This window comes from Neovison vison, chromosome 3 (genome assembly GCF_020171115.1).
Source record: "Neovison vison isolate M4711 chromosome 3, ASM_NN_V1, whole genome shotgun sequence".
NCBI classification, from domain to species: Eukaryota; Metazoa; Chordata; class Mammalia; order Carnivora; family Mustelidae; genus Neogale; species Neogale vison.
Genome location: NC_058093.1, coordinates 218395039 through 218463928, shown reverse-complemented (window position 1 = coordinate 218463928; position 68890 = coordinate 218395039). Strand labels below are relative to the sequence as shown.

Sequence of the window (68890 nt, the reverse complement as noted above, 5' to 3'; positions counted from 1 at the left end):
TTTTTTAACGTTTTACTTTTTCTCCAATTAAAAAAAGTACTGGACGTTGAGAGGTAAGATGCCCTGGGAGGGTATCTTGCTCAGAGTCAAAAAGAGCAAATCAGTGGAAAAACCCAGACTCAGACCCAAGTTAGATCCTAGCCAAGAACCCATACTCAGTCCTGCCTGACCTCCCAGAAAGGAGTGCAGGGTCAGAAGCACTCTGGCAGCTGGGAGGAGGTCCTTAGGAACAGGACATGATAGGGCTAGGGCTTGGCCCAGCCAGGCCTTGATTTTCTAATTCTCTCTTTGACGGAAGGAAATGCACTGCTTTGACTTCTACTGGTTGGAAGAGCAGAGGGAGGGGCCTTGGCAGAGCAGAGGCCTCCAAAACACAAAAGGGCAGGTCTTCTTTAGTATGCTTTATCTGGGGAACTGCACAGGCCTGAGAGCAACCTTGGAGCTGAATAGCTGAGGAGGAATGACAGCCTGGGGCAAACCTGAACCCCCCCCAATACACTGATACAGGTCTTCTTCTTCTTAGACTGCTGACCCTCTCACTACCTAGAGGCACAATCAGGGTAGGAGGACACTCCTTTCCTTTCCTTCCCTTAGAAGAAAACCAGAGACCACATCTTTATATCAAGACATTTACAAACTGACAGATGTATGTCTCCAGGCAACCCCTACACACGCAGGGAACGGAAACCAAAGGCCCAGACATCACAGGACATGCTGCCTCCCCACTCCCGCCTACAAACCACTAGCTTATACAAGTCAGATGAGCATTCTAGTTAACTAAATGAAATGGGATGGCCGCACTATGTTAACAGGAAGTTTTGGCAGTTGTGGATGTGGCTAATATTTGATCCAACCCTCCCACTGAGCAGATGAGAAGACGGAGGCTCACAGAGGGCAAGGCTTTTGCCTGAGAGTTCCAGCTTCCGGTAAATTCCCATGTGATTAAATATATGCCCATTTGATACATCAACCCTCCAGGTCTGTCTTTGTTGATAAGATCTGACTACAGGGCCTCAGAAACACCCATTCTCTCAACTGCAGATACATAGGGGAACACCTTCAAGTTCAGTGTTCCTTTAAATGATGTCAGATAACGGCTTTGGCAGTTTCAAAGCCCCAACATCAAACCTCAGACCGGAATTTCAATTGGTTACAAAACAAACAACCATATTTCCTGGATTCTAAGACACTACTGATTTTAACCTATACCACTAAATTGGCAAGATCTTCTCAGAAACAATTGAAAAACAAAACAAAACCAAACCATCACTACTTCAAATGTATACATAAACTGAAAGATCCGTTTGACTTTTAAAACCTTAAACTGAGGGGCACCTGGGTGGCTCAGGGGGTTAAAGTCTCTGCCTTCGGCTCAGGTCACGATCCTAGGGTCCTGGGATCGAGCCCCGAGTCGGGCTCTCTGCTCAACAGGAGCCTGCTTCCTCTTCTCTCTCTGCCTGTCTCTCTGCCTACTTGTGATCTCTGTCTGTCAAATAAATAAATAAAATCTTAAAAAAAAATAAAACCTTAAATTGAGAAAATTTTGAGGAAATATGGTCATTTGAGTGGCTTCTCCTCCAATAGCAGAGGAGTTTAAGCCACCTGGAGATGGTGAAAAGAAAGACACTAGAGGTCTGGCTGTACCCACCACTCTGCACATCACATGCTCTCTAACTGCAGGTAGATTTCTCTTTATGCACAGGATGTGCCCCTGAAAAGTTACAGGCTATCTACCCTTTTTTTTCTTCTTTAACCAGAAGTTTCACATATCCTTCAGTCTAGTCAGTCAGGATCTCAAAAGGCATCTGATCAGACTGCTGTCTGGTATAGGAATCCCTTTCACAATAGGTAAGCCCTGTGCCCTCTCTGGACCTCAATTTGCCTAGATGATTGGAATGACCTTAATTGTGAACTGATCCTCAAAGAATGCCCACAAAGGAGCAATGAGGTGAAGATGGAGTCAGGGGTATCCCTGCAAATAGCATGATGGGGTAAATGCTAACTCAGGCAATTCCCTCCTGACAGTGGAGGAAGAGCATGAGCCAGCTTCTAGTGACAGGGAAGCTGACCAAATGCCCAGTTTAAAGTACCAAATGGCACATCAAGGAAGCTTCAGTTCAAGGGCTTCACTTACCCTTCAGAAAACCCCTCTTTCTTTAAGGTGACCTGAGGGAGTCTCTGCAATCAAAAGAGCCCAATGAGAACAGTCTCTAGTGGCCCAACCCGCATTAGGATTCCACTAGGGATGGGGCCTCATTATTTATCACCAGGTGAAGCCACCCTATTGTTGAAACTTTTACTCTTAAAACTTTCTTCCCCGTGCAATGCCAAAATTTTCCTGGTAACATCTATCTATACTCCCAATACCCTCTTTTAAGGTGGCACAAATCTCAGTCAGACCAGTCTCATACTAGGCACACATGTGCTTATCCCTTTTCAACCACCCATCTTTACCTGGAAGGCCCTTCTCCCCTCTCCAAGTCAAAGCAACCCCTTCAGAGCCCAATATAACAATAAAAACCACAACTTCAAATACCAGCAGCAATAGCAGTTATCATTTATACAGCACTTACTTCTTAGGAATTTCTTCCTATTCCTATTTCATAATAACCCTACCATACCATTATCTCTATTTTCCAGAAGTAGAATCCAAGACTTAGCAAAGCTAAGTGCCTCACTCAAGGCCATATAGCTGGAAGTGACAGAGCTGGGAGTCAAACTCAGGCTTGCCTGACTCCACAGCCCACGCTCTTTTTTTTTTTTTTTTTTTTTTTACAGCCCACGCTCTTGACCCTTAAACTATACTCCTCTGTTCCTACAGGGTAAGCCCTCAGCCTCCACATAGCATCCACGCCTGCCCCGATTACATTAACTGTCCTCAAACCTGAAGACCTCTATCTTGACTTAGAATACCATTTCTCAAAGTTTTAAAACTGAGATCCACAATAAGAAATACATTTTATACTTAGATTTTACACATACACGTATAACTGAAATACATTTTATGAAATAATTTACTCTTACATGCACTCTGAAATTTTCATTTTAATTTTATATTATTCTAGTCTTTTTTTTTTTTTTTAAAGATTTTATTTATTTATTTGAGAGAGACAGTGAGAGAGAGCATGAGCGAGGGGAAGGTCAGAGAGCGAAGCAGACTCCCCATGGAGCTGGGAGCCTGATGTGGGACTCGACCCCGGGACTCCAGGATCACGCCCTGAGCCGAAGGCAGTCGTCCAACCAACCGCGCCACCCAGGCGTCCCACTTTTGTCCTTTTTTAATGCTAGTCCCAATCCCCTAAAACTGATTTCAGCAGTAATTCATTAATGAATCAAGAGATGAAACGAACACTTCATTACAACTTGCTCATATTGCTTAGCACTGTTCCTCCCTAACTGGACTGGTCTTGAACTTTTATAACTCCCACCAAGCATAGGTATTTAACAGGTGCCTGCTTGCTTTTCTTCATGGTATCATCACTTTCATATGAATTGCATTCAGGACTATAAGCCACTTCAGCCTATACCAATTTTATCTGTGCCACTAATAGCTCAGTGAGGCGGATCCCTCGCTAATTAATAGATTAATTACTATTTGGCACATGAGAAACTTGACCCAATCGGAGAGGTTATATGACTTGGGAAAAGTCACAAAGCTACTAAGTTAGGTGGTAGAACCAGCGCTTCCCCTCTGCCACAGTGATTCATATGCTGCTTTGGACTCCCCTGGGAAGACTGTGAGGAAATCAGCCGTTCTCCAGATGCCACTGTGGGGCTCTATCTTTGGTGCCCAAGTCCATGGAGACAGTCCATCCCCATCTCCAATGCTGCAACTGCCCCAGGGAGCAGCCTGCCTATAGCCAGCAATGCTCAGTGAGGCCAATATGCTGGATGGGCACAGCTCCCAAGCACTACCTCAGTAAGGAAATGGCAAGCCTGGGCAATGTGCTGTTTGCCGGCCACTCCCTCCTGAGGGAGAAAGGCAAAGAGCAGACAAAAGTGGGCAGCCAGGGGGTGACTGATCTCAGATTCTGTTGAGCTCTCAGGCTGAGCTAGACTTAGCTATGCTATGCCAGACCATGGCCCAAAGCAGCAGTGATGCTCTCCTGACCCCATGGTCTGTAGGCTCCCAGTTTCCTGGCCTTCTCCCCAAACTGAGAAGCCGAAGTTTGCAAGAGCTCAGAGGAACAAGGCCAGTTCCCCAGGCTATAAGACCAAAGACTGTTGGCTCTCTCCCTACTGGTCCTTCTAGCTGTCTGCCTTCTGCCTAAGCATACCTCAGCCCTTCTGGCTGGCAGTCAGCCAGGTATGGTCCCATGCCCCCTTTATCCGATGGTGGAAGACAAATCTTGGCCCCAAGGAACCACCAGTTTAATCTCCTTTTCCAAACCTCACTCTCCAACCCAAACAGAAAGCCTCTTCATTTGAAGAGAAACATAGCCCAAAAAGAAAGCCCAAGGTCATAGACTATAGGATTTGATTCTCCTCACCTCAACCACTGGAGGCCAGCTGGGGAATGGGGAGAGTGAACAGAGAGGGTACCTTGAAGCCAACCAACCTAGGTTTCCATTCCAGCTCCTCCACCTGGGAGACCCTGGGCAAAATACTCAAGTTCCCTGTCTCAAATTCCTCATCTTTAAGTGGGACCATAATACACACCTCAGATTTCATAGGACTGCAACAAGGAATAAATATATGTAAGGGCCCAGCCTGGTGAGCAGCCAGCAAATGGTAGCTATTAGGTGACTGGTATTTGCAGCTTACCTAGTACTTTCATATCCTTTTTCTCATCTGACTGGTCCACACACACAGACACATACACATGCAGCAGGGCAAATTATGCCCATTTTACCATGAAGCAATTGACGCCCAGAGAGATTAAGTAATTTACTTAATGACATAGAGACTGTAATTCCTGGCTTCTGATCCCAACTCTAGATCTTATTTTATAGCTGTCTGAAAGTGGGCAGGCTGCTCCCCTCTGAGAAGGTTCCCTGTCTGTAATATGGGGGCAATGCCAACTCCTTAGAGGGCAGCAGTAAAGATCACATGAGGCAGTAAGAGTGGACACATTTCCAGCACTGGCCATGAAGTAGCTCTGCCAAGTACTACATATGCACACAATTCCCCAAGGAAGTAGCTTTTATTATCTCCATTTAATAGACAAGAAAACTAAAGCTCAGCACGGTTGAGTAATCTGCCCAAGGTTACACAGCCTGGAAATGGAAGCTGCCACTTAAGCACTAAATTATCCAATAAATATAAAGTGTCTCACCACCTGGCCTCAATATAACCTAAAGGCCTCAGTGCCTGTCACATTCTCTTCTCTCTTTTTTAGCACCCAGCAGAGAATCACTACCCTCTGTGTTGAGAAGGGCAGGAATGAGCGACAAGAAAGTGTGGAAAACTGAGAAGTGGACATACAGAAAGAGCACAGCCAATGACAGATCCAGGGACAAGGGTGGGGGAGCTCCCCTCTCCCAGAGCTGGAAAAAGTGAGGATAAACAAAAGGCTGACCTACTTTGCATGCTGGGTAACAACCTCTGGAGTTCATTAACCTAAGAGGTGGTAATGACTGAAAGTATAAATAGCTTTTATCCCAGCTCCATAATAACCGATGATAGGAAACTGGAAAGCAAGAGAGGGTGGGTTGGAGCGGGGAGGGGTGCAAATGGCTGACAGTCAGGGCTGGGAAGACTGTGAGATCACCCAGTGAGACTACCTCCTCCCAGACAGCCATGGAGGCCTATAGCCCATAGAGTAAGTGATCTGCCTGAGGCCATGCTGTGAGTCAGTGTGGAAAAGGAAGATGGTCTGCAGCAGCGTGGCGCTCCCTCCTGCGGTCTGGCAGCCACTGACTTAAGGCTAGGGCAATGTCCAGGCTCTCTGTCTGGGTGAGAGTCTGGCTTGCTTCATTCTCCCCAATTCCCAGTGCAAACTAGTTCTGGTCCTGCCTCCCTTCCCCATAAGGAATTCCCTGGCTTTGCTCCTTCCAGACTGGGTGAGTACACAATGGTAAACAGGTTCTCTCCACCCTTCACTGGCCTTGGTGCCCTGGGCCTCTGCCCAGCTCTCCACTCTGTTCAGCTCCTCCCCTCTTGATGTCAGGCGGAAGAAATGGTTCCTTTAGGCAACAGCCTTGCTGGCTCCAAATAGCAAGGAACCCCCATTCCCCACCACCCCCCCACTCAGCTAGGGGCAGGCACAGACCATGGCAAAAACCCCCAGGGCAGCTCTCCCTGAGGACTGACTGCAGAAGGTTATGGAGACTATTCTCAGTAGAAAAGTTCCCTTCCCCAAACCCCTACCCTTAGCAGGCAGTGTAGTGTTTGAAACTTCCCACAGGCAACCAGGTCCCCAGATCACAATCTGACTGTGGGCACCCAGGGGTCATCCTGACTCACGTACAGCCCCCTCACCCATCCTTACCAAAACTGCTAGATCTTATTGATACATCTTAACAAATTAATTTTTGACTCACTGTTTGACTCACTGATTCCTTCCAGGCTCCCTACTGCCCTCCTTGTCCAACAGAAACCTAAGGCTCTGGCTCTCAGGCCCTCCTACTTTCTCTAAATATCCCTCTTCTTTCCCCAGCCCTATCTGTAGGTGGCCCTCTCCTGAAACCACCCTCCATCACCCCTACCCCCACTCCAATTCAGTCCCACTCATCTTCCAAGGCCTCATTCAGAACTCCCTCTCATGTCTACAAAGCCTTTCCTAACTACTCCAGGGACAGAACACAATCAGCTCCTCATTATATTCTATACACATTTCTCCAGGCCTGAATCTACAAAGAGAAGAATAAAATGCCCTTGAAGAGGTCAATCTGGCAGAGGAAACAGATGGGATGAGTGGATAACTGGTATATGTGGAAGTGCTATCACAGAACTATGTGGGAAGTGCTAGGAAACTACAAGAAGCCCCCAAGGTGGTGATAGTGGTTGGGGGGTTATTCAGGTAAAGCTTTAATGGGGAGCTGACTTCTAAGATGGTCTTCAAAGGGTGACAGGAAGTGGCCAGGGTGAGAAAGAAGAAAAGGCACAGCAGGCAGGAGACCCAGCATGAGCAAGCACAAGTTAACAGAAAAGGGCACGGCTTTAGGGAATGTGAGCAGTCTAGTGGAGCAGGTAAGGCTTCTCCACCCGACGATCGCTCTGCTGAGGCAGCATTCCATGAGAAGGTGTGCTCCTGGAGGGTTCTGCTCATCTCATTCTCCACAGTGTGTCCTGGGCCTAGAACAGAGCCTGTATGGAACTGGTGCCCAATAAATGTGTGCTGACAGAATCATTAGCTTTGTGATCTCAGGAATTCTGTGTTTCAGTTTTCTCCACAGTGAGATGGGAATACTATCTTCTACCTTGAGATCAGGTGGGTAAAATACAGAAAGTACTTGATAAAGAACATTTCCTCTCTGGCCTGATACCAGCTCTGGATCTTCCTTGAAGCCCAGCACAAGGCTGAACACAGATGTGCTTGATGACAGCCTTTTATAACATTACAGTTCTAATACTCAATTAATGTAACCTAATATCTGTTAGAGCACTTACCAGGCACTTGCTATGAAACAGACATGGTACTCAGCACTTAACTTACATTATTTCATTTAATCCTGACAACAAGCCTATGAAATAGGTCCTCTAATTATCACCCCTCAACCCCCACCACCTTCCAAAGATGAAGAAACATGTTTTCAGCAAGCCAGTAACTATCAAAGGTCCAAGGTGAGCAGAAGATAGTCCTGGGTGATGAATTCAGGCCCCATTCTTCTCCTACTCTGTCACTCAACTCCAGCACAGAGTGCTGACCACTGGCCTGTGGGCACACTAGCCCCGATCCCAGGGAACTTGGTGGACTCACAGCCATAAACTGTGATGCTTGGCAAGTCACTTTACCTCTCTGAGATTTGGTATCTCCCTCTGTAAAATGGGGATTATGATGGTCCAGCCTGGTCCACCATGCAGGCTTCTCTGTACAATGGCACTATCATGCGACTATGCTGGGAGGATGGAAGGGGTCACTCAGAGGCAGGACAGGAAGCCTGGGATGAAAGTCCACATGGAGTATATAGAAGGAGGGTGGTGGCAATTATGATGCAAGTTCTGATTTCTTCTCCAAGTGACTGTCATTACCCAGGAGGGCTGAGACCCCAAGCAGCAATATGGTTGTTGGCTTCAAGTTGAATTTTTCAGCAGACACACCTCTATTTTCACTTCTGTTTTATCTTCACAGACCAAAGAGAAGGAAGATCAGATCCTCTAAGCCAGGGTCACCTGAGGACTCTGTTCCAAATGACTCAAAGAGGAACTGATTGGGGAGGGGGGGATTTCCCAGCTTGCCCTGGGAGGTCAGAAAGCTCCAGACCACAAGCTGAGTGGGACTCCTTACCCCTGAGGCCCCAAGTGTGGTAAGCAGAGAACATGAAGGAATCTGGATCTTCACCATTATGCCAAAGGTCTGAATTCACACAATTCACACTCGAATTGTAAGAGCCACCCTGTACCTTTACTTTGTGGCACACACTATGCTGGGTGTTTACCAACATCACCTCTCTTTATCTTCATAACACCTCCTCTTCTCCCAGGGCCACCAACTGGCCATTTACCTCAGAGGGGTCACATGACTAGAAAGTGACAGAGCCAGGACTTGAAATCAGGTCTGCTGGTAGACCTCTTGAACCCAGGCTCTCCTGGTCCCAGATTTAGTTTCTCCCTTTTTGTGAAACCAAGACAGAAGGGGAAGGAAAAGAAGCAGCATCCTCCAAAACTGTTTGGCTGGGAAAGATCACTCCCGGACACACAGAGCCCAGGGTCCAGACTGCACTCTGGAGGAACAAGAGTTCTCCACACTATGTTCCTGGGCCCCCTCACTGGCCAGCTGGTCTTGCCTTGTCTTAGGGTACATGTGAGGAACTGTGTTTGGAGGTCTGGGACAGAAAGTGTACCATTCATCACACCTCAAACAACTTGAGATGCCTACCAGGAGAAGCACAGACACTTATGGTTGGACTGAAGTCCTAAAGCTGGGACAGGGAGGAGCCAAAGAGGTCACATAGTGGCCGCCAGCTCTGGTAAGATAGAAAACTGGAAATGAGGACTCTTGGGTTCCAGGCCCAATTCCATCACTTGCCTAACTTTGGTTTCCTCGGCTGTAAACAGGGAAAATAAAACTTACCCTACAGATTTCCAATTGCTCCTGTAAGGACTACCACAAGACAATGGGAATGAAAGCACTTTGCACACTAAGGAGCTAGACAAAGGAAAGTATCCCTTGATTTGATTACACTCCTGAAAACATGGGGGCTACTGGTCCTACACACAAAGAGAGGTCCTCTACAGGAAGAACAGAGCATGCTGGAAGACTGGCCTCTGTGGGCTGTGCCATGACGACCCTATGCACTTGCATGGTACCTCATAAAAAAGCACTTTTCATATACTTCAAGGTCAGTCTCAGAATGTTAGAAGCAAAAGAGCTCTTCAGCATCATCCCATTAAAACTGCCTTGGTTTATATGTGAGGGAAACTGAGGCTTACAAAGATTAAACAACTTTCTCAAGGTCAACAACTAGTTAGGGATCCAACGAGGAGGCTCGGGGACTCAGATCTCCTGACCCCTGTTCAGCAGTCTTTGTATATGCTATGCTCCTAATCCAGTTATCTCATTTGATCCTCACGATCCTTTTGCACACAGGCCACACCTTTAATTACTTATTGAATATCTGAATTCCTTGCTAGGCTCTAAGTCCCTTGGAGGGCAGGACCAGGTCTGCATTCCCCTAGCCAAGCACACAGCTTGCACACATAGTAAGAGCTCAGTGAGAAACAGGGAGCATCAGTCTCATGGTCAGGAGAGGGGACATACCTAAGTCACATACCGTAAGGGTCAGTGGTGGAGCCAACACCAGCACCTTGACTCCTGTGCCTCATTCACAGTCTTTTCCCACTACTGGCCTAAACCCACATTTCCAGCCAGAATCTTTCACCTCTGAGAAATGACTGGCGATGCCCCTAAGTGCTAAGGTGTTCACCTTCTTATAGGTACAGGACTTATTTCCACTTGGCCCAGCTGAGGACCCAGCTCCAGGAATAGGATAAAGACTCAGGGTGAGATCAAGCTGGCCCTGGCTGCCATCTGCGCAGACTTGATCAGTTTATCTATACCCAAAGCCCCACATCTACCCTCTCCAGCTGCATGCCACCTTATGGCTGGTTTTCCATGCCCTCAGGCATTTCCCCTCTCTCTTTGGAGAAGAGAGAGCTCTCCTTGTAGCTTTCTTTGCCATCCAATATGTTTACCCGGCAGAGAGCACAAAGCTCAGTACCACTCACCCAGCCCCTCCCAACCAGGCCAGCTATCCCGCTCTCCTACTGGAGAGAGACAAAGAACCCCTTGATGTGTTCTGGGCATACCAGCCATGCCAGGCACCTTGGGGAGCCTGAGGCTGTGACAAGGCAAAGTCAGCAGCAGCCCAATGTCCACTTCAGAGGAAGGCTGCAGCTGGCCTACCCTCCCTGTGGTCAAAGGGCCCTAGTATGGGTTCTGTGAGAGGCCAGGGCCACTTCAGCTTGTCCCAAGCCTTCCCAATTCCCCATCAGTCCACAAAGCCAGTCAGGCATCAAGCCTTGCTGATTTGCTGGCTTCTTCATCCTCATAGCTCCAAACCTCTTCCACGCCTCTCCATAGCCCTTCTGGGCTATCCTGAACTCCCTCAACTGATCTCACTGCTTGTGGTCCAGCTGCTCTCTATACCAGCACCAGACTGACCTTGATGAAACAAAGGAGGCCTCAGTCTGACACTGAAGGTTAGGCATGGTCCTCCCAACCTATTTTCCTAGTCTCCCCCTGCTTCACATCCTCCTCCTGCCTTGTTCTCCTCTTGTCACCTCTGCTCTTGGTACACTACATTTCTCAAACAGCCAGTTTTTAGGGGGACTTTGCAGATAGGTACCCACCCACCCAATGAAATGCCCTTCCTTGCTCCTTCTGAGGCGTGGATCAAATGTCACTTCATTCTGGGCTTCTATAGATGGAGCTGGCTGCCTCTTCCTATATATTTCAAAGAAACCACACACCTCAACTATAGTCTTTATTGCTCAACACTGTAATGATTTGTCTGTGGTTCTATTTTCCAACAAGTCTGTGATCCTCTTGAGGGCAACAAGACACAAATGCTTTGTTCAGTTCTGTATCCTTTGTCCCAATCACAGGGGCTGACAGAGTGATGCTCAATGTTTGGTAGGGGTGCCTGGGTGGCTCAATGGGTTAAAGCCTCTGCTGTCAGCTCAGGTCATGATCCCAGGGTCCTGGGATCTGCGCAGCATCAGGTTCTCTGCTCAGCAGGGAGCCTGCTTCCCGCCACCCGCCCCCTGGCCGCCTGCCTGTCTACTTGTGATCTCTACCAAATAAATAAATAAACAATCTTTTAAAAATAAATAAATAATAAATAAATGTTTGGTAAATAAACTCACTACTAAGATGGATAAGCTGGCAAAAAAGTAAGCCTTGGCTTTCTCTCCCAGTCTCTTGAGTCTGCTGCCTACTTCCCTACCTGATGAGCAGTGAAGAACTAAGCTGTGACAGTCTCAGAGGAGCTTCAGAGGGCGTGCAGAGGCTGGGGTGGGATGAAGAAGGGAAAGAGAAAGGTGAGCTAGATTAAAGCCAAACTTGGCAGCTGCCCTGAAATCCTGGATAGGAGGCTTCTAAGCAGGTGAAGCATCAGGAGTGTTGGTTTGCCAGTGGGGCAGACAGGACAGTTTCCTCCCTGCCAGGGAGGGTCATTGGGCCTGGAAGAGCAAAGCCTCTAAAGGAGGGTCCTCCCCTCTCCCCTCGTGTGTACTGCCTGCAGGATAAAGTAATCAGCTAGGGCACTGACAATAGGTGGATAATGGCTGGGTTCTGCTCTGGTGGACAATGTATCCTAGCCTGGAGGCTCAAATGGCTGAGAGTCAGGAAGAGAATGGGCAGTGAGTGACATGTAGGGTAGCACTGGGCTACCCTAATCAGAAGATCTGGGATTCCTCCTTAATTTGGCTCCACTGTTAACTAACTGCAAGGCTTTTCCAAACATGGGATTCCTCACCTGTACAGGAAGCATAATACTGCCTTAGCTACAAAGAAACAAAGGCACAGAATGGATATCAAAGTCAGATGGCCATTCAGCAGTATTTTGGGGTCAACAGCAATGCAGCATGGACTCTGGCCTATGGGAGGGCTAGACCAGGCTTCATCTTGTCTTGCTTCCAGGGCCTCCCAAGGATCTTTCTCACTGGGTCCTTCTCTGACCTGGCTGGCTATGGACTTTTGCTGTCCTAAGACCTACCTTGCCCTCCACACCAGGATGGGGAGGTAGCTAAGTTCCTGCTAACTCCTGCTCTGGGTGTGGGGGCCTCAGGGACTAGTGAGCACCTGTCATCTGCCTGCTGTCACCTAAGCAAGGCTTAGTCACTGCATTTAGCATTGAGAAACAGGTTCTAGACCTAGTTCTGCCATTTACCAGCTGGCAAACCTCAGAAACTTTCTTCTCAGATCTTTGGTATGCTCACCATAGGTGCCACCTTCTCAGAATGGCGATAACTACCCCTCTCAGGGGAAAGTTAGGGTACAACACTGGTTACAGTTCACTCCTGCTCACAGGGGAATGAACCCCACTGACATTCATCACTGTATCTAGAGATGCAAGTAGAAAATGAAAAAGACATAACCACTAGCCACTCCAATCTTAAAAACGAGCAAGAACAGGGTTTCCTGGCTAGCTCAGTCAGAAGAGCATGCAACTCTTGATCTCAGGGTAATGGGTTCAAGCCTCATGCTGGGTATAGAGATTACTGAAAAAAGAAAGGAGGAGAAGCAGCAGCAGCAGAAGCAGCAGCAAGAACATTCACTGAGCACCTACAGTGTGCTAGACTCTTTTCAAACATCAATTCCTGTAAACCTCACAAAAACCCCTGCAAAAATAAGTATTATCACAACCATTTCACAGTGAGAAACTGAGGCCTAGTAAAGTGAAGTAACATGTCCAAAGTCACAAAGACAAACAGACTCCAGAGTTTTTGTGTAAAGAGGGAAACACAAAGCATCTTTTTTCCCCCACCTCAGTGTAAACAGATGGGGTGGCTGGACCAGAGCCAGGCCTCACTGGTCCTCTGGAGGTTCTGTTTCAGACCCAGATGCTGGGAGGATAAAACATCAAGTAGGCTCCACCACCTTATCTCTTTCCCACAGCTTAGGATTTCTTAGCAGGCGGACACACAGGCACCTTCCCAGGGCAGCAGATGGTGCACTGGTCTCCTGCTTCACCAAGTCAAACCTTGTCTAAGGCCCCAGAACACCCACAAAGGCCACCAACCAGATTTTCCTTTGAAGCTAGAGAAAGAGAAAATGGACGGCCTATGGTTTAGAGTCACAGACCAGGGCTCCACATCTGCAGCTGCCTCCTTCCAGATGGACCACCCAGGGACCACTCCATTGCCAGTTCCATGCTCTCCTGGGAACCATAATGCTCAAGAAATGAGGATGCTCTGAACTTATAAGCTGGAGAAGGTGGTGGGAAGGCAGGGAGACAGGCTCTGGCCTGCCAGCAGGGCCCTGGCCCTGCCCCAACAAAAACTGGCATAGACCAAACTATAGGGATGCCAATTAAGCCAGTTCTATGATTTCCAAAGCCACAGGGCTGCCATAGTTGGCTAGGAATAGTGGAGGGCCCAGGGGACAGGAGAACTGAATCAGCAGAAGACAATACTACTGTTCCAGATGTTTCTCTCTGGACCCAGCTCAGATCCCTCTCTCCCCTAGCAGGAAGCCAACACCCACGGGATCCCAGAAAGCATAGCTCCTCACCTCATCTGGCCTGCAGCACTGAGCAGACTGAAACTGGGTGGGAAGCTCCAGCCTTAGCAGGCCAGTCCTGGCAATCACATGGGAAAAGACCCAGGTCAGGAACCCACCTCTCTCAGGCCATCTCCCTTGGCCCAGAAGACCTGGTATCCAACTGGTATCCTTCCTTCTCTAACTACCTCCTTTATGCTACAGAAAGACCTTTCCCATATAGATATGTTCTTTCTACCCCAAAATGATAGGAATGGTAACACCACTCTTCCCACCCTTTCCTGCTGCAAACACTTCTTTTTCCTCCTCTGGTCCGTCCAGGGCTTCAACAACCAGGTCAGCCCCCAGCCAAGCCAAATGAACTAATGCTGTCATCACCTCCATCTATATCCATGCCAACCACAGGGCCCTTCCCTGGCTGGTTGCTTTCTTGTCTCTCCTTACTTACTGGCTAATGCTCACAAGAAATCAGAGACTATTACAGGCTTACCAAAGATATCCTGTAGAGTAGGCTCAAAAGACAGACAAGTGAAGAACTGTAAAGGGCCTAGGGCTGGGAATCAGGAGTTCTTGGCTCATTTTCTGGTTCTGATTCTAACAGACTGAAGAGGTGAGGCTAATCACTTCTCTCAGGCCTCAGTTTACCTATCTGTATGATGATAGCCATCTCTAAGGTCTTCTGACTTGAAATGTCTGTCAGTAAATGTCATTCAGTAAATACATACTAAATACATACTTCTCTGCAGGCCTGAGTAGAAAAAGGTGATTAAGCCTGGTCCCAGCCCTCAAGCTGGTCATTCTAACAAACGGGTGACGATAGCATATTCTTACCCTTGTTGGCCTGTCCTTGTTAGCCTCCTACACTGCTGAGCTAAGTCGGGGAAGATGAGGGCAGGCAGGTTCCTGCGAAGAACCTTCTGTTCCACCTATCCGGCACCTGATTTTCTGCTGGGGCCATAGGCCATATTAATGGATGGTGAAGGCAATGGAAACTGTCCTGACCTAGGAATCAGAAACCTTGGACTCATTAGTTCTGCCAACTAATAAGCTATGTGATCTTAAGAGGCCCCTCTGAGCCTGAGTTTCCTCATCTGTAAGAGTAAGGGCTAAGCTGGGTCAATCTCTTGAGATCCTTTCCAATTTTAACAGTCTATGATTTTACAATCTACTCATGCTGGTCACATAACAGTTACCTGAGCAGGGTAGCCTCTGATCTGCTTTCTTCCCCACCTCCTAAGCCCCTGGCAACTGCCAAAACTGACCATCTTGAGACAACCTTTGGTCCAGGGTGGCTGAAATGGACCTTTAATCTGGAGCCAGAGTCCCTGCCCTCTCCATGCAGCCATCAGTGCTAATGTTTCACTTCTCTGGGATAGCACATGGACTCCTAGCCCTTAACCACGAGATTAGCTTTAGAGCAGTCACCCTGAAACTTCCCATAACTTCCCCTCCTCTGGCCTTGGGCTTTTGGCTTCTTTGGAACCACAATATAAACTAAGGGAACAGTCAAGTTTTCAGACACCAGAGACTTTAGGTTGATCAACAGGGTCAAGAAAATGAGGCAGGGAGAGAGGAGGGAACCTGGAATCCCACCTCAGCCCCAGTTCTATAAACCCAGTGATGAGGAGGGCATTTGCAAAGCATGGGTTTGTGGCTGGAGTGTGGGAGAAGACAGATGTCTGGCTGCCTGGTGAGGGAATACAGCCAAAGGGAGGTGCTCCCACTGGGGCGTCTCTCTGTTCATAAATGCCAGAGGTACGCCCTCATTTTTCTCATCAATTCTCAGATCCTTAGAAGGAAAAGAAAGGAAACTGACATTTTTCTAGGCCACTACATGGGTCAGGCACTGTGCTAGGCACTGTCATATACATGAATTCATTTAATTCCCACAATAATCTTGGGAGTACATGTTACTGTTGTCCTTTATGGTGAGCACAGGCTCAGAGATTCAGGATCTTGCCCAAGGTCACACAGCCAGCAAGTATGATATTTTTCCCAAGTCTGGCCTTTTCCCCTGTATCACACTGCTCTGTACCCTGATATCTGGTTAACTGCCTATAAGAATGTAGTAGGAATTCTCACCTCCTAGAACTCACCAGCAAATCTAAACTCTTTCTTTCAAGAACCCATAAATGCAACTGGTAACTCCTTTCCCACTTCTCAAGACCCCATCCCTCTCAGGGCCCTGATCCCTAGTGACTGCTCCTCAATTCAAAAAACACACCCTAAGTCTCCTTTGGTTTCTCAAAAGCTAATCCCTAAGGAGCTGTGACAAAGCATCAAATCAAGGTGAGGCATCAGAATACGGGGTGCTCTTCTGTGAGCAAGTGGGTAGAGGCTGGAAGAGACAGATCCAGTGGGTAGGAGAGAACTCTCCTTAGGGGAGGGAGCTACATTTCTCCAAAGGAGAAGCAGGCCTAGTAAATACAAGGCTTTAGGACTGGGTACAATCCCGGAAGTGACCTTTATGGGGCTGCTCGTGTGGGTGGGGTTCTTAACACATGGTAAAGGCACTTTCCTAAGTCATAAGAGGGGCTGGGGCAGCCTTGGACAGTCAGAGAAAGGGAGAAAGGATCATATGGAGTAGGGTTCTGGCTGAGTCCCGTGGGCCCCCTGTTGTGTGAATCTCTCTGTTGAAGGGGAGGTGCACCATGAGGGAGCCTTGTCAGTTTTGTGCAGAACACTAGTCTCATGTGACAGGACAGCTGGGATGGGAGTGGGGTCTGGAGTCTATCCTTCTTAAGGGGACCGCGAGCCTATACATATGATCTCTGTGCGGACCAGGTTCAGAGGGCTCTGTAGGGCAATGTGACTGCCCAGTAACCCAGCTTGGAGAGAAGATGCTGCCTCACATTTCTCTGCCTGCCAGCTGGATCCTGGATGCTCTGGGGTGGGGGATCAGGGTGCAATACAGAAGGACCCTGCTCTATGACTGCCCCCTTGAGTCAGTGTTTTGGGAGGAGGTGAGTGTTTCCACAGCATACACAGAGGCAACCAACAGACCGTCCTGGAGGTGAGGCACTGTCACCCTGCAGGAACTGGGAAGGGGGAGTGTCTGCCCACCTGTTGCCAGTGACAAAGAAATCTGCCTCTAAAGGGGGAGGAGAGCATTCTGTGACCCTTCCCTGAACGGAAGGGACTCTCTGCCCCAGGGTGGGACTGTCTGGGAGGGAGCTGATCAATGTCAGTCCAGTCCACCCAGAAGTCTGCGTGTCTTGAGGTAAGGGTCAGTCTGTCCTGGAGTGGAATGAGGGCAGGGCGGTCTGTCCCTTTGAAGTCCTGTCTGCCTAAGGTATCTCCCTGGTGTGGGGGTAGCAGGGTCGCTACAGGGCGTCTGTGGGTCTTGAGGGATGGGGGTGGAGAGGATATCTGTCGGGGGAGGGGCAGCCATCTGGGAGTCTCCAAGGTGCGGGGTGGGGGGCGTTAGGCACAGTCAATCAGGCCTAAGGCCGCGGTGGCAGCAGTGGGGCTGGGCCGCGGTGGCAGCGACGGGGCTGGGCCAGGTGTCTGTCGTTCCTGTCTCGCCGTTGGGAGGAGGGCACTGTGGGCGCTTCCTGGGGGCGGGTCAATGTGTCTGGAGGGCGGGGGTAAGGGGGAGGTAGGACTGGCCGGTCTGTCCTTAGGTCGTTAGGGGCTCGCGAGTGAGGGGCGGTTCAGTCCTTCTAGGCAGGAGGTGGGGGTGGGGCAGGGAGGGGAGGGTCGGTGGTCCCAGGCTGGGACGGGAACATGTCGGTCCGTCCAGAGGGAGGCTCTGTCCGCGTCTAGGGCCCCCGCGCGGATTCCGCACCCAGCCCCGGCCCTCGGCCCCGAGCCCCGGAGCTACTCACGCGCCCTCCGCGCCCTGCGAGCCCACGATGAAGCCGAACTTGTCGATGCGGCGTTCGGCGAAGCCGTTGGCCTCCGAGTCCGAGCCGAGAGAGCTGAGTTCGTCGGCGGCTGCGGCGTCGGGGCCCGGGGCCAGGCTCTCCCGGGTCCCCGACAGACTCCCTTCGGCCGCGGGCGCGTGCGGCCCGTTCTCTCCACGGCTCTTCGCCATCCCGGCCGCGCCCGCCGCCTCAGCCCCAGCGGCCACCTCAGCCACCTCAGCCGCCTCAGCCTCCGGGCCGCCGCCGACGCCGCCGACGCCCCGCCCACGCGCCGCGCCCATTGGCCGCCGCAAGGCCAGGGGCGGGGCCCTAGGCCCTCTCGGGAGCTTCCCCCCACGCCCAATGGGCGCCGTGGACCCCAGGGCCCGCCCACCTCCCTTAGACTGGCGCCAACCTACTCGACGTGAGGGGGCGGGGCAGCCGTCACCGGGAGCCCACCCCCCCGGGCTGTCAATCAACAGAGCTTACCTGAAAGAACTCCCAGGGCCTTTCCGGTTGTCCCAGCCCGCCTGTCACCGGCAAACGCCGCTCAGTCAGAAGCTGAGGAAGTGCGCTGGGGATTCCGCATCTGCCTCCTGAATCCCTGGCTCCTCTCCAAGAGATATGGGAAGGGATGGTTTCACCCATTCATTTATGAGTCGCTCTGGGAATACCCAGGATGGACTGAAGATTCGAGGACTCGCCCAGAGACTCAGTGGCTTAAAGACCCAGGCTGAGCTAGAAGTTTTGGCGCCCCTGCTCACTGCTTTTAGGGCTTTAAATTAGCTCTTGGGAGACCTATTTAATAAGAATAATGACCAGCGTTCTTTGAGCTACTTATTGCCCCAAATTCTATATAGTTTCTTCTGTAATCTTTTTGCCAACAGCTTGAGACATAACCTACCATAAAAATCACCCATTTAAAGTGTATAATTCAATGGTTTTAGGCATATTTGTGGAGCTGTGCAACTATCACCACAACCTAATTTTAGAACATTTTCATCACCCCCAAAACAAATTCCTATCCATTAGCAGTCACTCCCCATCCTTGGCAACCACAAGTCTGCTTTCTATTTCTATAGACTTGCCCTTTCTGGACATTTCATACAAATGGAATCCTACAAAACGTGGACTTTGTGTCTGGCTTCTTTTACCCAGCATGTTTTCAAGATTCATCTATGTTGTAGTATTTATCAGTACTTCATTCTTCTCTGAATAATATTCCACCAAATGCAAATTCCACATTTTATCCATTTGTCAGTGCCGGTCACTTGGATTGTTTCCATTTTGGGGAAACATTGAATACGTTTTTGTATGGACATGTATTTTCATTTCTCTTGAGTAAATACCTAGGAATGGGAATTGTTAGGTTATATAGTAACTGTTTAACCTTCTGAAGAACTGGCAAGCTATTTTCCAAATGGGTCACACCTTTTTATCATCTTTGTGCAATGAAGTAGGCACAATTTTGTCCTATTTTTACAGTTAAACTTAAGTGTAGGGAAGTGAAATCGGTTGCCCAAGGTCCCAGCAATAGCTGTCACAGAGGCAGGATTTGAACTCAGCTCTTACCAACAACAGCTTGTATCAGGAGGCACGAACCAATTGTATCTATACAGCCTTAGCCCCCCAAAACCTACTTCTCACCCTAGAGATTGTCAACTCTTGGAGCCATAATGATAACTGCTCACTTAAGCCCAGTACTTTATAGTTTATAGGCAGCAACCACACTGTCATCTGATATTCCCAGTAGACCTGAGGGAGACAGACAAATAACAAGAAAGACTGGAAGAGCCAGGCCTGAGCTGCCAGGGTGGGACAGGTTGGGGGCCTAACACTTGAGTGATTTCACCAGCCGTTTCCTTGATGCCACATGGCCCAGACATTCTTGAAGACTTCACTGTGCAGTCTTCACATTCCATAGGCTTCTGGTTTTCCATAAACAGGGCAACAGCAGACATGGGAGTGGGCACAGGCTATTTTGGTCTTTAACTCTCAGTCTAGGAAGAAATTCCTCCTCTCCAATGGCTCTAGACAGTGGTGGGTTCTTAGTCCCAGCTTGTAGGAGGGTCAGGGTGGGATTTGCATGGGGATGTGGGCCTGTCCCAAGTAAGGGAAAGAGGAGCCAGATGCAAGGGGAGCAGATGTGAGGCCTCAAGCCTGGCAAAGTATTCACAACCCTAGAGTTCATAATTCTGGTCTTAGGGTCATATCCCAAACACATTCAGCTCTATAAGGGCACATGTACAGTGTATTTGGGGTGGGGTGATAGGTAAAAAGCACCTGGGTGTCCATCTCTGGGAGAGTAAATGTTTCTCCAGTTAAGGCTGTGAGGAGGCCCCAGCTTTTAATTTTCTTATACAAGACCACCCAGGATTCAAACCCCTGCTGTCACTGTGTACCTTAAACAAATCACTTCTCTCTCAGCCCATTTCCTCATCTGCAAAATGGAAATACTGGAAAATGTACCTCCTTTGGGAAGTACTGAGACTTTAGTGTGATAATATGTGCTAAGCATCTGGCACATGGAGGTACTCAGTAGGTGGAAGCCAGGAGTGATGGTGTTTGCAGTTTGCAAAGCACTCCAAATCCATTATTTTCTTGAATATTTCCTACCATAGTCTGCGGCTGCAGCAGGGGAGTTTACCTAATTTAACCCATGGAGCATGGCTTGAGAGACTTTACCTCATGGCTGTGCCCCTCAGTAACAGGGCGTTCCTGTGTAAAATTGCTTAACTTCTCTGAACCCTAGCTTCCTCTTCTGAAAAATAAGAATGTCAATAATTGCTTGGTGAGGGGGCACCTAATTGGCTTAGTCAATAGACCATGTAACTCTTAATCTTGGGGCTGAGTTCAAGCACCACACTGGGAGTAGAGCTGACTCAAAACACGAGAACAAAACGACGGCAACAATTACTTGAAGTACATGAGCTGTCTCTGAAGCCTCCAGCACATAGCAGACTCTCACTGTTCTGTTTCTTTACTTCAATTTCAGAGCTCTTTATCTGATATTTAGTGAAGAAGAGATGAAGGCCGGGATCAATAGTTTATTTGAAGGACATCAGGAGAAGGAAAGGAAATGGGGATTCGGGTAAAGCGGAGAGGAAGAATGTGTGTGTGAAAAGGACAATAAAGCGGGGTCAGGAAGGCATGGAGAGTACTGGGGGCAAGGGTGCCAGTGCAGGTGGGGAATAGATGGAAATAAGGAAGCTTCTCTATAGGGATCTGGGAGAAAGAGAAGCAGGCTCAGAGAACGGGGCGGTTAGACTGCAGTGAGAAAGCAGGAGTGAATGAAAGAATGATGGATCCAAAGGAATGCCCCGCGAAATCCTGTGGCTTCCTGGAATAAGTGGCCTTTGGCAATGCCGGGAAACATCCCGGTAGCCTGGCTGCTATAGGTGTTGAAGAGATGCTCAGCCAGGACTACTGGAATGTATGCACAACCTGGGGATGCCTTCTACTGGGGTCATTCCTGAAAGTTTAGCTTCAGGTGCTCACACAGGCCCCAGGGAAGTCCCCTCTCCTGGACCCTGGAATGTAGGACTGCATGTGCTCAGAAAATCTGTTAGCACTGGCCGTCAGGAGACGTCCAGATGTCAGAGCCTTTATTTGTAATAAGGTGAGAGCTGAGGTTCAGAAGGTAGACGGCTGGTGCCCAGAAGCCAATGGAGAGTAGGCAAACGATAGTGTCTTTGCCCCTACACGGCGGATAACGGTAAGACTCTTAGGTCCAAGTGGCAGGGAACAGAACTCAAATAGGCTTAACCCAAAACTGCATTTAGTGTGTTCTATAGCTTAAAAAAATTCATAGGCCAGTGAGCTTCATGAGACATCTGATCCAGAGGCTGACGGGGGATAGCAGCCTTATTTTCCTCTTTTCTTTGTCCTCCTTCCTCTGGTTGCTTCATCTTAAGCTACAGCTCCTCATGGCAGCAGCTCCAAGCTCACTCCTTCCTCCACACATCCATACAACAGACTCTTCTGGTAGCTTCTGCTAAAGTGAGGAGGCAGCAGCATTCCTTTATGTGTCATCTGTTTATACTAGGACACATGCCTATCCCTAATCTAATCACCACAGCTCAGGAACAGGGAACACCGACGGCTTAACTGAACTCAGTTTAAGGCAAAGGTAGTCCCTTCTCTGTAAGGAGTAAGTGTATCTTGTCTTACTTCAGATTATATGACTCAGGGATATCTAGAATAATTCACTTACTATTTTTTTTTTTTTTTGGAAATATTTTATTTGAGAGAGAGCGAGTGAGCGAACACAAAGGGTGGGGAGGGAGAAGCAGAATTCCTGGTGATTAGGGAGCTCAAAGGGGAGCTTGATCCCAGGACCCTTAGATCATGACCTGAGCCGAAGGCAGACACTTAACTAACTGAGCCACCCGGCACCCCAGCCCCATTCACTGACTTTTTATCAAAATGTAGCAATGTAAGAGCAAATTCCCAAATTAATGATCTCAACTTGAAGATGGTACATTTTTTTAAAAAGCAAATGTCTAAAAATCTTATGTACTAGTATGCATTTAAGCCACACTGTATTTTGCCTTTTTGATTTTTAATTATAAGGATAAATATTACATAAAAAATTGCTATAATTCTAGTACACCACATATTTCCATTCAAGTATATATCCTAACATAACCTAAAATAGCCTTTTATATATTCTCTAATGTAAATTCTAACTGTAAAAAGCTAAATGGGTCAGGATACCAGGGTGGCACAGCTGTTAAGAGTCCGACTCTTATTTCGGCTCCTGTCATGATCTCAGGGTTGTAAGATCAAGCCATTCGTCAGCCTCAGTTGAATCTTAAGTTTGCTTAAGATTCTCTTTTCTGGGGCGCCTGGGTTGGTTAGTCAGTTAAACATTTGCCTTTGGTTCAGATCATAATATCAGTCCTGGGATCGAGCCCCATGTTGGGCTCCATGCTGAGCGGCAAGTCTACTTCTCTCTCTTCCTCTGCCTCTTCCTGGCTTGTGCTCTCTCTCGCTCAGTCGCTCACTCTCAAATCAATTTTTTTAAAAAGATTTTTATTTGAAAGAGAATAAGCAAGATAGCGAGAGAGAGCACAAGCAGGGGGAGTGATAGAAGCAAAAGGAGAAGCAGACTCCCCGCGGAGTAGGGAGCCCAATGTGGGACTCAATCCCAGGGCCCTGGCATCATGACCTGAACTGAAGGCAGACACTTAACCAACTAAGCCACCCAAGCACCCCTCAAATAAATAATGTCTTAAAAAAAGGGGGGGTCTCTTTCTGCCCTTCCCCTACAAATTAAACAAGTCTTTAAAAAATAAATAGATAAAAAGTGAAATGGGTCTAATCATAGATGGCCTCCTCTGAGCTACATGACAAATACTCAAGCCACTGGCAGAGTTGAAACTGAAATTCCTTAATGTCTACAACTCCTGAAGTCCTCTGTGCAAATCTAAAAGGACAGCCTCTCTGAGAGCATCAAATCATGCCCATCTTCCCAGCAGTCCCACAACAGGAACATTTCTCCCCATTTCACAGTCTGGTCTGATGTGGCAGTGAAAACGATGTGGTCTTCAAGAATGGAAGAGCTGATTTGGCCTTCCAGAGCCCTCATGGGCTGTACCACTTTGGGTACCTACCTCATCTAAAAAATGGATGAGACAATCCTCAGAGGATCACAGTGAGATTCAGAAAAGCTGTGTCAGCAAGGCACTGCCTTCATGTCACAGGCCCTAAACCAGAAGAGCAGAGGGCTGGGCCCGAGTGCTGGGCCCATGGCCACTGACAGTCATAAGGCCACCCTGGTCAATGGGCCTCCTTCGACGGGAATGAGCCAGGACAGATGTTCATTCAAGAGCTTCGGGAAACTGGGTTCAGGCCTTGGAGGGTGGCTCAAAGGACCCATTCACTCACATTCCACCCAGCAGCATTCCTGGCCTCTATTCACAGCCTCCGTCATCGGGGGCCCACAGGATCTGCCATCTGTGGGGGAAAGTGCCCAACACCACACTCTGTTCCCCATTCCCAGAAATAATCCCAGGTGGAAAGGAGAGCTTGGAGCCCAGGACACCCTAAGTCTCCTGACTCCCTTTCCAGTTGGTGTTCAGTGCAATTTCTGGTGTTAACTATGGAGAAGCAACCAGCAGTGCCTTCATTTTAGACACCCCAAAGCATGGAACCCACTTCAGCCCTGGGCCCTGGGGAAACTTCCAGCAACCAGGTGGGAGGCAGATTTCAAATGGGTAAGGAATAGCGTCCCTTGACCAAGTTAAAAGTGTGAGGGATCAGTAGTTTGTAATGGAGCCATACAAGTGGTACTGCAGAAGGGCCACCTGAGCCCTAGGTCTGGAGTCAGAAGCTGCCAGCTTATGTGTATGGGACTAGGGGTGGGGGCTGCTGGTGGTACAGAGGGTGGTGACTAGAATACTGGTTCTATGACTTTGGGAATGGCCTTACTCCTCTGAGCCCTGGAGATGACCTCGTGGGGCAGGTAGGAGGATCCAACGGAGGGACTACCAAGAAAAGGCACTAGGTACTCTCAGGGGATAAACACATGTGAGATCTTCAGAACAGAATGAGCTTTAGGTTTCAAATCAGGAAATAGTTTTCAACAGGCTCTCACCTTCCTCCCTCTAAACACCCACAGCAGCGCCTAGCTCCCCGTGATAGCACAATTCCGAAAATAACAGCCTGCGTCTGGCTCTTACTAGGAAGCAAGGCCTATGACAAGCGTTTTGCACATATTCTCTTTTCAGCTTCTTACTGTGTGACTGTAGGCATGCAACCCACCGTCTCTGAGCTAAGTTGACTCAAGCATAAAACAGGAATACTCAGTATTATGTAAGTTAAAACTGATGGAGTACTTAAACAATAAAGAGTAAATTGGTTAAATTCTATAAAATTCTTAGAATAATTCATGGCTCTCGCATAATTAAGTACTTTTTAAATAAAAATTTTTAAAAATTTCATGCCCCTGTGGTTACTCAAGGTAAGCCACCTGATTAAGGTCACAGGGCCAATCAGGTGATGGATGATTCCAGGTGGTCAGGAAACTGCCACCCCTGAATCTCATCTCCATGTGTCTCTCCACTGCCCACTGGCCCAGAAACTGCATCACACTTGTCCTTGTTCTTCTGTGGTCCTGGCATGCTGAAAGCATTTTGTAGCAGTCTATTAAATACAGAGTATGCCTTTGAAGGATCCAAATATTTTAAGAGCTACAGAAATAAATGTAAGACAAATTCATTAAAAGACTTGGTGGTGGTTAAGAATTTAGTTCAAAGCCCAACATTCCAGCGCACCTTGGTGGCTCAGTCAGTTAAGCGTCTGCCTTCAGCTCAGGCCATGATCTCAGGATCCTGAGATTAAGCCCCACAGTGGACTCCCTGTTCCATGGGGAGTCAGCTTCTCCCTCTCCCTCTGCCCTTTCCCTGCCCCCCTCCTCCACTTGTGTGCTCTCTCAAATAAAATCTTAAAAAAAAAAAAACAAAAAACCACACAACTCCAACATTCTCAGAGTAGAAGAGAATACACAACATATTGTGCTATGTTCCCACTGTCTTGGGTCTGGACAGAGCACAGGTGGCCAAGGGACAAGTCTTACAACACTGATTTCACAAGAAGGATACAAGAGGTTTATTAGACAACCCATGGCAAGATACAAAATAATTGATAATGAGAACAAATATACTCTATCAGTCAGGTGCTACTTGGGACTATGACACTATCCCACAGGACATTTCCGGGTTCATATCTCCTAATGCGCTACCTAAAGAAATGAATCCCCTCAAATCAGGACGCAAACACAAGGGGATTATACAAAATGATTAATAATGACAACAACCATACTCTCATCAGCCAGGTGCTATTTGGTTCTATGACACTATCCCACAGCACATTTCTGCATTCACATCTCCTAATGTGCCACCTAAAGAAATGAATCCCCTCAAATCAAGACTCAAACACAAAGGGATTCCAGAGACCACTAGGGAAGAGATTGGCTTTGAAAACTCTCCCTTATCAATGTAGAGAAGGGATGGGGTAAGAAAACTTTGCAGGACAATTTGAATTTCCAAACTCAGTAAGAGGGAAACAAGTGTACAAGGCAGGGTCTCCTGGGACTGGGGCAGAGAGCAGGACAGTGGGAGACAGGAAGAGGCAAAAACGGCAGTGGCTGAGACCTGACAGCAAGTTTCTCTTCTCTACTTCTTCCGCCCGCCTCTCTCCTTGAGGGCCAGGTGGATGATGGCGCCGTTGGCCATGTTGTAATAAGCCAATGAGTTGGAATCCTTGATGAAAATGCCCTGGAAAACAGACGATGTGCTTTAGCGTGGGGGCAACCTGGCCTTGAACAGTGTAGTTTTATAACTCCCAACATCCATTCCCTCTGAACTCAGTGAATCAGGGGCCTGAGAGAAGACAGGGCAATGGCAGGGCATGTGGGTGGGGTTGGCACAGGGAGGACGGAAGGTCTCCAGTTCCCCAAGAATGCTCTGCTTTCCTTCCCTGCTTGTAACCCATGCTCTCCCTCTTTGTCAACTTCCCAAGAAGGTGGCCCAGACCAAACCCCATGGAATTCTGACCCTCAAATCTGAAGACCTTTCTGAGATCAATCCAAGAGTCTGAGACTGAGGCTCAGAGTAGCTATTTGTCAAAGTCCTGAGAGGGAGAATAAAGCAGCCCCATGTGGCTGGGTATGCACCAGGTGGAGCTGGACTATCACTTCTGCGTCCCTGCACAAAGCCAGGCTACCCCAGACCACACTGGCTGGGATGGCTCCACCACTGGGCCAGAAACCCACCACAGCATTCCAAGTCTTGTCCCCAGATGCCCACCCTAGTCACTGAGGCATGAAGGTTTCTGGGGCTCCACACAAGGCTATAACATGACCCAGCCACCCCAAGCCTCATCATGTCAGGCTAACTTGCCCTGGTACTCCCAGCCAGCATCACTGCTTCTAGAACAGATTCACATGGCTGCCCCCACATGTCTCTCCACTCCTTTGATTCCACAAGGGATTTAGTTTCTGGGATGGCAGAGGTATTGAGACCCAAGGGGCAGGACCACCGACGTCCGACTCACCTCATACTGCAGCTTCTGTTTCCCTGCAGGCATACCCGTGGCTTCGTGAATCTTCACCTTGATGACAGAGACCTGTGGGACCGAGAGGTCATTCAGCTCCTTGCTAAGGTCCGCTGAAGGAAGCTGACCTGCCCCCCCACCCGACTCCTTGTATCCCCTGCACCTGATGCCACTTAGCAGCAGCAAATCATACCTGGTCTGTGAGTGGGAGTGTGAAGACCAGCACCTGTCCGTTCAGTTTCCATTCAGTCTTATCCTGCATGTTGGGCACTTGGACTTTGATGGATACTGGACCCTACAAAACAGGACATGGCAATTATGCCTGGGGAACCCTGAGCCCATCAGAAACTATGGTTTCCTATTCCTGGGCCAACATAAACAATGTCACCTGTCCATCTGGCCTCTCGGACCCTGGCCCAATTCACTAACAGCACTAGCACTAGTGACATGGCACAACTCACTTCCCGTTTTCTTTTCTTTTCTTTAAAATGGTTTCTTTTCTTTAAAATGGTCTCTACCGTGCCCCCTAGTGAGTCTAGAACTGACAAAGTGTTAAGAAAATGCCCTGTAAAAGCACCAGAAGCACCAGAGACAGAGAGCATATAAACTGCAAAGTCAGAAAACCTGGGCTCCCAACTCCTCTAACCAGGTCTCACTAAGCTTCAACACCAAGTTTATAAAGCAAGTGATCACAACAGCTGCACGGTACTGCTGTAAGCACTGAGAAGACACGGGCCCATAAAATGCGTAGCTCTACCTTGGCACTTCAGCTAGTACTGAGAAAATGGGAAGTGCTACCGGAAAGGCGAAAAAAAAAAGCTCGGGTCAAATGGACTGGGGGAGTGGGGCTAGGACTGCTTCTGCCTCCTCACTAGAAGCCGGCAAGACTCCCTAGGCTCTGGAAGCACCAGGATTTCCCTTATTTCTAGTACCCCAACAGAATTCCCACAACAGGGGGAACTCCAAAGGGCTGCAAGAGAAGGAGGCCACAAAGAAATTAAGAACTACACCCAGGATTTCTTCCAGTGTCCAGGGCCCCGTTCATACTCAAGTCCTGTCTGTTGGTCTCCACAAGAATTCACACCAGAGGGACCACCTACTCAGCCTGCTCCTTTCACTGTTAACTGCGCATCCACTGGGCGCTCAGAAGCCCTTCCAAGCCTCCAATATCTGACTCGGGCCCCTGAAGCCAGAGGAGTGGGAGCGGAACATGGTGGGGCAGGGAGTGTGGAACCACAGCAGGACCGGACCCCCCAGCTGGGCATTATGACCATGGCTGGCACTCTGGTATCACTGACCTTGTTTCTGCGCAGGAACTCCTCTTCAGGCACGAGGCTGTCTTCTGTCTTCAGTTTTTTGGAGGCAGGCTCATCCTCCATGGGAGGTGGAGGGTGGACAGGGGGCATTGGGGCTGGAGCTGGGACAGGGGCCACAGGTGGAGCGGGCACAAATGCTGCAAGGACAAGAATAAGTGGTTGCGTGAGTGGGAGGAAGGCCCTGGGACTCAGGGCGGTGAAGGATGAGGGGAGATTGCAAAGGTTTCCCACTTTTCCCAGTCAAAAGTGTGAAGGGTCACTCCTCGCCGAGTCTGGCAGCCAGCAGGAAACGGGGCAGCAGGGGCAGGACTGATAGACAGACTGGGTGCCAGCTGACAGGCAAGCATCACTGGGCCTCTGCACCTGTCTGGAGCCTGACCATCCTGGGTGCACAGCCCCCAGCTTTGCCACTTCAGCCCATCTCCCCCAGGACCTGTGGCTCCCCAGCTCGTAGCTCAGGGACCACTCATGTGGGGAAGCTAAGGCTCCCCTCTGGGTTGGCCCCCCAGTTGTAACAGCTGGGCAGTACCGCCAGCCACTGCACTGCTCGCAGTGCTTAGTCTACAGTCCTGACCCAACGGCCTGGAAGGTGGCATGAGAGACACTGACCTGTTGGCACAATCATGGGGGGTGGGCGGGGTGCCATGATAGGAGGGGCCGAGGGAGGCATGGGCACCACGTTGATCCTGGGCGCATGGATGATAGGCGGCATGGGGGCAATCACTGAGCCCGGGGGTAGTCGGACCACTGATGCCATTGGGGGGCGAGGCATGACAGGTACTGCAGACACAACTGTGGTACGGACAGGAGGCGGCATCTGCAGAAGAGGAGGGACCCAGAGGTCAAAGGAAGCCAAAACTGGACCTCAAGGGCAAATAAGGCTGGTGATTAGCCCCCTGCAGCCTTTGACGATGGGGACTAGACAGCTCTGACGGAGTTCCCTGACTGAGAGACTGCAGGCTCACAACCAGACTCTGACAGTAATTATGCTGAGAGGCCCAGAGTGACACTCTTTCCACTTGGGACTCAACCAGCTGCTTGTGGCAGATGCTGAAAAACCCACTAAAGAGGCTGACCTCAACTTAGCTTCCTGGAGACGGGCCAGCGATCCTCGAAGACCTGCTAAGCCCTGCAGCTCTTCTCTGTCCTAAGCCTGCTTCTCACATTTGCCTCTTGCCTCCCTCCCTCCCATGCTCCAATCCTCCTCCACAGAGGAAGATCAGACCAGAGGCTCCCACTTACAATTAAAGAGTTCTTTGTCTCTCAACTTGACCCAATCAGTCCCTGGATCCCACTATAAGGAAGCTGTCCTTCTCAGCCAATAGTGTCCAACCCCAAGAACCAAGCTCTGCAAGATCAGTCCCAAAGTGGCTACTGGCTTACCGCAGGTGGCCGGGGCACGGAAGTAATGGGTGGGGCAGAGCTAGGAATGTTGGTGGCTGAAGACGGAGGTGGTGGCTGCTGGGGAAGTTCATTGGGTTTGCTAGGGCCAATCTTCTCTTTGGTATCATCCTCTGGCACCAGGCCCTTGGCCTTATGGATGGCCTCGATCTGCTCCTGGAGGGTAATGTTGGCCTGGGCAGCCTGCTGGGTCCGGGCCATGCTACCCGAATGGCCGTCCCAGGTCACCTGCAAGGGAAAGCAAAGCCACAGCTTGTCAGGGATCCTAAAATGCAGCTCAAGTATAGGATTATGAGAGTGGGGAAGGCACTAGAATCCATCAGAACTGCACCTTTTCCTCTGGCTTCTGGATTTCTTCCTCACCAATCTTCTTACCGATGGCTGTTTCTTCTACACCAAAGATGTCAGTACGCCGCTCAGCCAACTGTTTCAAGCTGCTTTCAATATCCAGACCTAGATGCAGTCACAGAACAGAGGCAGGGAACAGAAAGGAAACTAAAACCAGGTGCCCTTCTAACAGAGAGCCCCAACTCTCCTGGTGCAGAGTAGAGGCTAGTCCTGTGGGGCAGGCTGAGTCTGGGTCCCAATATAGCATGGCCCGTCTCTGAGCCTGGGGAAGCCCAATCAGCACTAAGGTTGTATGCTAGAGCTTGTCCAACCACATGACTTAAGAAAAGCAATTGCAAGGACTGTGTCACACAAATGGCAAGCGGCAATCAGGACTACAAGCTTACTCTCCTGCCTCTGGGTCAGTTTTCTTCCCATTGTGTCTCATTTCAAAGCACTAAGGGTGCTCCAGCCAGCAGAGCCCTCATTCTAAGACAGCCCCAAGATGGTCAACTTCCCCGGCTCTGGTATGTCTGGGATGGCGTAGATGTCAGGTGCCTGCCTTTGGAGGAGCCTTATGAAGAGTGCTTCTGGAAAATGGGGAATTCTTTTGTAGCATCACAGGCTGTACCTATCCTCACAAACTTTTGTCTGACCTCAGATGTTGCTCTGTTTGGTTAAAACAAACTGACCACATTTCAGAGATTCCCACGGCTCAAAGCAAGTCTGGGCTGGGTCAGAGCAGGGGTTTGGACAGGCTGGGAGAACCCCCCCTCACCTGGTGCATATACTTCATCATCGCTCTGCTTCTCCCGGATGGAGCGATCTCGCTGCTCTAGCCAGCGGGGATCGAGAAGCCCGATGCGCATGTGCTCCTGCATTTTGCTAGCAGGGATCTTCTCGCCCGTGATTGGAGACACAAGATACTCATCTGGAGCAGGGGCTGGAGGCAGGGGCTTGGAAGCTAAAGGAAAGAGATTTCTGAATGAGAACACTGGGAAGCAGCCAGGGTTAAGGGACTACGGTTTTATTTGTATCTCCCTCATCTGAGACCCATCCATTTAGTGCCATGCTGTAGCCGGCATTGTGCAAGACACCTGGGCACCAGAGATGACTAAGCTCTGTTCCCCATCACCAGGCCTGCGAAAGAGGGGCTATCGATGCCTTGGTGACATGCCACCTCACCCCCTCCTAGAAATAGACAGCACTGAGGAACATGTGAGGGCAGGAAAGCAGACCCTACCTTTGGGGTCATAATCCTTCCGAACAATGACCTGGTCTGGAGTTGGGGGCAGAGGAGGTGGCATGGGTGTCTCTGGGGGTGGGGGCACTTTCTGCCCTTCTTCTTCATCATCTGAACCCTGAAAAGCAAAGCAATGGCAGGACTCAGAAAAGAGCCAATAGACCACCTCCCTGCAGCTAAGCCCTGGCGGCTCTCAGGGTGGCAAAGAGCCTACGTCCCTGCCAGCCAGCATCCATGTGCTAAGCCTCCAGGGGCAGCCGAGGCCAGGCGGCAGCTGGCCAAGCTCCTTCCTCGCAACATGAATGGGAGTGCTGGGGGCCGTGGTGCTAACACTCCGCCCAGGCATTTCCAGCAGCTGGCACCAGGCAGTCCCAGGAGGCCAAGGGCAGTTAAACATGCTGGGGAGGGTTGCGGGAGGCAAGTCGGCGCTCAATGGTAACCGCTCATGGAGGAACGCTGGGAGGGAGAGAAAAAGTCAATTCCCACAGACACAGGGGCCATTCTTCTCACACACAAATTCTTTCCAAGGGGAGGAGAGCAGCTTGGCTCTGAAGACTCTATGCCTGCTGGGAAGGGGTAGAGGTGGCCGAAAGGAAGCAGAGGCTACACTAAGAAAAGCTCTGGGAACTGCTGATCATTTGGGCCTAAGTTCAAATGCATCAAAGCATGTGGTGAAAAGTATTCCCTTACTGAGAGTTGGCATGGGGGCAGGAGGGAGCAGGGCCTCTGGGCGAAGCCGGGAAGGTCACAGAACAGAGCCAGCACAGCTTTCAGATCCTTGCCTATGAATGAATCTTTGTTGCCCAAGCTGGAAAGAGGCTCTATGCTCCCTGGGTCCGGGCAGCTGCTCAGCCAGCATGCCTTATTCGGGACCCACGCCTCCTCTCAAGGATCACAAGGGAGCTGATCTGAAATGTGAAGAGCACCCCCATACCAAGCTCCAGAGGGAAAGGCCGGCTTGTAAGCCCTCCCAGAAGCATACCTCGTCCATGTCTTGCACTTGGGTGTCCTGGTCCAACTGCGAAGGAGGCTCCTCCGCCTTCTCCTGTTTCTCGTCCTCCTCATCAGACTCGACCTCCATCTCAACCTCTTCACTCTCCCCAAACTTCTCGTAGCGCTCCTGAATGAGAATTCGGGCCCCCAGCTCCTCTGGGGTGGTGGGGGGAGGGAAATTCCCTGGCAGGGGGTAATCCAGAGTCAAAAGGAGACCTCCACAGACACTCCTTATCAAAGGCCCACCCCTTGGTCTACCCTCTACACACTGTAAGCTCTCCCAGCTCCAGACCCAAGGTCTGGCACATTTGCTCAATTGGGTTAAGTGGGACAATGTGGCAAATCAGAAGTCTTCTGGCAGCAGAGATAAAACAGATAGATAAAACCCTCTGGGGGGACTATAGTGCTCTGTGGGAAGAGATGTATACCTGAGATATTCCTGATGGTTCCAAGCTCCTGGCTCCCCACCTGGAGTCACAGACCTACCTTGCTCATTTGGTTGGAAGTCCACTGTTTCCACCACCACAAAATCATGCCAGTCGATCTGCGCATAGGCCACCCGCTCCTTCTCCTTTTCCTCCTCTTCCTTCTTCCTCTCTCGCTCCTGGAACTTGGCCCACTCCACCCGGTAACACACCTGGGGAAATAGGAAACGGCACAATGTTAACCTGAATCAGGGTCTGTTCCTGATGGGCCTGACCCCTCCAGCACCTTCACCCAAGCCAGCATCTCCTTTGGGACAGGGAGCTGCTCGGCCCACAAGGGCAACTTCCTGGCGGAAACTATGGTATTTGCATTTGGTTTCAGTCAAGCCCAGCGCCCAGACAGGGAAAAAAAAAAAAAAACCTAAATGCCACAGAAACCTTGTGTCTAGGCCTCAAGGACAGCCATTTGTTCTCAGAGTTTTCTGCTTGAGTTGGCAAGGGGCGTGATGCTCACAGAACAGCAAGCTCTGTCCCAGGAAGTCTGACCAAGTACCCATGAGAGAAGCAGCGGTCTGAGAGCCTGAGAAACAAAGCCTTCATGCAGCCACCCAAAACAGGCAGTGCCAACCAGCCTTCTCTCCTCGACTCTGAAAATGTGGGGCTTCAAATGGCATCTGTCGCCAGAAAACCTGTTCAGGAGTTGGCTTCTAGTAAGGGCAGAAAAGAGAAAGATCCAGTAAAACTTAAAGAAAAGCAGAAAGGGAGCAGAGAGCCCAGGATTCTTCAGCCTTTGTGGCCACAAGGTCTTTCTTTCCACCACTCCTGTGCCTGGAACACAACAAGGTCCCGCCCTGGACCCATTTGGTCCCATTTCCAAATATGAAACAACCCACACAAGGTCACTTGCATTGAAGTAACTAGTTATAATTTAGTTTACCTGGTCCAAAACTTCTCGGGGGTTCTCAGCCTCTTTCTTGAGCTTTGTAAATAAGCCTTTAGGAGGAATCAAGATCTGAAACATGGGAAGAGTTAAAGCAACTGTCAGTGCAGCACAACCCAGGACAAAGAGGGGGCTTCCCGGGGCCTGTGGAACGACATAGGACAAGCAAAAGCATGGGGTTCCAGGTCCCAATCCCAGCTCTACTTTGCTGTGTGACTTTGGGCAAGTCACTTAACCTCTGTAACCTGGCTGTCTTCTATAAATAGTAACATCACTGCTTAAAGGTGGCACAGTCAATGTAAAAGGCAGCTGCAAGGACGAGCAAGAAAATCCACAAAAGAGCACTACCCACCACCCAGCGTACAGTCCACATGCCCTGGCTGCTCTCAATAGGGAGCTGCTACCACCCTCTGGCACATGCCACCAGGCCCTTTCGCACGTGCTCACCTGATGATCCTACTCCACACTGCTGCTCACAGATCCCAACTCCCAGATTCTGTCCCCTGCTTTCCGTTTCTCCATAGTACTTATTACCATCGGACAACCACTGACACTGCACTTGCTTTTCGCCCCCCTCACCAGACCAGAAACTCTGTAAAGACAGAGATTTCTCTGTCTTCTGTTCACTATTATATCACCAGCATTTGAAAGAAAGTCTGACGCTGAATATATAGTTGATGAGACAATGAATGATGCCATTGTTCAAAACAGCATAAATCCCAACAGTTTATCATTGGTAAAGTGGCTCAGCCCTACCCTATCATCCCTAGACCTCTACCTCAGAAATAAATCTGCCCTAGAGTCCCCAGTGACTAGAGACAGACACCAGTGCCCTCAGGTTAGAGTACTAAATGTCAATACCCAAGTCCTGAGAGAAAAGGAATAATAGGAAAGTAACAGACTACAAAGGGATCTGGGGACCTTTAACCCTGGAAGTGGTCCACTAGGTAAAATCAAGGCAGGGCTCCCTTAAAATTGTTACCATGTAATTAATTACACTAACCCTCTGGCTTTCCATGATTGTTATTTTAATGACTCTACCATTTTTTGATTTGATCATTTTCTAAATACATACATTTTTACAATTCTTTCTAGTTACATACTTAGAGTGAACTAAGAAAATTATTACAGTCCTTTCAAGCCAGATCTTTAATGTGCTGTTTCTAAATATCAAGAACAGATGTACAAACCAGGCAACTGAAGAGAATGCAACCGCCACAAGGAGTTGGGGGGAAAAAAGCACCAAAAATACAAACCAAAAAAACCCCCCAAAACCCAAGCCACTAGCAAATCTGTATCAGTGTGCTTTGCAAGAAATTAACAATCTAACTGTTTTTAAATACTAATACCCACTTGTCCAGATTCTTGATTACAACAATGTAGCATGAAATTAAGATCTTCTGGTTCCAGACCCTGAGGCCCAGATCTTAGGGGCTAGAGTGAAAATGCCAGAGTTCAAGTCCCCAGCTCAGCCCTGACAAAATTAATTCTCTGTGCCTACTTCCTCTTCTGTAAAATATGTATAGCAGTGGCTAATTTATCAATTACTACAGATTAAATGAGAAAATGCTACATATATAAGTATTTCAACAATACTATCTCCTTAAGTTACACTGTCTCCCAATGCTTACTTAAATTATATTTCTAATCCAAGGTACTTTTTAGAGTGAAGAACAACATAGATGTTGGGGTCAGTGCAGCTACTTACTAGCTGAGAGACCATGAGTAAGGGACTTCAACTCTCTGAGCCTATCTCTGCTTTTGAAAAAGGGGAAGGGGAGGGGGAATACTTCCTGGATTCTTATGATGATTAAACTGGGCAAAAGAAGGCAACTATTAAGGGCTTCCTTCTTCTCAGGTCCCATGCTAGGCAAATGAACATTCTGATGTGTACTTAAAAGCAGCTAGCACTTGGCCTTGTCACATAGCAAGCACCATCCTAATGGCAGTTATCAATCATACGTTTCACTGCTCTTTAAAATCATCAGTCTAGGGGCACCTGGGTAGCTCAGTGGGTTAAGCCTCTGCCTTCAGCTCAGGTCATGGTCTCAGGGTCTTGGGACTGAGCCCCACATCAGGCTCTCAGTTCAGAAGGGAGCCTGCTTCTCTCTCTCTCTCTGCCTGCCTCTCTGCCTACTTGTGATCTCTTTCTCTGTTAAATAAATAAATAAAATCTAAAAAACAAACAAACAAACAAAAAACCCCCCCAGCATTCTATGCTACATTTAAATGGCAGAATGGAATAGAAATCAAGACTTGAGGGACACCTGGGTGGCTCAGTCAGTTAAGTGGCTGCCTTCAGCTCAGGTGATGATCCCAGGGTTCTGGGACTGAGCCCCACACTGGGCTCCTTGCTCAGAGGAAAGCCTGCTTCTCCCCTGCCTACTGCTCCCCCTGACTGTGCTTGTTTTCTCCCTCCCTCTCTCTCTGCATCAGATAGATAAAATCAGAATAGATAAAATCTTTACTTAAAAAAAAAAAATCTAGTCTGAACACTGAACTGGAATTTTTAACCTCTGCCCAAGGGCCCACAGAGGAGTCAAGTTCTTAGAGACACAAGTAGATACAGTGCCTTCCTGCCCTAGGCCCAGCACCCCTGCCCCTGTCCTGCCCAGGTACCTTGGTGTACTGTTCCACCAGCTTCGTGAAGTAGTTGAAGAGGCTGTGCTGTGGGCGGAGGAAGTCAAACTGGTAGTTACGCTGCTCCTTCTGCATCAATTGGGTCAGAAACTGGCGGCCGTTCCTGGCCACAAACTGAGCCGTCAGCTTCACCACGTCCAGGTCAAAGGCTGAGATGGAGGGGGGGTCTGCTATGAACTCAAACTCAGGAGGGGGCTCTTTCGGCACGATGGTCTCTTGTATCACCTGGGCTTGAACCTAAGACGCGGAGAGAATGTGAGGCTCGAGAGAGGGTAGGAAGACACCTCCGACAGGACGGCACAGGCCTCCACATTTCTGCCAAACACCTGCACACCACTGGCCCACAGTGTGAGAGAATCCTAACTCACAAGAGCACTGATTTCTTGGCCAACTGTGGCCTCTACTCCCTGAATGGCTTGGACCAAGAACCATGCCCCTCTGTATTTCTGTTGTGGCCATGAAACTGAGGGCCAAAATAGGGTGGCAGAAAAAAATCTGACAAACACATGCCTTATTAAATCCCACCCCAGGGGGATGAAGGACACAGTCAGCCCTACATGTCTGCAGAGGACCCACTGGACAGAGGACTTCCACATTTGTTACCTCGCCTGACCTCCACACGAACCATGTGGTGGACAGAATTACTACTGTGAATCCCTTTTACAGATGAGGAAACTGGGGTAGCCTGAGGTCCCAGGAGTGGTAAACTACAATGGAAGGTCACAAAATCTATTCCAACCTTTATTTCCCACTGTAAAATAGGAGGTAGCCTTTGCCACCATGCTCCAGGAATACAGCAAAGAGAAGGGACCAGTCTAGGTCTATACAGGAGGCAAAATGTGCCAGCCCTTCTTGTCTTCACTGATAACCCTAACTGTCCCTAGTGATGGACCTAGAGAAGATTAGGGTATTAAGGCGGGCCACATGGAGGGACCCCAGGAAGGTGAAATGGATGGGAGGGATGGCTCAAGAAGGGGCCCACAAGCCACATCACAGCACTATCCTCGCTCCATGGAAAAGGCAAAGAGGAGGGCCAAGGGCCTAAACTCTGGATTGCTGACCCTGTGGCCTGGGTCAAGCGTACTTCCCCAAGCCTCAGGTTCCTCATCTGTAAAATGGTCACTTTGATGTCCTCCTCATGAGCTGCTGGGAGATGCCAATGAGACTCCTAAAATACTGAGCACAGAGCCAGACAAGCAGTGCTCTAGAAACGTCAAAAGCCACAGCACTTTGCTACCTGAGCCTCAGTGTCTTCATCTGTGGATAGAAACCTCATGTCTCTCCCTGGCTGGTAGTGAGGTTTAGAAAGCAGAGTTCATTACTCTCCCCTCCATGGCCTGCCTTCCCTCTCAGCCCTGGGGATATGAAGGAGGGGATGGCTCTAACCTTCTGGGGCAGCTGCTGCTGGGTGGCCTGCTGTTGCTGCTGCATGACCTTGGGGATGGCGGCCGAGGGCTCCTGAGCCTTCCCCTCCTTGAATTCGCTGACCTTGTGGCGGTAGTAGGCATGGTAAGGATCGTTAGGGTTCAAGAAGTTAAACTTGGGATTGTTGATCTCGTTCTGTCGTATCCTAGCTTCAAATTCAGGTCCGTTTCTACAAGGAGGAAAAGAAAGAATTAACACCACAAGCCTGACAATTGCCTAGATGCAGAACACTGCCCCTTCAAGCCCCCTACTTGCCACCACTTGCCACTCAAACCAGCCCAGGCCTGAGCGCAGCAGAGGTCCTCCTCGAGGCTCCTAGTGTCAGTGGCCAAAGTCCTCGGCCTCCTCCAAGGTTGGGCCAGGCCTCCACAGGGTCTCCCAGACCTCTATTGCTCCTGTAGCTCTTCTGCTAGTCCTGCCATCCCACAGCTATCTAAACTCATTGCTTTTTTCTTTGAATAAATTTATTTTAAAATGCAGTTTAAAAAGAAGACGTATTACTACTTCACATAAAAATCAGTAGAGCTTTACACTAACAAAAGGAAACATAAAATTAAACACAATGAAAATAAAGTAGTATCATTAAAGTCTCCGCTCCAAGTTTGCTGAGATGAAGGCCAGTTCTCTAGGGCTGCAGTGGTGTTAAGGATACTCTAGCACCAAACTGACACTTTGTCCTTTGGGTAACCACAAGGGTTGGAAAAAACATCTAAGTGTAAACAATTTCATGTAATGCTTTGTCCAAGTACTACCTAGAATCACCTCATTTAGTACTGGGTGAGGCCCACAAAAGAAACACTGTGCTCTCCAAGGACCCAGATCTGTGCTGCTGCATACGGCACATCCACATGACAAGAGGAGAGCTTTAGAAGGGAGGTCTCCTGTCTCTCCCCGTACTGAGAAAGTTTCCCACATATACCCTAGGTCTTTGCATGCCTTTAAAAACCTCAGGACTGGGGCACCTGGGTGGCTCAGTTAATGGGTTAAGTGTCTGCCTTTGGCTCAGGTCGTGATACCCGGGTGCTGGGATCAAGCCCCACATCAGCCTCCTGGCTCAGCAGGGAGCCTGCTTCTCCTTCTCCCTCTGCTGCTCCCCCTGCTTGTGCTCTCTCTCGCTATTTCTCTCCCTGTCAAATAAATAAATTCTTTATAAATAAATAGATAAATACCGCAGGATTAAAAAAAAAAAAAAATGTCCCTCTCATGATATTTGGGGAACCCTGATTTTTAAGGAGTCCCAATGGTAACATTTCAAGGGTGTCTAACATATTAAATACCTGTGTCACTCAAAAAGCACAATAAACTTAAAGACATAAGATATGGACACATACATGTTTTGAGTTCACTTCTGACTCACCAAGTTACCAAACCTTCCACTCTCTTTTTTTTTTTTCTTCCTTACTAGATTACCAGGTTATTATAAAAGGATATTTTAAAGAATAAAAACAAATGGCCAGGATGAAGAGTCACATAGGGATAGGTCTGGTGGAGTCCTGAGCACAGGAGATTCTGTCCCTAGGGTCTGGGGTACACCAGCCTCCTGGAAGCCTCTCTGATGTGTTCTTGTTTACCGACATGGAAGCTCTCTGAATCACTCTGGTTAGGGTTTTTTTAATGAAGACTTCATGCCACAGGAATGACTGATTAAATCACTGGTCACTGATGACTGAACTCAATCACCAGCCCCTCTCCCCTCCCCAGAAGTCGGGGGTCCAAACTTCTCTGTCTCAAATTCCCATGTGTAAGATGCAGCTAATACGACCTTCTCTCTCTACCCTGGAGAACTCAGATCAAATCAGTTAAGGACATGGCTAAGTCTTTTTGAATCATACAGCAGCCTGAAATGCAAGGGCTGTTATTCTTATGAAGACTAGAAAGGGCTGTTCCATAAACACTAAAGATGATGTGGGTATTAGATGTTTGTGGTGGGGCGCCTGGACAGTTCAGTCAGTTAAGTGTCCGACTCTTGATTTCAGCTCAGGGCATGATCTCAGGGTTGTGAGATCGAGCCCTGTATCTGGCTCTCCACTCAGTGCAAAGTCTGCTTCAGATTCTCTCTATCCCTCTCCCTCTGCCCCTCCTCCTTTTCTCTCTCTCTCTCTCTCTCTCACACACACACACACACACACACACTTTCTCTTTAAAATAAATAAAATCTTAAAAAAAGATGTTTGTGGGGCCTCTTCCCTCACTCCTCCAGCCAGAGCCCTGCACTGCAAACATGCCCTGAACATATCAAGGGATAGATGGTTCCAGGGGTTGCTGGCAATAGCAGCTTCACACTCTCGAGACTTTCACACCCTGGCCTTGCTAGCTGGAGGGCGAGACAGGGTACAGGCGATGCTGTGCCACAGATTAGCCTTCGTACCAAACTGTGCCATGGTGGTGCTCATCAACACCCAGGCTAGGTCCTCTGCAAGTTCTGGTCACACTCTGTAGCATGAATAACACCATGGGGTCTTAATTAGGCAATGTATGAGTCCAACTGGAACCTCATGCTTGGGGAAGAAGCACCTTCCACCTTCTGAAATAATGCAAACTACACACTCAGGTACTGATAAAGTAGGCCACCATGCCCAGCAAACACCCAGGGCAGACAAGGGGGGGCTCTGCTTGTCTCCTCCATCACTGCCTCCTAAGCCATAACCTCACCACATCTGGGAATAATCTGAAAGAAAATGAGAAGGCAGGAATGTTCATTCCAAGCTATTCTTTTCCTTTAAATTAATGTTAATTTTAGAATTATGTTCTCTAACACAAGGAATAGATTTCAGCACAAAAAGACATGATTCTGAGTCAACGCAGCTGGTGGGACTTTTTAAGGGTAATTTCCACTTCAGCTTCTTGACAGGAGAATGTAGGGAAGACCAAACCTAGAGAGGAAAAAAAACTTCTTTCGGAAAAACATACTCAGTGATTTTAACTGAATGCTCCATCAATCAATGTGTGAGATTCAACAGAAGTGGAAAGATGGTCCCATATGCTTCCTTTATCCCAGAGTGAGATGATGCTTGTCTGTCCCTCCATTGCAATGTAAACGAAAGCAAGTCCACAGATACTTAAAAATGCCTACAAGGCAATCACCTAAGCCAAAAATAAATCTAAAAATATGGATGCATACGTTTTTATTTTTAAGAAAACTTGGATACTCATTTCTGTGGCAGCAGAGGCTGGCACAAAATTATTGGAAAGCTACTTGGCAAAATGTTTAAGAATATCTTTAAAACGCTCTTTAAGCCAGTTATGTGCCACACAGAATTTTCTTCTAAGAAGACAATCTAGAAGGAAAAGAAAATGCTCAGATTTCCCCCACAGTTTTGTGTGCCAAACTGAAATGCTGGAAACAACTTGGAGGAAAGGAGAGAGGAGACAGCCAAGTCAAGGGAGACCTATCACCTCAACATGGCGCGTTGAGGACGGCGCAGCAGCAGAGACTGTGGAGCAACAGGAGAAAATGCTTCTAACACAGCACAGAGGGGAAAAGCAGGATGTGAAAGTATCTACTAATATTACAAGGGTCTAAAAAAGGACATCAAGGACCAGAAGGAAACAGGAAAGTGAAAACAGCTGGTAGAAACTATTCTGGTAATGAGACTGTGGTGATTCTTCCTCTAACACCCTTTTCCTATTTATTCTGTTTTTTAAATTATCAGGGCAAAAAGAGAAGCATGAGCGTTGCTATGAGACATTGAACATTTATCATAAACACTTACTGCCCTGAACCTAACATTGCTCCCCCAAGCACAGAGCAGATTTAATGCAATACCCTGGTTAAGCAAAGCCTTTGAAATGTGAGGCTATGAATCCGCATGGAGCCTGCCAAGTAAAAGGCCTCAGAGTATCCTATGTTTCACTTTATTAAGAGGCTGGGAAGGAAGAAACCCTCTATTAAAATGTACTGTGATGGGGATACTGCCTTGGGATCAAGGCATGGCCCTCTGGAGCACATGTGCCCAGACTGAGGGCAGCAGTCTGTTCAAGGCGGGCAGCTGCTTACAGGCAACGAGTTGTCCAGTTTGTTGACAAAAGCCAGAAATCCAGATTTACTGTGCAAGCTCCTCATTTTTAAATGGTAGCAATTTATTCAAGTTTTTTAAAAATACATTATTGTGACGGTGACTGGGTGTTTCAGTTGGTTGAGTGTTTGACCCTTGGTTTCCGCTCAGGTCATGATCTCATGGGTCACGGGATCAAGCCTGTCAGGCTCCCTGCTGAGTGGGAGTCTGCTTGAAAATTCTCTCCCTCTGCCCTACCCTCTCCCTCCCTTCCTCTCTAATAAATACATCTTTAAAAAAATATGTATCATGAGGAAAAACAACAGCTCTATAGGCTGCATGTGGCCTGCCGGCTGCCAAAAAAACACTTTAACTGGGGGTGTGTGTTGACCTTTGGAGTCAAGAGGCCAGAGGATTCCATCTGAGGAGCAGGTGTGTGTAAAACATGATGGGAAAGGATGAGAAGAATTCGCACTGACTTCCAAGTCATCCACAAAGACCGCACTCAGTCCCATTCCCTCTCTCCTGCCTCATAAGAACTCTGAGCTCGTATTTTATTCCATCCTGCAGAGGCGTCAGTGGAAGCTGTGAGGAGCACAGTTCTTGCATAATGAGAATGACCAACTCCCTTTTTATGTCTTCCTCCGGCCAGCAGCTCAGACACAAACACAGACACAAATACTCTCCCTGACAAAAGAGCTTTCCAGGCACTTCCTCGGGCCTATTTTGGAAGCACAGGTTCCTGGTGCTTCTGGGGCTGAGTGTGATTCATTCTGTCACTGCCATGCCATGCCAAGACACTAATCCTGACCGCGGCCCACCTCACCAGCATGCTGTGGTGTTAGATGAGCTAACGGGCCCAGGCTGACAATGCAGAAGCAGCTATGTTACCTGGCCACAAAGCTGGCAGTCTTGTCAACGATATTCCTGACTTCTGGAGGAGGATAAATAATTCCCACCACTGGCTTGGAGGGGGTAGAATCCTCCTTCGAAGAAGCTTCTTCTTCTGTGGGCTGTGAAAACAAGAAAAGGAAAATAACGTCTTGAGGTTCCTGATATGGGGGACTGAAGTCAAACTCCTCTAAAATCATTGAGAGCATGGACTCTCTCCCAGAGACTTTCCTTGAGTTAGGACCTTCTGCTCCAGAAAACTGGCTCTTAACTGCACTGTGCCCACATGGGACTCTCCTGGGGAACCGGTGGAAAGAGCAGCCTCCTTGACTCTCACCAGCTAGCCAGTCTGTGACACCAGGAACTTGGATTTTTACCAAGTGGCCAGACGATTCAGATTTGGGGGAGAGGGGAAAGGGTCTGACCACATTCTAAGAAACCATCTTCCAGAATCCAGAAGGCCATGTCTTTACCCAGGGATGTTCCTGGCACAGAATATTTAATGACTGCTGAATAAAGATGGGAAACTCCGCTGGCAGCGCCTTATGCCCTTTCCCTCTGCACCTATTCTTGTCTTAACCACCACTCAATGCTCAAATGTTCTGTGAAACCCCACTGGAATGCACAACACCAACGGTCCCATAAATTCCAATACTCTTTCTTCACCAGCTTCTTTCCGTTAGTAAACAAAGTGTGAGTCTCTCATCTGGAAAAAAAAGATAGCAGTTCCCTGCCTTCATATTCTTTTCTGCTGTTACACTCTCCCCCTCTTCCTCTGACAGCTAAATATCCTGAGTTTCCGCAGTCTTGCCATTCCCACTTCCCCACCTCCCATCTGGTCCCCATCCATTTCAAGTGCCCTTCCAAAAGTCAAACATGACTGCCTAGAGCCAACTATAGCCAGCATCTGGTCATGTGACCAGTGACCATTCCTTCACAAAACTCTCCACTCAACTCCCATGCCCCATTATCTGTGTCTTTCCTTCCTGCTCACCACTCCACCTGAGCGAGTTTCCCTCCTGGCTCCTGTTTCACCTCCTGCCCTATGTTAGGGTTCCCCAAACTTCTATTCTCCACAGTATTCACACTGTACTCGGGCACTCACAACTATGGCCTTTACTTCCCCTACCATCTCGGGACTGAACAATCCCACCCAAAATGATGCCTCAGATCACTGTTATGTGTCACATAATTCTAGATTGAGCTGGCTCCGGGGCACTTTTCTCTCAAACCGCTTTCCTCATCAACGGCCAACCACGCACTCAGTCATCCAAGTCAGAAACATGGCCCTCTTCTCCCTTCCTCGGCCTCCATATCCAATGGTAACAGTTATCAAGCACACAGCAGGTTGCATATACCTTCCTAAAAACTTTAAATATATTAACTCCACAGCCCTTATGAGAGGCCCATGATGTGAATACTCATTACCCTCATTTTACAGGTGACAAAATCGAGGAACGTAAAGCTTAACTAGCCCAAATGGCAGAACCAGGAATCCAACACATCACTTGAGCTGAAGAGCCTGCACCACCAGTCATTGCGTGACTTGCGTTTGCCCATCCAGTCTGTCCCACCCCTGCCCCCAACACATCTAGGGCAGGCGCTCAGCATCTTTTGAGTAACTGTGCTCCTATATATTCTCATCACTACCTGCCTACCTGAATTTCTGAAACACAGATGTCAGTTATCCAGCTTCAAACTCCTCCTTTTTTCCCCACTGTGTACTAAGAAAAGTTCAACCGCCCCCAAAATGCATCTTTTGCTACCACTCTCCCAATCCTAAACTTCAACAACACTTTTTAATTTACTCTCCACCAGAGACACCAGGTGATCCCTACCCTGGTGTCTTTGTAATTATCTGGTATTACCTCAATTTTCCCCAAGTGACTGGGAAAATGCCAGGGATACAGATGTACTTAAAATGGACGTCTTCTGTCATGTACTCTGCTATATTCCCAACCCAAAGCAGTGGTCCCCATACAATATGTGCTCAATAAACGTTTGCTTAATGAATATAAGATGCTGTTAACCTTTCCAATCACCTGTCTGGCAAACTACTAATTCATCCTTTTAAAAGCAATTCACCTATTACTCATGTGGGTTTCACCTACTTTAATTTCCCCTTCACACCATCAAAGAAATGTTGTTTATAGTTTCTTTTGTACCTGATCCTTATAGGGCCTATCACAACATACTGCAATTATTTACACACCTCTTTCCCCCTCAGCTGATTTAAGGGCTGGCTGGTATCATTTATGGTGATGGAAACAATAACCATTTGTAGAATGTTCACTTATATGGCTCCCCACTTAGAACTGTGACCTCCCTAAACTGTATGCTTCATTCATTCTAAACACCAGCCTTGCACGGTGTTTAGCTTAGAGCAGATGCTGGGAATTAACAAAAACGTACCGTACAGGCTGGGAAACTAGGGATTACTGGGCAAAAACCGGCGGGCTGGGCAGCCGGCGGTGGGGGACGGCGACGGTGGGCCAATAACCACAGAAAACCTACGGATGGGCTGGATCAGTGCTTCTCAAACTTTAATCAATCACCTTGAGATCTTGTTAAAATGCGTAAGTATTTAGGTCTGGCATTTCTAATTAACTCCCAGGTGATGCTCATGCTGTTGGTCCGCGGACCACACTTTGAGAACCACTGTTCCAAGAGCGCTTCTTTTGCTACCAGAAGAGAGCGCAGAGCGGGAAACGCGCTGCCTCCTGGGACTTGTAGTCCCTCCAAGCCCTCGTAAAGCGGCCGCTTCCTCCTCCGCACAAGTGAAGAGCGCCCGCACCGGAGGGGAGGGCCCAGGCCAAGGATCGGGCTGGGTAGAGGTGCGGGGGTCGCGGTACCTGTTTGGGCTCGGTGGCCGCGGGCGGTGGCGGGGGCACCGCCTGCACGGGTCCGGCCGGCATGACTGCGACGCTCAGGGCTGCCAGTCCGCCTCGCTGAAGGTGAGCGGTGCTGCGTCAAAGCAGCTCCCCGCACGGAGGACACGACAAGCTCCCAAGATGGCGGCGGCCGACAGAGTCGTCGCGGAGGAGGGGAGGCTGACGCACTTCCGGGACTACCCCTTCTTCGTGATGCAACTTCCTGCCCCCTCCCTGGAGCCTTCTGCGCGAGACGCCGTTGCCATGGCAGCGCTCTAGGCACCGGGCTAGGATTTGTGGGGGATGCCCTGAGGCGCTGGCGCGCCGCGGGCAGTTCCAAGAGCCCACCAGACCGAAAGGGCTGAGGCTGCGACGCAGGAGACTGGGGAGACGTTCTATACCACTCGCCGGACGCTCTCCGCACACACCCCACGGCCCTGGCCCCCTTCTTTACTCCAAAGGTGGGTTCCTCTCTCCCTCCTATTGGCCTGTCATCTTGGAGAGCCCCTTCCCTTATAGCCTGCTTCCACAAAGTCCCGCTTCCCTCCTCCCTTAAACTCCTCTTCTTTCGCTTCACGCCTACATCTTCTGAACCCCCTTTCCAAACCAAGTCCCAAGGCCTAATTCTCTTTTAGGACTGCCTTTTCTAGGGTCCACCCTCTGCTTTCTATAGGCTCGCCCCCAAACCCCGCGGACTGTCTCGAATCAAGACTTCTTAAAGCTCCATCCCTCACTCCCAAAGATGCGTTCTTGCTGACTACTTCCCTAGCTTCCCCGAGCTCACCTCGAATCCCGCCCTTCCCATTTCCTCTCCTGAGATCCTGTCCTCCTTGTTCCGTCTCCGCTCCATCCCAGCGCTGGACTGCAGGCCGGTTTTTAGCCCATGCCTGGATAGTTTGTTTCTTCACCTGTGAAATGGAGGCGGGATAGGAAGAGATGCCCTCCCAAGTGTCTTACCCCATCCCTCTTTTACACACACACACACACACACACACACATACACACACACCATAACTGGTTTATGTCGTTGTAATAACAACGACATAAATGATAGATGTCCTGATAGAATGATGATAGATGTCCCGATAGAATGATGATAGCTAGGATTTATTGAACATTTACACTGGCCAGATCTTCTGCCAAACACTATATGCATTACATCACTAATTTCTTTTTTTTTTTTTAAGTTTTTCTTTATTAATTTGTCAGAGAGAGAGAGTATAAGCAGGGGGAGTGGCAGGCGGAGGGAAAAGCAGAATCCCCACTAAGCAAGGACCCTGGACTCCATCCCAGGACCCCCATCCCAGGACTGGGGACTCCATCCCAGGATCCTGCGAAAATGACTTGAACTTAACCGACTAATCCATCCAGGCTTCCCTACATCACTAATTTCTTAGAGTGAGTAATTTACAGATGAGGACAGTGAAGTTCAGAGTTGGTGGCGTGAGAATCCAAACCCAGGCCATTCTTACTCCTCTACTAGTGCAGCTATTCCTTTGTCTTCACTCGGTCTCAGAATTTCAAAGTGTTTTCCTGGTGGTGACCTTGAATCTCAGCTGGGGCACTGACCAGGAGGTAGGCATAATCTTTACCAAAGGAGAGAGTCCTAGGACTTAGAGTAAGAAGGGGCTTGCATGTGGAATGGGAGTGGAGGAAAGACTCCTGCCCTTCTTTGCAAGTCAAAAGTCCACCTTGAGCATGAGGGAACTGGGGAGACAGCAGAGTTAGCTGCTGTTCCTTCCATTGGTGATGGCTCAATTAGTGCTATCACCCATATGACCTCAGGAATAGTCAGGGCAGGGCTGGCAGCCTCAGGCTCACGATTCCACTCAAGAACCAGGAATTACAGAGAAAGCCCACGTCACGTGCTCCTTCACTTGCCACACATCAAAGTGGTTCTCAAAGCCCTGTTTATAATGGCAAATCCCAATATTCAGAAGAAATGACACAAGGTAACGTTGGATATTTTTCAAAGTTGTGTTTTCCTCTTCCATACTGCTGATGCTTTGGCATTTGTGGCTGCTTCTCAGAACCAGAATCTAACAGGAGTTGGATCTCACAAGGCCCCAGATGGCAGCTGTAATTATCTGAGGCCAGTGTTTCTCAGTGTCTTCACAGATAAGCTCCCAAGTCCTAGGTGCTTTGCCACCTGAATATTCCTCCTCCCAGGACAGCACTGCTTGCTTGCTTGCTTGCTTGCTTGCTTTCCTCCCTACCATTCCTGGAAGGAAAACCAAAATGTTTCAGTCTGTTATTCTCGTTGGTTTCTGCCTCATTCCTTGGGTATATAAAATCTCCCAGGTGGCAATATCTCGTGAGAGTCCATCGCTGCGGCAGAGTATGTGTGTGGGGATGTGGGCCTGGGTGTGTTTGTGAGTGTTGTAGGGTGGAGACTCATTGCCCAGGGGGTGGAACTTTATCACCAGTAGAGATCCTCAGAGGGAAATGGTGGCTCCTAGGGACAGAGCTCCACGGGTCCTTCTCTGTCCCTATTCTTGACGTAGTGCCCAGGATGCCAAAGGCACGCAATCACCATTTGCTTACTGAACACACAGGATCTGACCCTCTACACCTCCACTGTTCAGTACGGTGGCCAGCCATCCATGTGGTGGTGCATTTGAAAATGGTGACTGGTCCAAACTGAGATGTGCTGCAGGTGTCAAAGAGACACTGGATTTCGAGACTGAATGTAGAGAAGACTGTAAAATAATCTTAATGGTGTTATGTTGATGTCATGTTGAAGTGATAGTATTTAGAGTTTATTAGGTTAAATAAAATATTTAATTAAAATGAATTTACCTGTTTCTTTTTACTTTTTTTATTTGGCTAGTAGAAAATTTAAAATCCCATGTGCAGCTAGCATTATAATCCTTTTGGACAGTGCTGCCCTAGAAGCATCATGGCTTGAAGACAGAGCAGAGATGTTGGACTCAAGAACCCTAGCTCCCTGAGTGACCTTGGCTTCATCCCCTAATTTCCAGAGCCTCAGGTTCCTCGTCTGTATAAAGGAGGCAGATTCAGGAAGTAGTGCACGGTAGGTCCTGTGGTCAGAGCTTAGCACTATTAAAGCACCTCTGTGCTCAGGCTCAAAACAGGTGAGCCCACATGAGCTTTCCCTCACTTCAGCCCTCTGGCCCTCTCCTTCTGGTACAGCCTCCTCCCTGCCCCGCCAGGAAACTTCCCTGAGAGCACACTCACTCACTCTTGCTTTCATCCCTTCTCAGGGACTGAAGAGCGACTCCAGGCCAGCCCTGCACTGGAGACAGGAAACCAGGCATCTGGGTGAGCCTCTGACCTGAGTCCCAGAGCCCACAGGCCAGACATCCAGCCTCACAGGCAGGTACCTTTGCAGAGGTGAGGACAGGGCCCAGTCCTCTGAGAGGCCTGAGAAGCCGGCTCAGTCTTCAGGAATCACCCCTTAGTGCCTTTGAGTGTCCCAGGGCCTGTGGGCAGCAGCTGGCCCTCAAGTTCTTTCGCCCAGATGGCCAGATCATACCATAGCGAAAGACAGTCCATGTGCTTGCAGGGAGGCAGATTGCCAACTGCAAATAATTACTCAAATAATCATCAATGCCAGTGTGGCGTATGCTGGAAGGGAAAAGAACAGAATGCTCAGAGGGGTAACAGGTGAACTCACCTGGCCTGGGGACCTGCGTGAGCTGCGTTGTCTGAAAGAAGTGTGGGGAGGAAAAGGCACGCTCTGGGTGATAAGATGCTGGGGTGGGAACAGACCACACAGGGCCAGAGCCCAGAGAAGTATTCCAGTGTTTATACTATGAAAAGCCATTCAAGGGCTCGAAGCAGGGGAATGAGTTGCCTTTTAAATGATCACTCTGACCATATACAGATGGATGAGGTGGTGCTGGACAGAAGGATGAGGGTGGCCCCTCCAGGAAGCTGTGACAGTGGTCTGGGGAGAAGAGGGAGCATGGAACAGCATGACGAACACAGTGGTGGGTTCTCAGTGTGGTCTGGACACGGGACTGGCAGCCCTAGGTGCTTGGATAGGGGGTAGAGAAGGGAATCCGAAGAAGTGCCCAGTTGCACATAGTTGGGGCGCCCTTTTCTGAGCTGAGTGAGGTTGGGCTGGAAGTAGGTCGGAGGAAGAGAGATTCCTCCACCAGGCCTGGACTTGCTGAGGCTCAGGGAGATCAACCATGGCCTAAATACTGCCCAGGCAGCCCCCACACTGTAGGGAGGAGCTGTGGTACAAGGAAGCACTTTCTGCAGCTGAGAAAGCCACAGAGAACAAGAGACCCTGCTGTAGGGCGGGGAGAGACCAGGGCAGCCCAGCTCTGAACAGAGAGAAGAGGGTCACACTGGCAAGGCCTGTGATGAGCCACTGAAGAGGTCAGGACAGTCATGCTTTTCCACCTTCTGAGTCAAGGACCAGGGGCCATTCATCCAAATCACTGGCTTCAGAGGTCCACGGACTCCAGAGATGGATGAGAAGCACTCTGTGTGAGCTGCAGGGGGAAGAGGGGACATACAGAAGGCAGGCAGTGGCTGCAGACAACGATGGTGTTTGCTGTTATTACTGCTAATAACAGTAATCACCAGACTAATGTCACTATTGCTCGAGAACTGTTACTCGTGTCTTGCCATGCACCAAGCGCTTTACTCGTGGATATGGTTAATGACCTCACAACTGCTCAGCCTGTTTGGGGATGGTGTCCCCATCTTACAGCTGAGACAGCTAGGGTTCATAGGGGTATAGTGACTTGCCTGAGGCCACATAGCCAGGAAAGGGCAGGACTGGAACTCTGCATTCACATATAATAGGGCCCCTGTCACCAGAGTGACAAATTTTCAGGTTTTCCTCCCTTACACCTTTAGACAAAGTTAAGGTATTTAAATTTTTCTTTGTGGGTTCTTTTCATTTCCCTGGTCAATTACTCAGTATTCACTTGCCAGTGAATGTCTACCATGGGCTAGGCCTTAGGCTTGCCATACCAGGGACACCACCTTGGCTAAAGTGAACTGAGGACCTGGCCTGGAGTGTGGAGGCCATTCCAGCAGAGAGGGATCAGGGTCCAGATGGGGGAAGCCCAGGGAGATGATCTTGCCCAACCTGGAGAGTGCTCAGGGAAGGTTTCTTGGAGGAGGTGATATCCAGGAAGCCCAAAGGATGGGAGGAATTAGGCTGATGATGGGAATTGGATGGGGAAAGCATGATTCAGACAGAGTGCACAGATGGGCCCAGGTTCAGAAATGAGTGCCTACACCTGAGCTGCTGGTGGAGCTGACTGGGGCTGAAATACAGAGTATGGGGTGGTGGTGTGGGGACCAGAGAGGGCTGTGGGGAAAACTGCGGCCAGAGGTGGCCTTTCTCCCTTAGGATTCCTGAGGGGGCGTTGACCAGTGTGACCCGATCTGATCAGGTATGGCCCAAATCTCTAGAGCTGAAGTGTGTCATTGGAGGGGGCACCCCTGTGGCCCCGCCAGAGACAGCTGCGGTGGTCCAGGTGGGAGATGATGGTGGCTGGGTAGGATCCAGCACTTCCTGTCATGCTGCAGCTACAACTCTCTCTTAGTTGTCTGTTGCCTATTCGTTCGCTCAGGGAGAAAAGGACTGTGGCTACTCATTCATAGCTCTGTCTGCCCAGCCTTTAGCAGGGATCTGGCACACATAGGGCCTTGGACTGACTTACGGAGCTGGGACTTGGGAGCGTGGACGTGGGGCAGGGTGGACAAGTGGGATTCTGGGGAGGTCTCTTTACTACCCATGGCCTGGGCCCGGGAAAGACTTTTTCCTAGGCTCTAGGTAGGGCTTTTGGCCTAGGACCCCCTGGGCAGAGCAGGATTTTTGGAAGTTTCCTCCAGCAACAGCCACATGGCTCTGGCTAACAAGGATCCTCTCTGCTCACCAGGAGCCACGAGGATGGCCCACCTGCTGGGCAGCCAGTCCTGCATGGACAGTCTACGTAAGGACCTTACCGACCTGCAGGGCGCCATCGTGGATGTGTTCTCTCGTGCCGGACCCGTGCGCTTCCCCTCCTGGAAGTTCCCTGATCGTGTGGCCTGCGACCTGGACATGGTGGCCCTGTTAGAGCATTATGACCACGTGCCAGGTGACCCCGAGTTCACGCAGCTGTCCCATGCTGTTCTGCTGGAGCTGGTCATCGACAGGTGAGGGCCTTGACCAAGCCCAGTGATCTTGGAGTGCTGGCATCTGCCCCTTAAATCAGTAAACCAGCCTCAGGATCCACCCCTTCCGCCACCATCAGGGATCACATCAATATCAATAATCACCTTTAACTGAGCGCCTGTCAGGAGGCTGGCCAGCCCAAGGCCCTCACAGCGATCTCAGCTTCTGTCATGTGCTGTGATTTCCCATCCTGTCCACCTTTGGGGAGCTGTGGGCCCCCCTCTTGCTCCCTGCAGCTGTGCAGCTCCGAGGGCCACCTCTCCAGCTTCCGTCGGCCACCTCCTTAGGGCTTCTGTGCATCGGGGACACCACAGCTGCTGCTCAGAGTTTCCATCCCAGGCCCTTTGTCCTGGTTTCTTGAGAGCTATCCCATTGTCATTGTGGGTCACAAGGTCAGACACAGGATGTGTTTTTCCAGATTCTGGCCCTGTTGCGAAGATTGCCTCGTAGCCCCTCCACTTCAACACTCTCGTTAAACTTAACATGGCCATCAGCCTTCCACTTCCTGGGAACCACCACCTGGCTCCCTGTGGCCAAAACTGTACATGGACTGAAGTCATGGAGGCCTGATAGGCAAGAATAGTTTGGGGATGACTTGCCTGGGGATAAAGAAACTAGTGTTTAAAAAAAAAAAAAAAAAAAAGAAGCTAGGGTTACCACTTAGAGTCCTGGAGGCACCCTCAGGATGAAAGTATTCTTTGGAACCCGTGAGAGGCTAAACATGTATAAGCACAGAACACACTGCCTTCTTTTTTTTTTTTTTTTAAGACTTTATTTATTTATTTGAGTGAGCGCATATGAACAGGGGAGGAGCTGGAGGACTAAGGGAGAGGGAGAGGCAGGCTCCCCCCTGGGCAGGAAGCCAGACATGGGGGGGACTCTATCCCAGGACCCCTAGGATCATGACCTGAGCCAAAGACAGATGCCCAAGCAACTGAGCCAACCAGGTGTCCCAAATATACCTTCCTCCTCCCTTGCTTTTACCTATGCCATCTGCTAGGAACCCCCTGCACATCCCTTCCTGGTCTGGCCAAGCTACATCAGCCATCAAGGCCCAATCTTGCCACGCCCCTATAAAGCTGTTGCTGACATGTTTTCCCCACCCCTCTGTCAAGGCCATGCTCTGACTTCTTTCCAGGCATTTTCCCACCCCACCCCACCCCTAAAGCTGCCCAGCACTGTGGCAGGCACAGTTGTCCCCATTCACAGAGGAATACACCTCAGCTCAGAGAGGCAGTTGGTGTCTCCTCCTGCAAGGTTTTGCCTGCCCAAGACCCCCCGTGGGTTTAGGATGACCCCTCTGCCCCCAAAACAAGGCAAGGTCACTTACCTGCTCAGTATGTGCTATAAATACAAGACCTCTTCCTTTAAAGTAGCTTGGTTCCGGGGCACCTGGGTGGCTCAGTGGGTTAAAGCCTCTGCTCAGGTTATGGTCTCAGGGTCCTGGGATCAAGCCCTGCATGGGGCTCTCTGCGCAGTGGGGAGCCTGCTTCCTCCTCTCTCTCTGCCTCTCTGCCTACTTGTAATCTATGTCTGTCAAATAAATAAATAAAATCTTTAAAAAAAAAATAAGGTAGCTTGGTTCCCCTGCAAAATTCAAACTTGTCCTTTTAATGCCTGTCTTCCTTAGAGCAGCCCAACTCTAATTTTAAGCACTGAAGTTGGGATAGACCCCTAGCTATCTTCATGTCCCCAATGTCACAGAAGCAGCTTGCCCTGCAGGAGAAGACCCTGACTAGAATCCGGAGGCTGCAGGGTGCCCCTGGCCTGTGTGCTTGCCAGGCCCTTCCACTCAGGGTCTCAGCCCTGTCCTCTGTAAGGAGAAGGCTCTGAGCTACCTGACGTAAGGCAGCCACCCACCCAGCGCACTCGGAGCACGCGCAATACAACTGAAGCGAGACCCAGTCTGCCAGAGCATCCCTGTGGGCGGGGGGGAACAGCCAGGCTGAAGTGCTGATAGCCAGGAGGCCCAGAAAAGGCCCCCACGTTCAGCCCTCAGGGAGGGCTTCCTGGAGGAAGTGGCCCCTTGGATTGGGTTTGAAGCTGGTCCAGCAGAGCACGTTCTAAGGCCCTCGAGGTCCCCAGAGCCGGAGGCTGCTAGTTGTGGTGTGCACAGGCGTGCTGGCACCAGGCTCTACCCTAGCTGACCCTGCCATCTCTGCCCACAGGCTCCTGCTGCTGCTTCAGAGCTGCACGAGCTACTTGGAGAACCTCGGTTCAGAGCAGACAGTGCCTGCTACCCGGGCTGTGGGGCCCTGCATGTCTGTGGGGCTCACGGTGCGACGCTTCTGGAACAGCCTGTTGAGGCTGGGCATGATCTACCAGCAGGCAGCCCCCCAGGTGGGTTAGTCACCCTCACACCTGTCTACCCTGCCCCAGTCCCAGCCTTGTGGCACACCATGTGGGCAAACCACCCAAATTCCTGAAAGAGACAGTGTCACTGTCTGGGCTCACACCGCTCAGAGGAGATGGTGTCCCCTCCAGAGGCAGGCCTCGGGGGGTCATGTCTGGGCTCCCAGGATCTGCTGTTTATGCTGAGCCTACCCTGAGCCTCAGTTTGTTCATCTGTACAGTGGGAATAATAACAGTCTCTCCATCTCGGGGCATTGTTGGGTGATACTGTTAATGTTCGCCCCATTTGTTATGGCTTCTCCTATAATTTTACAAATCCCTGTGAGAAGGATCACCATCACCATAACGGGGAGGAACGGAAAACTGAGAGCAGCTATGGTGACACGAGAACAAGCAGGTCCACTGGGCAAAATCCCCGGAACCAGCAGCTGTGGCTTCACTGTTAGACTCCTTGTCCCATGCACAGAACGGCACAGAGCCTGGGGGGTAGGAGGAACAACAGAGAGTTGGCCCAGGCTTGGTAATTTGAGGCAGTGAAGAAAGAAGGTTCTCTCTCCTATTCACGTTGGTGTCAGATATCTAACATCTAAGGGTCTGAGCATCAGAAGAGGCTGTACAGAATACTCACCAGGAAACTGATCCCCTCCTGGGTCTGTCTCCTCCATCTGCTTTCCCTTTCTTTTCCTGACCACAGAAAAGAGTAAACCAAGGGGAGAACCTCACCTCCAAGCCCACCGCCAAGGGCGAGCCAGCCAGGAGCCCTGAGCTTGTGACTGCCAAGTTCCTCAAACCCCCCTCCCCAACACCACGCTTGTCCCAGACCTGCCAAGAGCCGGAGAGCCTCCCCATCAGAGTCTCCCCACAGTGTCCAGCCAGCACTTCCAAGAACAGCAGGAGTATTCACTCCCAGACGGTGGAGACAGCCCTTGTGCCCTGTGATGCATGCACCAGCGTCCAAAGCAGCCTGCGGGAGGTGGGCAAGGCGGTCATCAGCCTGTGTCAGAGCCAGAACCTGCCCTCATCCTTAGGCCAGTTCCAGCAGCTGGTGCGGGACAGCATGGGCCTCAGGCCGCTGCCAGCCGCCACCATGGGCCACTGGGCAGCCGAGCAGAGCAAAGACCTGACACGCCTCACTAAGCACATGGGGGCCCTCACTCAGCTGGTCGGGCCGCTCAGAGCCCAGCTGGAGGAGACCGAGGGACAGAAGGACGGACTGCAAAAGCAGGTGGGCCAGCTGGAGCAGGCACTGCAGCAGGAGCAGGGGGAGCGGCAGCGACAGGCGGAGGAGGCCACACAGCAACTGGCGGAGTGGGAGTGCCACAGGCAGCAGCTGCTCACAGGTCTGTGCTGGGAAGCGGGGCCCTGAGCCCTGGGGCTCTGCCGCAGCCTTAGCACAGGCTCACTGGGAGGCAGACCCCGTAATAGGGCTGCAGGGACACGTCCGCTGGGGTGAAGAAACCCAGGCTGGGGAGTGGGGTCAGAGGCCCCGAGGGTGGGCAGCTCCCCAATCTGGTTACCCTGCAGGCGGCCGGAGCTTCATCCCACCTGGGGAGCACTGGAGCTGGTGGTGGTGTGGAACGCGTGCCTCAGAGTTGTCCCCTGAGAGGGCAAGGGGGTCGGGGGTTCATCTCTTCACTCCCATGTGTCCCCAAAGGGGACTTCCCAGAGGAGCTGCTCTCTGGCGTCCATGAAAGCCACCAGGCAGAGAGACAGCTAAGACACTCACTAGGAGCAGGCCAGGGCCCACTGAGGTTGGGAGGCCAGAGGGATTTAGGCAGATCACTGTCCTTTCTGAGCCTATCACCTCTGTAGAGGACACAGAGGCCCAGAGCAGTGCAGAGACCTGGCAGCCAGCCAATAGGAAGCAGGAGGAAGGGGGGTCCAGGCCTCCCGGCCTCTCTGTAGAGCTCCAGTTGGCCCAGGCAGCCCCTCCATACAGCACTGCCTGTCATGATGCTGCAGGGTGCACTGGGCCTGAAGGCCCTGGCCAGGCCCATTGGAGTCTCTCTCTCTCTCTCTCTTTCTCTCTCTCTCAACCGCTGTAGAAACAAGTGACCTCAAGACGAAGGTGGCCACCCTAGAGGGGGAGCTGAAGCAGCAACAGGAGGCCATGCAGGCCTTGGGTGAGGAGCCCCCTTGTGTGGCCCTGTACTCCATGTCCTGTGCTCAGTGGTGCTGCTAGATGAGCGGTACTGTCTCTGTCCCCCGGGCTTCTAGGAGCCCCAGGGATGGGTCCACCTGGCCACACTGAGTTGGGCTGCCACCACCTCCCACCCAGAGAGCACCTTCTGTTTTCACAGAAGGGTTCAGAGCAGCATTTTGTGGCCGGGGACACTGAGGCCCAGAGACAGGCTGTGACCCCTTCCGCCCTACCTCAGGTCCCATCATGGGTCAGGGGCAGTACGGAGACTCGCACCCAGGCTTCTCTGGCTCTACCCCTCCCCCTGCCCACTCAATCCTGCAGAGACGAAGGCGCGGCAGTTTCAGGAGGAGGCTGAGCGCAGGGCAGAGGCTGAGAGGCAGGTGCAGCAGCTGGAGGATCAGGTGCAGCTGCTGGCCGGGCGGCTGGACGGGGCCAGCCAGCAGATCCGCTGGGCCAGCACCGAGCTGGACAAGGAGAAGGCCCGTGTTGACAGCATGGTCCGCCACCAGGAGGTGAGGATCCTAGGGGTGTCTGTGACATAGGCTGCAGGAAGAGAGAGCCCCACTGGTGGGGGGGTACCTGCCCGGCAACACACACACCCAGGCTTTTGTTTGATCTTTATCAAGAGCCTGAGCCTTCCCCTGGGCCCCCGGCACTGGGGAAACAGCGATCCAGGGACAGATGCAGCCAAAGGTGGCCTTGCTCTGGAGGAGCTCCCCGCCCAGCGAGGACAAACAGCTGGGTCACCACAGCTCTGCTGCCAGATGGCTAGGAGGTGCAGGGAAAGTGCTACAGGTGTCCACAGAGGGACAGTCACATCTGTGGGAATCCAGGATGGCTTCTGGGAAGGAATGGCCTTTGAACTGGATGCCAGGGGCTGGTGAGGAGTCCATCAGTCAGAGAAAGGATAGGGATGACAAAGAGCGAGCCAAGGCCCAGGTTACAGCTGTGCCCTGGGCATAGGGGCCCTGCAGAAACCCTCAAGGGTAGGGCTGAGGGAGCAGGTGACCTGCCACCTGAAGTAGTTATGGCCCAGGCCGGGAAGGCCTTTCAGTCCCAAGCGGGTGTTTTCCTCAGTTCCCTGTGAACGGTCACAGTCACCAGGTATCAGATGTATGCTGTGGACAAGGGGCTGGGCCTCGGCCTCTGTAGCCCCCTTGTTCTTATTCCTCATCACCACAGTAGGAGCTGGACAGTCTCGTCGTCCCTATTTTATGGAGGAGGAGATTGGGGCTCAGGGAGATTATGGCAATTACGCAAAGCTTCGCAGCCAGCCGGAGCTAGAGCCGGGACTCGGAGCAGACAGGCACTGGCTTTTCCTGGTTTGCACTCAGTGGGTGTCAGGAAAAGTGGATCCCAAGTGATGTGGGCTGACGGGACACAGGAAACCTAAGGAGAAAAAGAGAATGTATTGCCCAGAATTCCTCCCCCAGTGGAGACTGTGACTGGAAAGAAGAGGGGACAAGATTGATAGTCAATCCATTGCTTTCCAAAGTGGCAGGGGTCTGCAAAGTGGGGGGCCTGGGCCTGACCGGGTTGGGGGGCCCAGAGGGGTTTGCACCACTGGCCCCTCTGCCCCTTCTGCTGCACACGCATGCACAGCCTCCCTTGTACACAGACAGGCACAAGGGAGCGCGTCAGAGATACCAAGGCCACTTCTGTCCCATGCTGAGCCTTGCCCCGGGGGCCTCATGGCCTCCCTGCCTGCCCACCCTGCCTCAGTCCCTGCAGTCCAAACAGCGAGCCCTGCTACAGCAGCTGGACAACCTGGACCAAGAGCGTGAGGAGCTTCGGGGCAGCCTGGATGAGGCCGAGGCCCAGCGGGCCCAGGTGGAGGAGCAGCTGCAGAGCTTACAGAGCGAGAGGGAGCTGGGGCAGAGCCAGCTCCTGGCCCAGCAGGTGGGAGCTGGCAGGGTAAGGGTGCCGGATGGCTCCCAGACATGGGCCTGTCCCATGTCTGGACTGGTGGGGAGAGGGGTTGTCCCCAGGGGAGCCGGGAGCCATTTGTTGCATAAGGCTTGAGCCTCCCCCTGCCCCAGGAGCTGCTGCAGAGCCTGCAACAGGAGAAGCAAGGCCTGGAGCAGGCCACGACGGATCTGCGGCTGACCATATCAGAGCTGGAACGTGAGCTCACAGAGCTGAGGGAGCGGGAGCGGCTGCTGGTGGCCTTCCCAGACCTGCACAGACCCATCAAGGCCCAGATCCCAAGTAGGGGCCCATAGGTGCTGACCAGGGCGTACTGGGGCCTGGACAGGGAGCTGAGGGCTCACCTGGGCAAGACACTGGAGTCTGCAGCTCCCTGGCCTGCAGTGCGGTCCCTACTGAGTCCCCAGGACACGGAAGGCACTTCGTGTGTTAGCCACTCTGTAGATGGGGACACAGAAGCCCAGAGGCAAGGAGACTGCCCACTGTCCGCATGCTGAATCCTCGTGCAGGTCTAACCACCTCTGTAGCCTGTGCTCTTCACCATGTCACATGCCAGTCCTTGCTCAACATCCTGGTGTCCCCCGTCCTGGTGTCTCCCCAAACCACAGCATGGGGCCAGCTCCATGGGCACCACCCCAGCTTTCCAGTGTCCAGTGTCATGCCCCCCATGCCCCAGGAGTACTAGGTACCCATCTCAGCAGAGAACTGGATGCCAGGCAACCTAGGTTCTTTGAGGCCGTCAGCCCTTATCCCTGGGGGGGTGAATCCGTTTGCGGGGCTGTCGGACTAAGTCATCGGTCCTGTGCGCAGCGGGCCAGGGCCTTCCATTGTCTTTTATTCCGCCCCATAAGATGGGTAACAGCCCTTTCACAAGCCACAAGACCGAGAACCACAGCAGGCAGCAACTTGCTCAGGTTCAGAGTCAGAAAGCAAGCATCCATCTCCCCAGTGGTGGGAAAGAACGTGCTTGCTGAGTTCCTGTGACTCATACAAAAGAGCTGGCTGTGTGGCCTGAGACACCTTGCTGTCTCTCTGAAAACAAGCGGCTTTGGAAGGGATTCACTCTCTTACCCAGTTACAGCATCTTCAGCGAGCCTGAGGTCCCAGTCAGCTTGCCGTGGTCACCTCCCAGCAGGGAGGGGGTAGGAAACTGGGACAGGAACTCAGGAGAAGGATGATGAGGCCGGGGGTGGGGGGAGGTAGAGCACGGGCCCTGCTCGGCACCAGGGTCAGCCCTGGCAGGGGGAGGTAACAGAGGGTATATCCCTGCAGGCTCCGGCAATGTTACTGATGACATGGAGAGGCAGGTACAGGCCAACAACATCCGCATCCAGGTCCTACAGGAGGAGAATGGGCGGCTCCAGTCTATGCTGTCCAAAATCCGGGAGGTAGCCCAGCAGGGAAGCCTGAAGGTGAGCAGCCTGGCTCCCAACCTGAGAGGGCCGGCTCTTGGGGACTTGGGGGAGGCCCCTGACCCAGCAGGTCTTCAGACCCCACCCTGGGAACCTACCGAAAGCCTGCATCATCACATGTGGTTTCCACGTTTCAAGCAGGCGTGAGAATGGTACGGTGCCTTTCCATTTACCCCTTCTAGCTCTTGTTCACTTTAAGGACAACCAGGAACCTTGTCAGAAAGCCAAACTTCCCACACTTAACTGCAGCTGGGGTGGCCCTGAAAGGCTCCCCAAACCCTGCATCTGAGAGGAGGGGGCTGATGGTATGGATTTCAGCCCTCCCTTCTCCTCCATGGCAAGAACACCCTTGCTGAAGGGTGCAGAGAGATTTCCCGGGCCTTTCTGAATTTACTTTCTTTGCAGCTGATTCCACAGGACCAGCTTTGGGCCCCTCCCAGCCAAGGAATCCAGAGAACAGTGCCCCCAGCCCAGGCCCAGAATGCTTCTCCAGGGTGAGTAAGGCTTTGAGGGAGGTGGGGAAGATGGGGGTGGGTTGGTCCTCCTCACTCACGGAAGATCTTGTCATCTGGTCCTCCCTCAGGCCCCTGGGCAGGCGGCACCTGCCTAGCAGCAGGACAGCCAGCATGGGCAGGACCCTCCCATGCCAGCTCCGGGAATCCCCACCTCAGCAGTCCTGCAGTCGGCCTGGCAGGTCCTCCCTGGAGGACATGACCCATTCAACCAACTGTGCTCAGAACCCCATCCGGGCCTTGGCCAGGCTGAGGAGGAGACTGTCACCAGGCCAGAGCCCGGCCAGCCCTGCATACCAGCCCCAGGAGCGGCCCATGTAGCCTGCCGTGTGGTGGGGCTGGAGGGCATGTGGCTGGCAACCCGTTCCATGTAATAAAGCCCCTGCCATCTGCCCACAGCACCCTTGGCCTCACAGCACTGGCTGAGTCAGAGGCAGAGTCCTTCCTCCCCCATTCTGGGTGGGGACCACTGAGTCCCCAGCCATGTAGGTCGTCTGCTGGCAGAAGCCTAGCACACTGTCCTGACAGGACAGTGGGAAAAGAGGGCACACAAAGGACAGCAAGAAGCTTTGCACCTGGGCCAGGTGAAAGGTAGTCTTTTGATCCCCAGAGCAAGCACAAAAGGTTGACAGACTCAGTGACCCTACCCATGGAGCGTAGTAGAGTCAGGGTAGGGGTAGGTCAGGGAAGGAGAGCAGCTGCCAAGGTAGGCCTGGTGAGGAAGGAGTCAGAGAAGGGGTTCCTGGCTCTAGGGCCTCCTACCCCCAGCTCTGAACCCAGGATGGGGACATTAAGGACCCAAAAAAGTCCGTTATCCTTTTTACTAAGAAACTCTTCACCTTCAGGAAATGTGAGTCAAAAGGATTTCTCTAAATCTGGGAGGTTGGATCCCTAGAAGGCAGGGCAAGGCCTCACCTAACCCGACAGCAGGACCCCCAGCAAGCCCTGGATTTCCCAGGCCTGTCTCTTGGGCCCTGGCACTCGTGCCACCCAGCCATGCTGGGCCCACAGTCCAGTTCTCTCCACGAAGCCTCCAGCCTGCCCTGGGTCAGGCTCTAAGGCCTTGCTGAGGACTTCTCAGAGTGGGCACTCCCAGCTTCCTGTGACATCTTCCCCAGGAGAGGAGGCCAGCAGGGAGAGTGCCTCAGTTTACAAGAAAGGCCAAGAGGGGCCATGTGTGTAGCTAAATGGGCATGGCCGCTACCTGCCCAACTCCAGCTTCTGTGGAGCCTGGCGTTGTGGAGGGAGGCTGGGATGCCCTGGCCCTCACGGGCGAAAGCCAGCCCTTGGGGTGGGGTCTCTGAGGCAAGACACGTGGGTCCAAGTCCAGGGTAGGACCAATCACAGCTCATCTCCCCTCTGCTCACAGTTCTGGAGGTCAGGAGTTCAGGCCCTGTATCTGGGTTTTCTGTTCAGAATCTTAGAAGACTCACGTCAAAGTATCTGCCAGGTTACATTCTTTTCCGACAGCTCTGGGAAAGGACCCACTCCCAGGCTCATTCTGACCGCTGGCAGAATTCCGATCCTTGCAGCTGTAGGACTGAGGTCCATCTCCCCAATGGCTGCTGTCAGCAGGGGCCACTCTTAGCACTCAGAAGTGTCTGCCTTCCTTGCCACGTGGCCCCCTCCATCTTCAAGTCAGCAACAGAGAATTTCTCACACACTGAATGCCCTTCTTGCTTCAACTTTCTGACTTCCTATTCTTCCACTGGGCCAGTGAAAACTCTCTGCTTCTAATGGGCTCTCATGGTTAGGTCAGACCCTCTTGGATACTTTCCCTATCTTAAGATCAACCCTGCCATATAACCTCATCATGGGGGTAAAATCTATTACACTCCCCATTGCAGGTTTACAACAAGGCGTGTCCATGAGGGCTGGGGGCAGGGTATCTTGAAGCCTGTCTTAGAATCCCCCCTCACAGGCAGCAGAGCCCAAGGCGACTTTTCTGTCTTAAGACATCCACACAAATCTGATCTCTTTATGTTAAAATATATCCATGTTTACTTCAGTATTAAACCTCCCCTACCCCAAGTCTTAAAAAACCCAGCTGCCCCTAAAAGATGCACCACGTTTATCCTGCAGCTTCAAGTACCCTGGTCAGCAACCCGTAGCCTGGCCAAGCAGCACAGGACTGGATGGCTTCTGAGGCCTCTGGTCCCAGCCAGGCCTGGGGAGGGAGTCCAGCTGGACAGGCAGCACCTTGTGTCCAAGGGCTGAGGGCGTTATCAGTTGAACATCATAGCCTTGACCAAGATGTGTCCTGAAAGACCGGCTGGGATGCCCCCAAGGCCAGATAGCTCCTCTCACAACCCAGCGCCCAATAAATAAGCACACAACTCAACCAGCCACCACAGCCTCAGTCCCCAGGGATGCCCTGACAGGCAGGTCAGAGAGGCACCAAAGCCCTGGGACCAGCTGCGCTGCCCCACCCGCTTCTTCCCCCAGGCCAGGGTCCCAGGAGCTGCCTGCGAGGAGGGCAGACACAGACATTCCAGGATGGTAGAAGAAGGGCCCCAAGGTGGCTTCTCTTGAGTTGGCAGGTCCAGATCCTGCATCCTCAGACTGGGGAGTGTGGTCCCTCCTTCCCAAAATGAATACGATGGGGTGCCTGGCCCCTCAGCAGGGGAGGCCCCTGTCCTTCCTCCCACCGGCTTCCTGTCCATCCCGCTGTTCTGTTCCGGGAGCCCAGGCCTAGGGCCAGGGTGCAGGTGGGAGGGTCCTTTGCCCACATGCAGACACCCAGCTTGGGCAGCTAATCATCTGAGTAGCGGTTTCCTGCATGGGAGCAAGAAAACACCGGGAGGGAGGTGTCAGGTGGGGAGCAAGCAGGGAGGGCTGGCCAAGGGCCCCCACCCCTGGTGCTTACCCAGGACATTGAATTTGCACAGCGGGCAAGTCTGCTGGAGCATCAGCCAGGGGTCCACGCAGTCTCGGTGAAACTCATGCTTGCAGGGCAGCACCCGGAGCCACTGCAGGGTGTGGGGGGAGACTTCAGACCACAGGCCTCCACATCGGGATGCCTGGCCCCACCTGCATGGAGGAACTGAAACTCCTGCAGCCTTTCACCACCCTCTCCACCCCCTAGTGGGTGCTTTCCTAGTTAGAGTAGGAGCTGGTGGGATAAAGGCCTGGTAGGAATGGTTCTGGGGGGTCTCGGAGCAGTGAGGGACATCACAGGTCAGCCTCTGCCCATGGCACTACCTGCTTATTGCAGAAGTAGTCCAAACACACGGCACAGGTCTCAGCACCTGGTTCTGGGGGGCCCTGGACTGCGCGGCCCAGACGGCAGCGCCGGGTCTTCAGGGATGCCAGTCTCCGCAGCACGCGGAGCTTGAGCAGATCCACCTGGTGGGGGAGGGCAGGCACAGTCAGGCGGGCCCCAGGCTGGGGGCACCAGGGCTTCCGGGGGCAGGCTCTCACCTGGCCTCCAGGTTCCTGCTGGCTTTGCCTGGCCGCCTGCCGCTGGGCCTGGACCACGAGGCCTGTGCACAGGAGCATGGCCACCAGCAGGATGGCGTTCCACAGCTGCTGCAGGGGCTTCTGGGCAGGGGAGCAGAGTGTCAGGAAGGCTGGGGCTGCTCTACGCTCTTCCCCCAGTGAGTCCACTCCGAAGACCAGGCAGATAAGGTCCATTGGCAGCGCGTCCCTGCAGGTTCCTGACTTCCTCTTCTGAAGCCTGCGGGCCTCCCATCTGTGCCCCCAGGGTCAGTCCCCGCTGTCTATACATCTCCTCGTCCAGCTGCTGAGGGGACCCACCTCTGCCCCCAGACCATCTCCTGGGAAAAAAGCTTTTGCATTCTTGGAAGCTTCTCTCTGGCAGCCTCACAGACTCCCCAGCCTAGGACCCTACCACTTTCCCACCCTCATCCCTACCCCACACTTCTCCTGGTCTACTTTCTTGGGTGCCATCACCCACCCACTTCCGTCTGAGCCGAGCATTCACGTGGTCCCCTGTGGTTTTGCTCTTTGGGGGCCCATGCACCCCTCCCCTCCATCCCACTCCTCTGCTCTTTGGGGGCCCTGCTCCAGCCTCACCAGCCCACTTCCTACAGCAACAAGGATCTCACCTGCAAACCTGATCACCCAGGACCCCTGCTTGCCCCCCTTCCCTGCAACATCCCCGCCCTCAGGAGAGACCCTGAACAACTCAAGCGGCCAACTGGCAAGGCCCTAGATCGCCCACCCCTGTCCTTTCAGGGTCCCATGCTCCGTGTCCTTTCTTGTGTTCCCAGTTCTTCCTCACCCCTTCCCTGGGCTAATGCCTTTGGATGCCCCCTGCTCCTGAGCTCTCCCCGACCCCCAGCCCTTCCCACACTCTTTACTGTGTGTTTCCTGTCGCTGCCTTCGGTGGTCCTCAGGCTGCCACTGGGGGGAAGGAACCACATCAGCCCTGCCCTTAGCCCTTGAGAGGGCCCCTCAGAACCTCAGAGTTCCTGGGCTGGGGATGGGGGGCATGCTCTGACCTTGACTTAACTACCCCTACTCCCTCCCCACAGCAGTGTGGCAGCTGGGCTTTGACTACAGGAAATGATGTGGCACAGTAAGCAAAACCCAGCCGGCTCACCCAAACAGGCGCACCAGCTCTCAGGGTCTCTGCACATGTCATGACTAATAAATGCATTCATTTAAAAGCTTTCTGCATTCCTGGTAGCTTTCTACCATCGTGTTCTTCCCTGGCCAACAACGAAGCTCAACTACCATAGTGTTACAAGGGAGAGGGGCCAAGAAGTGACTGGCTCTTAAGAGGAGTACTCCAGACGAGGCTGGGTGCCAGGGTGTCACAAATCAAGAGATGACCGTAAGCTCCAGCTGCCTGTTCCTCACTCTCTCTCCTCTGGTCTCTGGACCCCCATCTTTCCTGAGGAGTGGGAGAAGGTAGTACCTCCTACTGCAGGAAGCTCTTCCCCAAGCCCCCAGGCCGAGCTCAGATGCTTCTGTTGTGTCCTGGAGGGCCCGTCCCCCCTCCCCTGCTCAGTGCTGACCCCAGCAGAGTGACCGCCATGGCCTTTTACCTCGCCATTTGGGGACCCAGGAGCCCAGGGCCAGAACTGCCCTGCCTTTGTGGCCTGGGCTGTGTGAAGCCAGGCGGACATGGGGCAGGACTCAGTGGCCACTATAGTGTGAGCTCACCAGGGCAGAACCTGGAGCTTTGAGATCTGGAGCACCCTGGGGGCACTGCGTGGGCACAGGGCATGGTCAGCTTGGGACCCTGCTGCAGGCCAGAGACCCAGTCCTCTCAGGCTCAGCACATCTGTGGGACCCCCAGGTGAGCAGGTAGAGAGGGGGTCCCTCTGACCTTTCCGGTGCACAGGTGCTGTAGCTCTGGGTTCAGACTCACCAGCATGGTGACCTGGCCCTAGGGCTGGGGCCGAGAGCTGGCCCCAGCCACCCTTAGGCCACCTTGGCTATCATGGCTACCCAGCACTTGACAGGCTCAGCTCTGCCCTCTGTACCAGCCAGACTGGCCTGCAGACTGCAGGCATTCCCAGTCCCAGGCCCCTTCCCCAGCCCACTCTTCCCCAGGCTCCAGGCTTTCTGCAGGCCCATCCCCTCTCATCTGACAGTCCCTCACCAAATGCCTGCCCCACCCAGACGTCTAGGTGGGCTGCCCTCCAGGGGAAGACCCAGTGCAGCTCCCTCTTCTTCCAGAAAGCCCTTCTGTTCCCCTAGTCCCACTGCCCCCTCCCTTCACACAACTGTGGGTCAGTTCCTGCTGCTCGAATAGTAATGAGCACATGACGTCCAGGCTGAATTGCTGAGGCCTTTTCAAGGGAGAGTTCCTTCCCTGCTTGTTTTTGAGCCCCTTCAGGACAGTGCCTGGGTCCCATAGGTTTTCTGGACCCTCCACAACCCTTCTCACTGAGCCCTACGTGTCCTACGACCTCAAAGATTATCTGATGATTGCTAATTTATTCCATCATTTATAACAAACACATTCAGAGAGTAGAAGCTGCCCACCTGCTCTGTGCCCACTGTGAACTTCATGCACACACAACACCCTGACGATCCTGTGGCCACGTGCTGTCCTTGTTCACAAAGGAGGAACATGAGGCTACAGAGTTTAAACACTCAACCTGAGATCCCTCAGCTAAGGCTGCTGCAAGTCTGCCTCACACAGCCCAATCCCACTGACACCCCCCCGGAGGCTGCCCACCAGGAGAACAGGACATGCCTGCCCTGACAGAGCATCTGTCCACAGATGCTTGTGGACAAAATACCTTCGAACCTTCTCGATGCCCAGCATTGAGAAATCCAGAGACTAGTAAGACACAGCCCCAGACTTCAGGAAACAAAGTCACATTCCCAACACTTAGAGACTTCGGACTGTCCTGAGAACGCTATGAAGGGCCTGACAAAGGACGATTTCAGACGGAGAGAGGAATGGTGAGCTGAGGCTGCGAGGGAAGCTTTCCAAAGAAGGCAAGCAGACAGGGATGTATGGAGACAGAGAAAAAGAGTGTCCATGCCTGCAGCCAAGCACAGACAAGGCCTAGTGGCAGGAGGCCAGGGCATGTGTGAAGGCCAGTAAATGGCATAGGGTGAGAGTATAAGGAAGAGACTAGGAAAAAAAAAAAGATAAGTGAGTGAACAGGAGAGCTGTGAAAGCCAGGCTAAGGAGTCTGAACTTTATTCTGCAGGCAATGGGGAGCCAAGGAGGGCTTCTGAGCAGGAGAGTAACATAGCCATAGTAACTAACACTGATTATGCATGACCCCATCAGGCACTGCACTGAGCACCCGTGTCAATGAGCACTCATTACAGCCCTGGGAAGTGGAAGAAGTGGTCCTGGCCAGCAAGGTGAGGAGAGGCCACAGGATCTGAGACAAGGCACGTGTGCAGCCATACCCGAGCCTGCTGCACCCCCAGGTACCCACCTGCTCCTGGGCCCGACTGCCTCCCAGGCACACCAAGTCCTGCCATCCTCCGTAGCCATCCTTGGAGAGGCCACAGGTAGTCCACAGGGTCAGCTTCCACTCGATGTTGGCTGACAGTGACTCTCCACTAGTGATCTCGGCTGTGGCCTGAGTCCTCCTGGGAGGGAAAGCCACAGAGGGGCCAGAGAGAAGGGCTTTTGGCAGGAGATGACCCACCCACCCCAGCCTTGTAGGGAAAAGATCCTCCCACATATCATCCACAGCCTTTCTGCTTTGGCCCCCAGGTCTCTTCTAGTTATTGGTTCTTCCATTTCTCACATCAGCCAGACCAGGGAGGCCTGCAAGTCTTGGAAAGAACCTGTCAATCAGGAATCCAGCTCTCTCCTTCCTGAAGCCAATTCCCCTCTGCCCCTAGAGCTGCCTCTTTGTTCCAGTCCCCTCACCCATTTTTCAGACCAGACTACAGTCTGAAGGTTAACAGGAAAAGCCCTGGTCCTGAGACCATGGCAGATTCAGGGACCCCCTCAGCACCCAGGTTCCCAAGCCCAGTCCTTTGGAGCCCCAAACCCAACTCACTGCAGCAGTGCCTCCAACAGCTTGGTGACATTGGAAGAATAATGGAGGACAATCACTGGCCTGAGCAGAAGCTGCGATATATCTAGCTGGAGATGGATAGACAAGGTCAGCCGGTGTTGGTCCCCTCCTCCCTGGCCTGCATACCCCCACGCCTGAACCCGTTTACCTCTCGGACCACGTTGTGGTTCAAGATGAGGAGGAGCAGGGCAGAGGCTCCCAGGAAGAGTGCCCTCCGCATCTGCGAGGGACAGAGATAGAAGCTAGCTGACCCCTGCCCACACATCTGTCTCACTACCCACGACCACAGTTCTTAGCTCCTGGCTCTGCAAAGTTTTCCTCCGGACAGACCAGCTGTACACTCCTTCCCCCAGATGTCCTGAGGATCCAAACAATTATGTGCCTTCCCTGGTCCTAGTAGGACAGGCCTGCCCACCAACTCTCAGCAGGAACTCCTCATTTGATACTCTCAGAGCCTGCTGGACCTTCCTGACTCTGGCCACCTCCCACCTCTCTGCTTTCACTCCATACTGTCTCAATTTTCCAAACTCGGGTCCCTCACCTCACCCAGGCCCCAGGTTTCTCTGCAAGCTCCTTAGAGGCCCACCTAGTAGTCTGGCTCTGGCCTTGAAACACCTTCCTCCAGTCCCCTTCCCCACATACACCCCCTGCACCTGCTGGACCAGGGCCTTGGGATAGGCCTGGGGACCGCTGCCCTGACTCTCCTGGTGCAACTGGGCTGCCTGCTCCTTGCCCACGTATGCCACTGCAATCCAGCCTTCTACGGGTACCTCCTGCTCAGCATCCACGATGTCCATCTGTGGGGTAAGGGACCACAGGCAGAAGGAGGAAGGGGAGGAAGGGGGGTTGGACACACAGGCGATGTAAGGTCAGGGTTTGGGAGCAAGTTTGAAGGGAAGGGCATCTGGATCTCAGGTTTTGGAAGCCGGGGTCTGAGGCCTGGGCATCCTGGGGAGAGGGCGTTGGGAGCCTAGGGCTTGGTCCAGGATAAAGGCCGGATCTGGGTGCGGGATCTACGGCGTGGCGGGGCGGGGCGGGCCGGGACCAGATGGCTCGGCTGCGCTCACCAGCAGCAGGCGGCCGCCCAGCGCGGGTGCGGGGTCGACCTCGGGGCCAATCCTGACGCCCTCCAGGACCAGCGCGTCCTGCCGCGGCAGCCTCACGTCCACTCGTACGGCGCGGGCCCCGCCCCGCCCCGCCCCGGCCTCAGGCTCGCCGCAGTCCGCCGCGGCCCCGGGTCCCGCCAGGCCCAGCCAGAGCGGCAGCAGGGGCAGCAGCAGCAGCAGTGGCGACGGCGGCGGCGGAGGAGGCGGCGGGGGCGACCTCAGCGGAGGGCGAGCAGCGGGGCCCATGGCTGGACCTGGCGAGTAGAGGAGACACGGGTGCCAGGGGTCCTGGCGCTCGGGGGAGCGTAGGGAGCGAGGCCGCGGCCGGACGGGGCGGGGCGGGGCGCCGGGGGGGGCGGGGCCGGGGCCGGACGGGGCGGGGCGCCGGGAAGGCGGGGCGTCCTCGGCCTCACTGGTGCCCAGACCAGGCCGCGCGCGCCCCCTGGTGGCCGCGGAGAACTCCGGCGCCGGCTGCCGAGGTGGCTGGAGTGGGGCGGAGCCCGGGAAGAGGTAGTCAGCTTGTGGCCTGTCAGACTGGCGGAGACCGGAGCGCAGCACGGGAGACCGAGGGAGATAGTTAGCAACATGGGGAGGCAGAGGCACGATCAGCGCCCCCAGAAGGGCAGGAA

At 51.6% G+C, this 68890-nt stretch overlaps 4 protein-coding genes across 9 annotated transcripts in view; 1 reads left to right on the top strand and 3 right to left on the bottom strand.

Annotated features, from left to right (window-relative positions):
• TBC1D10A (TBC1 domain family member 10A) overlaps nt 1–17907 on the bottom strand; it is a 31003-nt gene extending 13096 nt beyond the window's left edge. The window contains exon 1 of the mRNA XM_044243930.1: nt 17653–17907. Coding sequence (XP_044099865.1) covers nt 17653–17861 — 209 coding nt within the window. The 5' untranslated portion in view covers nt 17862–17907. The remainder of the gene's footprint in view (nt 1–17652) is intronic.
• Nucleotides 17908–25257: 7350 nt separating this feature from the next.
• Nucleotides 25258–45327, bottom strand: SF3A1 (splicing factor 3a subunit 1). Its single transcript, XM_044243921.1, has 16 exons — nt 45176–45327; nt 42324–42445; nt 37399–37606; nt 35992–36249; nt 33370–33444; nt 32494–32644; nt 31997–32190; nt 31015–31132; nt 30550–30735; nt 29776–29897; nt 29427–29672; nt 28653–28860; nt 28026–28180; nt 26921–27022; nt 26728–26799; nt 25258–25949 (listed from the first exon to the last, which is right to left on the bottom strand). Exons 1-16 carry the CDS (start codon nt 45236–45238, stop codon nt 25848–25850), a joined length of 2382 nt encoding a protein of 793 aa, XP_044099856.1. The 5' UTR covers nt 45239–45327; the 3' UTR covers nt 25258–25847.
• On the top strand, nt 45289–61685 carry CCDC157 (coiled-coil domain containing 157). 6 transcript variants are annotated; one of them, XM_044243924.1, is made up of 13 exons: nt 45289–45654; nt 48075–48227; nt 48418–48475; nt 51064–51322; nt 53510–53681; nt 54388–55033; nt 55739–55816; nt 56158–56348; nt 57559–57735; nt 57876–58044; nt 59035–59174; nt 59580–59668; nt 59758–61685. In XM_044243924.1, exons 4-13 carry the CDS (start codon nt 51075–51077, stop codon nt 60005–60007), a joined length of 2160 nt encoding a protein of 719 aa, XP_044099859.1. In that variant the 5' UTR covers nt 45289–45654; nt 48075–48227; nt 48418–48475; nt 51064–51074; the 3' UTR covers nt 60008–61685. The 6 variants fall into 6 exon arrangements, with proteins under 6 accessions (XP_044099859.1, XP_044099857.1, XP_044099858.1 ...); XM_044243922.1 differs by having other exon boundaries at nt 48418–48533; XM_044243923.1 differs by lacking the exon at nt 48075–48227 and having other exon boundaries at nt 48418–48533.
• On the bottom strand, nt 61664–68564 carry RNF215 (ring finger protein 215). The gene is made up of 9 exons (XM_044243929.1): nt 68223–68564; nt 67809–67952; nt 67304–67375; nt 67138–67223; nt 66562–66718; nt 63107–63226; nt 62888–63031; nt 62553–62655; nt 61664–62461 (listed from the first exon to the last, which is right to left on the bottom strand). Exons 1-9 carry the CDS (start codon nt 68505–68507, stop codon nt 62439–62441), a joined length of 1134 nt encoding a protein of 377 aa, XP_044099864.1. The 5' UTR covers nt 68508–68564; the 3' UTR covers nt 61664–62438.
• Between the last annotated feature and the right edge of the window lie 326 nt (nt 68565–68890).

What these genes read in the sequence shown, in the direction of transcription:
- CCDC157 (XM_044243925.1), top strand. Translation starts at nt 51,075, where the DNA reads ATGGCCCACCTGCTGGGCAGCCAGTCCTGCATGGACAGTCTACGTAAG. An exon ending in CAGGCAGCAGCTGCTCACAG is followed by an intron (nt 55,034 to 55,738) that starts GTCTGTGCTGGG and finishes CAACCGCTGTAG; the next exon opens with AAACAAGTGACCTCAAGACG. An exon ending in CATCAAGGCCCAGATCCCAA is followed by an intron (nt 58,045 to 59,034) that starts GTAGGGGCCCAT and finishes ATATCCCTGCAG; the next exon opens with GCTCCGGCAATGTTACTGAT.
- SF3A1 (XM_044243921.1), bottom strand. Translation starts at nt 45,238, where the DNA reads ATGCCGGCCGGACCCGTGCAGGCGGTGCCCCCGCCACCGCCCGCGGCC. An exon ending in CGGCCACCGAGCCCAAACAG is followed by an intron (nt 42,446 to 45,175) that starts GTACCGCGACCC and finishes TTGTTTTCACAG; the next exon opens with CCCACAGAAGAAGAAGCTTC. An exon ending in AGCAGCAGCTGCCCCAGAAG is followed by an intron (nt 36,250 to 37,398) that starts GTTAGAGCCATC and finishes TCCGCGTCTTAG; the next exon opens with GTTCAAGCCCAGGTGATACA.
- RNF215 (XM_044243929.1), bottom strand. Translation starts at nt 68,507, where the DNA reads ATGGGCCCCGCTGCTCGCCCTCCGCTGAGGTCGCCCCCGCCGCCTCCT. An exon ending in CCAAGGCCCTGGTCCAGCAG is followed by an intron (nt 67,376 to 67,808) that starts GTGCAGGGGGTG and finishes TGTCCCTCGCAG; the next exon opens with ATGCGGAGGGCACTCTTCCT. An exon ending in AGCAGGAACCTGGAGGCCAG is followed by an intron (nt 63,032 to 63,106) that starts GTGAGAGCCTGC and finishes CTCCCCCACCAG; the next exon opens with GTGGATCTGCTCAAGCTCCG.